General features: G+C 48.3%; 3 protein-coding genes and 3 pseudogenes across 3 annotated transcripts; 3 read left to right on the top strand and 3 right to left on the bottom strand.

Annotated features, from left to right (window-relative positions):
• Nucleotides 1-17,586: 17,586 nt before the first annotated feature.
• On the bottom strand, nucleotides 17,587-18,149 carry LOC132216330 (selenoprotein H-like; annotated as a pseudogene).
• Nucleotides 18,150-20,041: 1,892 nt separating this feature from the next.
• On the bottom strand, nucleotides 20,042-21,620 carry LOC132216329 (insulin growth factor-like family member 1). Its single transcript, XM_059665500.1, has 4 exons — nucleotides 21,596-21,620; nucleotides 20,976-21,029; nucleotides 20,605-20,866; nucleotides 20,042-20,339 (listed from the first exon to the last, which is right to left on the bottom strand). The coding sequence occupies exons 1-4, from the start codon at nucleotides 21,618-21,620 to the stop codon at nucleotides 20,330-20,332; spliced, it is 351 nt and encodes a 116-aa protein (XP_059521483.1). The 3' UTR covers nucleotides 20,042-20,329.
• Nucleotides 21,621-25,105: 3,485 nt separating this feature from the next.
• LOC132217284 (cytochrome b-c1 complex subunit 2, mitochondrial-like) lies at nucleotides 25,106-27,388 on the bottom strand (annotated as a pseudogene).
• A 9,294-nt stretch (nucleotides 27,389-36,682) lies between these two features.
• Nucleotides 36,683-49,713, top strand: LOC132216695 (zinc finger protein 256-like). The gene is made up of 3 exons (XM_059666074.1): nucleotides 36,683-36,931; nucleotides 40,944-41,070; nucleotides 44,609-49,713. Exons 1-3 carry the CDS (start codon nucleotides 36,899-36,901, stop codon nucleotides 46,003-46,005), a joined length of 1,557 nt encoding a protein of 518 aa, XP_059522057.1. The 5' UTR covers nucleotides 36,683-36,898; the 3' UTR covers nucleotides 46,006-49,713.
• Nucleotides 49,714-58,525: 8,812 nt separating this feature from the next.
• LOC132216328 (insulin growth factor-like family member 1) lies at nucleotides 58,526-60,237 on the top strand. The gene is made up of 4 exons (XM_059665499.1): nucleotides 58,526-58,632; nucleotides 59,192-59,245; nucleotides 59,356-59,617; nucleotides 59,895-60,237. The coding sequence occupies exons 1-4, from the start codon at nucleotides 58,608-58,610 to the stop codon at nucleotides 59,902-59,904; spliced, it is 351 nt and encodes a 116-aa protein (XP_059521482.1). The 5' UTR covers nucleotides 58,526-58,607; the 3' UTR covers nucleotides 59,905-60,237.
• Nucleotides 60,238-61,948: 1,711 nt separating this feature from the next.
• On the top strand, nucleotides 61,949-62,658 carry LOC132216327 (selenoprotein H-like; annotated as a pseudogene).
• Nucleotides 62,659-70,445: the final 7,787 nt, after the last annotated feature.

The following is a 70,445-nucleotide window of genomic DNA, read 5'->3' as shown; positions in this document are numbered from 1 at the left end:
GGGGGCAGGGCCAGTTGGACAACCACTCACAGCCCCTCCCCACTTGGCCCCACACCCAGTCAGACCCCACCACCCCAATCGGCCCTCGGCCCGTTCCCCCAGTCAAATCTGCTCCGGATTGCCCCCACACCAAATGGGGGCGGGTCCCACTAGCCAATCACAGTGGGCCAGCCAGCCAACCTCCCACCATCTCCTTCTCCTGAAAGGCCCGGCCTCGATCTGCCACTATTGGGGCCAGGCTGGCCAGACCTCGCCCACGCATGAATTCGTGCATTGGGCCTCTAGTCCTATATAATGAAAAGCTAATATGCAAATTGTCCCCTAGGAAGTTTGACCCACTGGGAGTTAAGGCACCCGCTATGATGTGCCCTGACCACCAGGGGGCGGTGTGGAACGAAGGAAGGCCCTGGCTGGCAGCCTGGCAGCCAGGTGAAGGAAGGCCCTAGTTGGCCCTGATCACCAGCCAGGCCTAGGGACCCTACCCATGCACGTATTTCAGTCACCCTGCCTCTAGTTCAAAATAACCCTGAAGAAGAAAGAACCCAAAAATCAAAAACAGGTGTCCCTCTGCCCTACCTGGTTTGGCTCAGTGGCTAGAGCATCAGCCTGAGGACTGAAGGATCTCAGGTTTTATTCTGGTTAAGGGCACATACCTCAGTTGTTGCAGGCTCGATGCCCAGCCCTGATTGGGGCATGCAGAAGGCAACCAATCAATGTGTCTCTCTCAAATCAATGTTTCTCTCGGTGTGTCTCTCCCCCTCCCTTCCACTCTCTCTAAAATTCAGTGGAAAGATATCCTCAGGTGAAGATTAACAACAAAAAATACATGTTCCTCCCCATTGCCTCCTGTGTCCTCACCTTCTCAAGAAAGGTACATTCTGAATTTATCATTAATTATTTTTATTTACAGTTTTACTATCTATGTCTGCAAAAACAATTATCAAGGAAACTATAAACCACATATAATTTAATAGAAGACCTGAATCTATGGACTCATACACCATATTAATAGAGGAGAATAATTTTTTAAAAAAATTCTAGTTCTCCCTTAAAATAACCCAAGAAGTCATCAGTTTTTTAACAAAATCCCAATAGGATTTTTATAGAAATTTTCACACTGATTCAGCTTCACCAGATGTTAATAAATCATATATTAATGTGTCTAACATAATTATAGTAAGGCATTTTGCATTGGAGTAGATTAGCAAATAAATAAATATAGAAGAATGAAAGTCCCAGAAAAAGACCAAAGCATAGAGGTGGCATTACAAGTGAGCCGGGAGGACAGATCCCCTAGACGTTACAAGCCTTCTGGGCTGCAACTTGGGGTCTTACAACAGTGGGGTGTGCAGAGATGTCACCAGAGACTTAGAGTCAAGAGGGAGAACAAGGGGGAGGAAAAGGAAGGGAGGGAGGCATGGAGAAGAATGTGATAAAACATGAAAGAAGGGGGAAAGGAGAGAGAATAAGGGGGGGTAAAGACAGGGAGGTGGCCTAAGAATAATGCCCCTTCGCTCTATCCTGACTCTTCCCTGAAGTCCTTCAGTTTTCAAAGTTTTACCTTTTTGCTGGAGTGAAGTAATCTTTCTGCCTGGGGTATGGGTATAATGATACAGACTAGTACTGAAAAGTGCAGAAATCTTAAGTTTAGGTGAATATGTGTTCACCTCCAGTTCAGTAGATGGGGATATTGAGGTGAACAAGACAGATTGTCACCTGTCTTGTGGAACTCACAGTCACTGTTATGATCCCAGAAAGGTTTTCAAAACAAACCTTTCAGGTGTAGAAAAATATCAGAAAGTCAATATATAACCATTTTCATATCATCCTTTAAGCATTTCTATTTTAGTGCATTTTCATTTACTTATTTTTCATTTTCTTTATTTTATTTTATTGTTGACAGTATTACAAAGGTCCCCTAATTCCGCTTACCCCCTTTTCCCACCCTGCTCCCAGCTCCTGCCCCACCCCGAGCCTTCACCACACTATTGTCTATGTCCATTGGATATGTATTTATGGATAAAAGTTCTTTGGTTAATCTCTTCCTGTCTCTCCAAACTGCTTCCCTCTGAGATCTGTCAGCTTGTTGCATGTTTCAGTGTCTCTGGACCTATTTTGTTCAACATTCCTCTCTCCAGATCTGAATCCATTGTCACCTGAGTCGCTTAGCTCTACGCCCACTTCTAGCAGGTATTCGGGGTCGCCCTGCTCACAAACAATCTATCACCGTTTGTCCTGCCAGCGCCTAGTCCTTCACCCCCAGACCTCAGGGACTCTCCGGAGGCACCCAGCTACTCTCCACCATCCCCAGATTTCTGCGGGAGGCACCCCATCGCACACAGGAACCACGTAGTCACTCACAGACCTCACCAGGTTCCACCCCACGGTCTCCCATGTCTTCAGCCACTGTCCCCAGAGACTCTCCAGAGGCACCCAGCTACTCTCCACCATCCCCAGATTTCTGCGGGAGTCGGCCCATCACACACAGGAAACCCCCAGGAGCTCACAGACCTCGGAGGTTGACTCCCCGGTTTACAACACAGGGACTCCCGGATGTTCTCCAGGCCCAAACTCATTTCCTTTCACACTCGGACAAGCCCAGGGCCTCCCAGCTCCTCTCCATTACGGTCCATTGACTCCAATACGTGTGGGCCAAGCTAGGGGCCAGCAGGACTCAGTGTCGAGTTCATTGCTGCATGCTTCTGGGGATGGTCACACACCCACCAGTGGGAGAGGCCCTCCTCGCACCCTCCCTAGCTCACACCATTGCCGTCCCACTTGCTATTGTCACTCACTGGCTCACAGAAGACACCCTTCCCGTGGAAGACAGCACCACTTGGGCCATCGTCACCCCTCAGCTGTGCAGCGGGACCCTCCTGCCTGCCTCCGACCCTGCTGCCAGCCACCACACCAGCGCGACCCTCCGGCCTGTCTGCGATCTTGTGGGCAGCCCTGGAGACGACGGTGACCACGTGTCTCTCCAGTGCACCTGTGTCACTGCTGGAGAGTCCCTTCTCTTTCATATGACCTTCTGGAGGAAGACAAGGTTGACTATTGACATCGGCCTGGGCCTGCCTGCACACAACTTCTCACCCTCCCAGCGTCTCACCAGGTCCAACCACCTACCCCTCCTCATGTTGGTTTTCCCTGGCTGGCTGCTGGCCCTCCTGTGTCTGCCCTCCCCCTGCTTTGGCCTCTCAACTGTCATCCATCACTGCCTCTGACCCTCTGCCTGAGACATTGTCTGAGTCCCACCCCAGTCCCTTCCCTTGGACCCCTCACCTGATCCCTCCCTCCAAACTGAACATGATCCTCCCCAAAACATATATGTCATGAGGCCCTTTACCTCCTATACATGTTCACCCTAAAATTGGAATCAATCCTGTGCTTCTGGTTTTTATTATCATGTTAGTGTTTAGAAGCCTTTGCTTGGTCACACAGCATTTGACCACGCCCACTTCAGCCTGTGTGTGTGTGTGTGTGTGTGTGCACATCGGGCCCCAGCCGGTACATCCGGATCAGGAGCTCCTCATCCTCAGCACAGCCAGGTGGAGGAGACAGGGACATTCCCGGCTTGGTGGCCCATGGCCTGGTGGCCCATTCATTCAACCTGGCCTCCGCTCAGGGTTCTGTGGTCCGTTATTTCCGGTTGGCTTCAGAGTCAATCCGGCAGAACTAGAGATTCTCCACAGGGTGGGGCTCCCATTTCTGCCTGGATGCCCTGACCCTTTGTGCGCATGCGCATGTGTTTTAGCGGGAAGCCAGAGGTGAGACGCTGGAGTGAATGAATTACAGATGCAGGTGTAGGGAGGCCCCAGGTGGGGAGAGGCTCCTCCCATGTGAGATGAAGTCCTGCTCCCAGCTCAGTGCTGTGTCTGGGGGAATGCAGGCCAAAGGGGCCCCTGGTACAGGGTCTCCACATCCTTTCAGGACAAAGTGCTGCGGCGGGTGGTTGGCCTGCGGTGGGCGAGAACTTGCCCGCAACCACAGGGTGAATGCGCGAGGGTGTGGAAGTGGGCACTTTCCCACCTGAGTGGCCTTGTTCTGATCTAGCAGTGGGTGGGGAGGGCGCCCTTCCCTGTTGTGCGCGTGCGTGGGTCCCTGCAGCTGGAGGCAGGTGGAGCTCAGGCTTCCTTTCCAGGGAAACCCCAGGTTCCAGTGTCTCTTGCACCTGCAGAAGATTCTGGGACCCTGCGGGCCTCTGTCCAGGGTCCTGCGCTTCCCTTCCCCAGCCCTAGGCCCAACCCTCCATCCAAGTTGGGCGGTTCCTGATCCTCCAGGTTCTGGGGCGTCTTTTCCTCCCAGCGGTTTGGATCATCCGGTGGACACCGATGTCCTCCTTCAACCCGGCCCCTCCCTGTGTGCTGTCGTTCGGAGAGTCCAGGACTTCAGGAAGGTTTTCCATGGCTCTTTGGGGTGAAAGTGGACAGTGAAAACTTCCCAAAATAGGCGACATGAAAGTGGGTGAGAGGGCCATGGTCGGTCTTGGCGGGGACACGGGTTTGTTGATGCAGAGGGCGGCCACATCCAAGGGCCTAGAGGGGTGGGCAAACTTTTTGACTCGAGGGCCACAATGGGTTCTTAAACTGGACTGGATGGCCGGAACAAAAGCATGGGTGGAGTGTTTGTGTGAACTAATATAAATTCAAAGTAAACATCATTACATAAAAGGGTATGGTCTTTTTTTAAAAAATATATTTTTATTGATTGATTACAGAGAGGAAGGGAGAGAGATAGAGAGCTAGAAACATCAATGAGAGAGAAACATCGATCAGCTGCCTCCTGCACATCTCCTACTGGGGATGTGCCCGCAACCCAGGTACATGCCCTTGACTGGAATCAAACCTGGGACCTTTCAGTCCCCAGGCCGACGCTCTATCCACTGAGCCAAACCGGTTAGGGCATTTACTTTACTTTTGACTGTTGACTTACAAAAGTTCTTATTATATTCTGAATAAAATTATTTTATTGCGCATGTGATTCGCAAATATCTTCTCCCTTAGAGTGAGTTGTCTTTGCACTTTCTTAAGGATGTCCTTTGAAGATGTTCATTCTGATGAAATCTAATTGATCTATTTTTACTTTTTTCTCTTCTGCTTTTTGGTGTCCTCTAAGAAACCCCTGCTTTACTCTAGGTCACAAGGATTTATTCCTAGCTTTCTTGAAGAACTTTTTAGTCTTAGCCTTTTCATTTAGTTCTTTAATTCATTCTGAAGCAATCTTTTTCTCTGGTGGGAGGAACAAGTCTGATTTGGTTCTTTTGCATGAACCATTTGGTTCTTGTGCATGTCAGTTGTCCCAGCAGTATTTGTTGAAAATACAATCCTTTCTCATTGAATTATCTTGGCACCGTTATCAAAAGTCAGTTGCCTAGCCCTAGCTGGTTTGGCTCAGTGGATAAAGGGTTGGCCTGGGGACTGAAGGGTCCCGGGTTTGATTCCGGTCAAGGGCGTATGCACAGGTTGCGGGCTCGATCCCCAGTAATGGGGTGTGCAGGAGGCAGCCAATCAATGATTCTCTCTCATCATGGATGTTTCTATCTCTCCCTCTCCCTTCCCCTCTGAAATCAATAAAAATATATATATTTTTTAAAAGTCAATTGCCTATTCAGGTGAGGGTCTATTTGTGGAATCTCAATTCCATTATGTTTTTGGTCATCATTACGCCAGTCCACACTGCTCTCACCTATGGTAGCTTTACAGTGAGTTTTAAAATGGGGACATTAAAATTCTGCAACGTTTTCTTCTTTTTTAAGCTTGTGTTAGCTATTTTGGCCCCTACCTTTCCTGATGAATTTGTATCGGGTAGCCACTTTCTGCAGGATAGAGAGCTGGCTTTTGATAGGGATCATGGTGAATCTGTAGATCAATTTGTAGTTATTTCGATTTTAACAGTATTAAATCACCTGATCTAGGAACATGGAAAAATAGTATTATTTCATAAAATATGTCACATGACATCATTTAAATAGCCTTTTGTGTGGCAAGAATGTAATAAACTATTCCCAGTTCTCGTTTTCTGTTGTGGTCAAGAAGGTGTTAATATGTAAATTAATTTGGGACATAAATCACCTTGTCCAGGATAGTTGTATTGTATGTTCCTGAGTCTTCACTCTGCTCTGTATTTTCCTCCAATTCACTCTAAGGGAAGTTCTTGTGATGACCTCTGTCCCCAGAGCTGGTCCTGGGATCCAGCTGTTAGGTTGCGTTCTAGGTTCCTGCTTATTCTTTGGCTCCTCCTCCTTGTTGAGGCAGCTTCACTCTACTTTCCCAGCTCACCTACAGGCTGAGAGGATCTGGGGGAAATGTTTAAGGCCATCGTCCGCCCGTGTTCTGGTGTATCACTGTCACCTCCCAATTGTGTTTCCCTAAGTCACTCCTAGAGGAGGGAGTTGGAATCTCTCTTTACTGAGACCTGGGGCTGAGTTCAGGTTGTGGTGAGAGTGGGCATCAGCTGAACCTGTGCATAATGTGGCCACTTCCAAGAAACTTGCCCAAGGCCCGGACACCCATTCACCCCAGTGCCCCACCTGGGGCCTCCCCCACCCCGCCTGGTAGGTAATTGTGGCAGGTGAATCAGAGAAGGAAACCTGGGGTTTCCACCTGTCACAGGCTTTCCCAGCCTGCATTCCTGACCTGTTTGGAGCAGAGATGATGACATTCCTCACATTCTTGTCTGTCCCCAGGGAGGGGCTCCCTGAAGCCAGGTGGAAAGCACACCCCGGTCCTGCCAGGAGGGAGGCTCAGCCTGTTTAGCTGCTGGGCCACAGGAGGCAGGTGGAATGACTCATTTCCTTCTGTACTTCTCTATGGTTTTGCTGAATATGGTCCAGTGTTTTTAAATATACATTTTTTATTGATTTCAAAGAGAAAGGGAGAGGGAGAGAGAGAGAGAGAAACATCAATGATGACAGAGAATCATTGATTGGCTGTCCCCTGCATGCTGGACGGAGCCCGAAACTGGTAATGTGCCATGACCGGGAATCACACCATGACCTCCTGGTTCAGAAGTGGACACTCAACCACTGACCCACACCGGCCGGGCCAGTCCAAAGTTTTTTAAATAAAAAAATGTCAATCTTTTCAGTTGACAGTGTTGTCTTGGGCCTGTCTGAGTCAGCACGGAGCACGTTCCTCCTGCCAGAGAACAGATCAGCCGCCAGCCCCTGTACTACAGCCCCTGGTGCTGACATGGGGTGAGTGTTTCTGTTTACTGGCAGGAGCCGGTTAAGCAGGAAAGGATGTGGGGAGCCCCTCCAGGCGGTGAACAGGAAAGCCCTGCTGCAGGGACTGCCCTCAGCCTGCAGCCTGAAGAATGCAGGGGGGCCCAGGAGCACCTCCCTGCAGCAGCAAGCACAGGGCAGGCCTGCGCCCTGGGAGTCCCCCTGCATTCCTGACGTGCTTGGAGCAGAGATGACATTCCTCACATTCTTCCCTGTCCCCAGGGACGGGTGCCCCCTGAAGCCAGGTGGAAAGAACACCCCAATGCTGCCAGGAGGGAGGCTGAGCCTGTGTAGCTGCCAGGCCCCAGGGAAGCCAGAGGGGAAGCCTGTGACAGGCGGGAACCCGGTTTCCTTCTCTGACTCACCTTCCAGAAGCACAGGCCTGCCAGCAGCACCTGGAGTTGCGGGGACGTCTCACCTGGGGTGTGTCCAGCAGAGCCTCACACCGGGCAGCAACCTTTCTGGAGGGGCTGGGCCTGGGCCTGAGGGAGACCCTGGCTGGTGCTGGGGGTGTGAGTCCAGTCCAGACCGTGCCTGGAACTGCACAGGGGCCTCGCGCCAGGGTCTTCCTTCCATAGAGGGAGCTGGGCAGAGGGTTTCAATATCTCCTATTTCCCACGAGACCCTGAGTGTCCTCTGGTCTTTGGAAGGTACAGTGCCCCCAACTACTGGGCCCTTGCCTGTGGCCATGGCAGTGTTGGTCCCTGACATCGCAGAGCTTAAGTCCAGTAGAGGTAGCCAACTGGCCCCAGACGGGGACCACTGAGACTGGGCAGAGGATGCTGCTATAGCACTTTTGTTGTTGGTGGTGGTGGCTTTGGGTGCCCAGTGACCCTGGCTGGATGCAGGACAGCCCCTCAGGCAGGAATGTATATGAATATCAGGAGGAATGACACAGCACTAATTTATGCACAATGAGGTTTGTTATGCTCACAGGAGACAACAATCCGACTCCCCAAAGGAGAAGGGCTCCGTTTCCTCTGGAGTGAAGTAAAGGGGAAGCAGGGGGGCGGGGGGGGGAGCATTGGTCGGGGTGTTAGCATTGGCTTCTATTTTGGCTGGGAGTTGGGCAGGTCTTGCTTTTTATGGTTGAACTTCCCTTGGGGTGAGGGGAGGCAGCCCAGAGGGCTTCCTAAGGGCTGACCCAGTTGTGGGGCTGAAGGAGGGGGCATGGGCCCTGAAAGCTGCCAATCAAACATCCAACAGGGAGCCTGCCTCTGGATTCCAGGGAGTGAAAGGGGCTCTGTAAGGGGCGTTTGTTCCCTTGGTTTCATATCTCCATTGATGAAGCTCCTGCTGTTATTCCCGTTTTGATATCCCTGTATAAATCTGAGCTCGCTCTCAAAATGGTCTGTATAGTGACGAGTAGGCCTGGGGGTGGTGGCTCTAGATAGTATTTCTTCCAGGTAGCTATTATTTGTCTCCCAAAAGATCATTTCCTCTTATTCTTCTTTTAATCCTCACGCAAAAATATTTTTTTCATGCATTTTTTTACAGAGACTAAGTTGGGGGGGGGGGTGGGAGGAGATAAACACAGATGTGAGAGAGACACATGGATTGGTTGCCTCCAGCAGGCGCCCTCTGACCTCGAATGGAACCCCAGACCCTTCCTCTGGGTGCCGATGCTCTAACCACTGAGAGAAATAAGCCAGGGGTTCTTATTTTTAAGGTTTTATTTGAGACACACTGACTCCATGTGCCAGGGAACAAAATCTCAAATGCTCTTATTTTGAAACACACAACACTAGAAGGAGGAGAGGGCCCAGTCCTCTTTTTGTTGTTGTTGTTGTTGTTGATTTTGTTAATACTCACCCGAGGATTTTGTCCACTGACTTTTAGAGAGAGTGGAAGGGAGGGGAAGAGACTGAGAGGAAAACATCGATGTGAGAGGGACCCATCAATTGGCTGCCTCCCGCACACGGGATCGAGCCTACAACCGTGGTGCACGCCCTTGACAGGAATCAAACCCGAGACCCTTCAGTCCACAGTCTGCGGCTCTGTCCACTGAGCCAAACAGGTGGGGCCCACGTCCTCTCTGACTGTGCAGAGTTGGACCCACATTCCCATAGAAACAAGACAACTGCTTAGGTACAGTCCACAGAATAAAATCAGTTTCTGAGCAGTGTTGATGGGAATCTATGCACATTTTAAGTGAATTCAAATACTTTTATTTTATACTCACCTGAGGATATTCTTCCATTGATTTTTAGAGAGAGTGGAAGAGAGAGGAAAAGACAGAGAGAAACATTGACATGAGATGAACACATCAATAGGATGCCTCCTGCACCTGCCCCGCCCAGGACCCTGACCAGGGAGAAGCCTGCAACTTAAGTACGTGCTCTTGACCAAAATCAAACCGGGGACCTTTCGGTCCTCAGGCCGACGCTCTGTCCATTGAGCCAAACCGGCCAGGGCCCAAATACTTTTTATTTTCTAATACAGTCATTTAAATTGTTGCCCTTTTTAATAGCCCTCTTTTTGTGTGACTTTTTTACAGCAAAATTGCCTTAAGGCCAATTAGTTATGGGGCAAAAATATTTGCAGTAAAAAACGGTTGCAGCAAGATGTCTGTGCAAAAATACCAGGCACATTATTTCTTGACACCACGGGAGGAGACAGAGGGAGGGTTCAAACCTGGGCCCTCTGACCCCAAGGCCTCAGGCTGTTGAGTGAGAGGCTCTCAGTGTCCACACCTCCCGGGACCAGCCACTGCCCTCCAACCATCAGAGCCCCCCTGACCTCCTGCCCTGGCCCAGAGTCTGACTCAGCTGTTCTGGGAGACCAGGCTCCACGCTCAGGAACTCCAGCTCCAAACATGCCCCAGGGAACATGCTTCTCTCTCACCCTGGCTCCCTGCTCCACCTCACCCTCTTCCTGGCACACACCCCGGCTGGTGCCAAGCCTGCTCCCAGCCTCCCCAGAGGAGCTGGCTCGCATTTAGAACGACCAAGGTTCCCAGCATCCTCATTCATTTTGGATTCTGAAAGAATTGTCAGCTAACGAGGTGGCCACGGAGGGGGCAGGAGAGTGTGTGGGGTCCCAGTGAAGGGGCGGTGTCTGGGGAAAGAGAGACCCTTGGGGCAGCAGGACATGGGAGCCATGGAGGGTGATGTGAGTGTCTGTGGGCCCACTGATAGAAGGGGGTGTCTGAGGGGGTGCCGGATGGGGGTGAGGAATGCGGGGGTGGGCAGGGAGGCTGGCGGTGTTGGGGCCATCAGGTTTATGCTGGCCTTAGGAAACATGTCCCACTTTCTGCGACAGTTCGCATAAGATTGCTGCTTGGTTATGGGTGCCCTGGGTTCTTGCAATCTTCCAGGATAGACATCAAGGGAGGTCACCCGAAACCGATACTGACAAAGGTTTATTTAAGCTCCTGCACCAGGAAGTGGACACTACAAAGGGAGAGGAGACAGGCTGCTTCCCATCAGAGCCTGGGGAGAATGGTGAAGAGGCTGAGGCAGGAAAAGTGCCCGCAAGTATGCAGAGCAGGGGCTGTGGGCGCGTGCACTGTGGAACTACATGCTTCTTCTTGCCTGGCGCGTCCTATTAGCATGTGAAAGCCCCACCCAGGGTGTGTGTTTTAGTATTTAAATGAGGGACGGTCACCAAAAGGACAGTGTTTGTTGCATGATGAGCTGAGCCCTGAAGTGGATCCTGTAGAGGGCAGGCTCCTTCAGGTCAGTCCCTGGTTGGCTGTTTGTCCTAAGGGGAGGAAGAGCCTGAGGGGAGCAGCCTGCCTGCCTCAGTGTTATTCTTAAGCCTTCCTAAGAGTTCACAGATGATGCCAGTGGGCCACCCCAGCGTCCCCACCACACCTGGTACCTAATTGTGGCGGCCCCACCCACAAGGGAAGGGATGGCTCATGTCCTTGGGGACTCTCTATGCTTTTGCTGCATAGACTCTAATTTTTAAATTTTTGAAGTTTCCAGTTGCTCAGTGTTGCTCTGGAGCCCCAGCATGGGCCTGCACATCCACCTGCCAGGGAACCTGTCAGCCTCCTTCTAATAGCAAGGAAGGGTCTGGGTGCCCATCCAGGTCATGGTCCCCTAAAGCCCTGCTGCAGGTAGCAGAGATCAGGCCAGAAACCCTGAAGTTGGACTGGGGGCTCCCTGTTGGCTGTGGCAGGGAGCAGGCTGCCTGTGCAGGCTGGCATGTGGCCCTGGAGTCCCAGCCCCCCCTCCTCAGTGACATCCTGCTCACCAGCCTCTTTCTCCCTCAGCTGGTTCTCCACCCAACTCCTGCTTTTCTTGATGAGAAGTATTTAAACATGGCCTGAATATCCTATCACCTATTTAAGAGACTATGGACATTTTTTTTTTCTTAATCCTCAACCCAAGGATAGTGTGAGCGGGAGAAAGAGAGACATGGATGTGAGAGAGACCCATCCATTGTTTGCCTCCTGCACTCCCACCAACCTGGGAGGGGATGGAGCCAGCAGCCCAGGTACATGCCCTGGACCAGGAAATTGGCATTTCTTCCTGCCTTCAGCCCCTCACTGCCTTCCCCTTTTGTCCAGGACCAATAGGCTGAGCCTCCCTCCTGGCAGCAGGAGGCAGATATCCATTGGTCCCCAGAAGGCTCTCCCAGGGGAAAGCAGGAGTTGGGTGGAGAACCAGCTGAGGGGGAAAGAGGCCAGTGAGCAGGATGTCATTGAGGAAGAAGGGCTGGGACTCCCGGGCCACATGCCAGCCTGCACAGGCAGCCTGCTCCCTGCCACAGCCAACAGGGAGCCCTCAGTCCAACTTCAAGGTTTCTGGCCTGATCTCTGCTACCTGCAACAGGGCATTAGGGGACCATGACCTGGATGGGCACCCAGACCCTTCCTTGCTATTAGAAGGAGGCTGACAGGTTCCCTGGCAGGTGTGTGCAGGCTCATGCTGGGGCTCCAGAGATGCCCAGAGCAACACTGCGCAACTGGAAACTTCAAAAATTTAAAAATTGGAGTCTATGCAGCAAAAGCATAGAGAAGTCCCCAAGGATATGAGCCATCCCTTCCCTTGTGGATGGGGCCACCACAATTAGATACCAGGTGTGGTGGGGACGCTGGTGTGGCATGGTCCCGTCCATGGACACGGGTCTTTGAGGTGGCACATTATGCACAAGTTCATATGATGTCCACCCTCACTATACACTGAACACAGACCCAGCTCTGTCCAAAGAGATTTCAACTCCCTCCTCCCAGGGGGACATAAAGAAATAGAAGAAGGAGGTTATGGTGATGCCGGATAGGTCAGGTAGATGGATGGCCTTGAGTGTGTCCCCCTCATCCTCTCAGGCCTGTCCGTGAGCGTGGAGAGTGGAGTAGTGCTGCCTGGACAAGGAGGAGGAGCCACAGACACACAGATACATTGGAATCCATCAGAGTTAAAGCTTTCACTTCAAAAGGCACCATCAAGGGAGTGAGCTCAGCTGGTGTAGGTTAGTGCACGGAGCGTCTCCCCCTGGACCAGTGGTCGGCAAACTCATTAGTCCACAGAGCCAAATATCACCAGTACAATGATTGAAATTTCTTTTGAGAGCCAAATTTTTAAACTTAAACTATAAAGGTAGGTACATTGTTATTAACTTAATTAGGGTACTCCTAAGCTGGCCTTTGCTCAAAACGTCCTCAGTCTGATTGAGGTACGTTCGCTGAGGTTGACCCCTTCCAACCCTCCCATTCACACTGGTCTTGTATACTTGTTTCATCTTTCTCCTTTCGTTCATCCTCTCTATATGTCCAAACCATCTCAACATACCTCTCTCAATCCTCAACACCACATCTTCTTTCACTCCACAACGTTCCCTAAAATTAACTTAATAAACTTTACTTAAAGTTTTAAGTCAACTTCGCACAGTATATGCGCACCGGCAAGTGGTATTTTGTGGAAGAGCCACACTCAAGGGGCCAAAGAGACGCATGTGGCTCCCGAGCCGCGGTTTGCCGACCACTGCCCTGGACCAAGAGGTTCCGGGTTTGATTCTCACTCAGGGCACATGCCCGGGTTGCAGGTTTGATCCACAATAGGAGGCGTGCAGGAGGCAGCCAATCAATATGTATATCTCATCGATGTTTCTATCTCTCTGTCCTTCTCCCTTCCTCTCTGAAATCAATAAAAATATATATTTAAAAAAATGGAAGTTGCCAGAACCGGTTTGGCTCAGTGGATAGAGCGTCGGCCTCCGGACTGAAAGGTCCCAGGTTCGATTCCGGTCAAGGGCATGTACCTGGGTTGCGGGCACATCCCCAGTAGGAGATGTGCAGGAGGCAACTGACCGATGTTTCTCACTCATCGATGTTTCTAACTCTCTATCTCTCTCCCTTCCTCTCTGTAAAAAAATCAATAAAATATATTTTTAAAAAAATGGAAGTGAAAAGCCAACTCCCAGTATGAAAGAAAATATTTGCAAATCATATGCCTGATAAGGGAACTGTATCCAGAATATAGTAAAAACTCTTACCAGTCAACAATAAAAAGCCAAACAACCAAGTAAAAAGTGGGCAAAGGATTTGAAGACATTTCCCCAAAGATGACAAACAAACAGATGCAGAACCCATGAAGAGATGATCCACACGCTGAGTCATTAGGGAAAGTGAATCAAAACCACAAACCTGTTCACACCCACGGGTACAAGTGTGCATTCATAGCACAATTACTCTTAACACCTCAAGTTGGAAAGGACCCAAATGCCTATAAGCTGGTGAACAGTGATGTGTGGGTCTCTGCTGTGGATGCCACAGGGTGGGAACGCCTGGGGCCCTGCCCTGGGCCATTTGTCCTTGTGGCCCATCCCGCAGGCATTTCCTGGATGGCAGTCCTGTTGTGGCTGGACCAGCCCTCGGAGTTATTGTGATTGCAAGACACGCCTCCGCACAAGCCATTAGAGAATCTTAAGAACAGGATTTATTACTCACAGATCCCGGAGGGCACACGGCAGGCCAGAGGGCCGCACAGCGAGTGGAGAGCGGGGAGGAGGGTGGACCTGCGGGTCTGCCTTTATTAGGGTCCAGGGGTGGGGTGTCTAGGTTTGGAGGGCTCACTGTTTATTGGTGAATTTAATGCAATAAAAGCAGGAACGAGAGCGCAGGAAGGGAGGCACAGGGGTCACCAAGCTGTCAGTTACCAAGGTTACCCAGGACTTTCTACAGGGGATCCTCATGGGTGTGAGCCTCCCGGTTCCTTATCTGCGTGTTTTGCTGGTAGCTGCCTCCTACCCCTGGCAATTTGTTCCTTGTAGATGACTGTGATTTTGACGACATTTACATTTACAATCATTAACATTACAGTCAGAACACGAATGCCAGGCACTTGCACCACAATGAATGAACACGCTGTGCTGTGTCCATACAATGGAATATATTGTCACTAAAAAGAAGTGGAACACTGATACATGCGACAACATAGATGAACCTTGAAAACCTTACACTCCATGAAAGACACAAATGACCACCCAGCACATGATCCCACTTAAATGAAACGTCCAGAATAGGCAAATCCATAGAGACAGAAGGCAGATCAGTGGATGTGAAGGGGCAGGGGAAAGGGTCATGGGGTGATTGTGAATGGGTGTGGGCTTTCTTGTCGGGCTGATGGGAATGTTTTGGAATTAGTGGTGGTGGTTACACAACATCATAAATACACTAGAGGCCTGATACACGAAATTCTTGCACTGGGAGGAGGGGGAGGGGGGTTCTCTCAGTCCGGCCTGTGTCCTCTCACAGTCAGTGATCCCTCTTGCAGTCTGGGACCCCTGGCTCCTTACTGCCCACCTGCTGGCTGCTCCTTAGCCCTGCTGCAGACACAGGAGAGGTTCCCAGCAGGGCCGCTGCACTGGCCAGCCGTGAGCCCGGCTTCTGGCTGAGGGCACTCCCCTGTGGGAGCGCACTGACCACCAGGGGGCAGCTCCTGCATTGAGCATCTGCCCCCTGGTGGTCAGTTCATGTCATAGTGTCTGGTCGTTCAGCAGTTCAGTCAATTTGCATATTAGGCTTATATTATATAGGATAGATATTTACAATCCACTGATTAAAATAATCCAATCAGAAATTCTGTTATGTGAATTTTACTTTAAAATATTAATGATAAAAGATGAAAACTATGCACTGGGGAAAAAGAACAGCCGTAGATTTATTAGCTACGTGGCTGTCATTGAAGTACCGTGGAGTCAGGCAGCCTCTTCGATTTGCTGGCCCTAAAAAAAACCCCGAGTTACCAGGAGCACCTGTGCAGGAATTTTTTAAGACTGGGCTGTGCTGGCTGAGTGGTTCAGTTGGCTACAACGTGCTGCCAATCTGCTAAGGTTTTATGTTTGATCCTGGATCAGGGCACATACAAGAATCCATCAATGAATGCATAAATAAGTAGAACAATAAATCTTCCTTTCCTGTCCACTCCCTTCCTTCCTTCCTTCCTTCCTTCCTTCCGTCCGTCCGTCCTTCCTTCCTTCCTTCCCTCCCTATCCTCTCTCTAAAATCAATGGGGGGAAAAAAACACACGGGCATAATGGTGCATGCAATTATGTACCTTAGTTTTTATTTCCCCTTTAGCATTATGATGTGAACATTTTCCATGTCAGTAGAGTATTTGAAATATATTATTAAAAAAGACATTGGATTACAATCTTTTTTTTCATGTTTTTTTTAAATTTATTTTTTATTTTTATTTTTTTATTGCTTAAAGTATTACAAAGAGTATTACATATGTCTCCTTTTTCCCCCCCACCCTTGGCAATCCCCTGGCCTCCCCTACCCCCAGTGTCTTATGTCCATTGGTTATGCTTATATGCATGCATATAAGTCCTTCGGTTGATCTCTTACCCCCGCTTCTGCCCCCCTACCCTCCCCGGCCTTCCCATTGCAGTTTGAAAGTCTGTTTGAGGCAACTCTGCCTCTGTATCTATTTTTGTGCATAAGTTTATAATGGTCTCTATTATCCATGAATGAGTGAGATCATGTGGTATTTTTCCTTCATTGGCTGGCTTATTTCACTTAACATAATGCTCTCCAGTTCCATCCATGTCGTTGCAAATGCTAAGAGTTCCTTCTTTTTTACAGCAGCATAGTATTCCATCGTGTAGATGTACCACGGTTTTCTAATCCATTCATCTATTGATGGGCACTTAGGCTGTTTCCAGATCTTAGCTATGGTGAATTGTGGTGCTATGAACATAGGGGTGCATATATCCTTTCTGATTGGTGTTTCTGGTTTCTTGGGATATATTCCTAGAAGTGGGATCACTGGGTCAAATGGGAGTTCCATTTTTAGTTTTTTGAGGAAGCTCCATACTGTTCTCCACAGTGGCTGCACCAGTCTGCATTCCCACCAGCAGTGCACGAGTGTTCCTTTTTCTCCACATCCACTCCAGCACTTGTCGTTTGTTGACTTGTTGATGATAGCCAGTCGAACAGGTGTGAGATGGTACCTCATTGTTGTTTTGATTTGCATCTCTCGGATGATTAGTGACTTTGAGCATGTTTTCATATGTCTCTTGGCTTTCTGAATGTCCTCTTTTGAAAGGTGTCTATTTAGATCCTTTGCCCATTTTTTGATTGGATTGTTTATCTTCCTGTTGTTAAGTTGTATGAGTTCCCTATAAATTTTGGAGATTAGCCCCTTATCAGATATGACATTGGCAAATATGTTTTCCCACGCAGTGGGCTTTCTCGTTGTTTTGTTTATGGTTTCTTTTGCTGTGCAGAAGCTTTTTATTTTGATGTAGTCCCATTTGTTCATTTTCTCTTTAGTTTCAAGTGCCCTAGGAGCTGTATCAGTGAAGAAATTGCTTCGGCATATGTCTGAGATTTTGTTGCCTTTGGATTCTTCTAGAATTTTTATGGTTTCTCGTCATACATTTAAGTCTTTATCCATTTCGAGTTTATTTTTGTGTGTGGTGTAAGTTGGTGGTCTGGTTTCATTTTCTTGCATGTATCTGTCCAATTTTCCCGACACCATTTATTGAAGAGACTATCTTGACTCCATTGTATGTTCTTGCCTCCTTTGTCAAATATTAAGTGAGCATATTGGTTCGGGCTGATTTCTGGGCTCTCTATTCTATTCCATTGATCTATATGCCTGTTCTTGTGCCAGTACCAGGCAGTTTTGAGAACAGTGGCTTTGTAATACATCTTGATATCTGGTATTGAGATCCCACCTACTTTGTTCTTTCTCAGGATTGCTGCAGCTATTTGGGGTCTTTGTTTATTCCAGATGAATTTTTGGAGAGTTCGTTCCAGATCTGTGAAATATGCCGTTGGCATTTTAATTGGATTACAATCTTGAGACATGCAGGCACTGCACTAATTTTCTGCCATTAGAAAGACTGAGATGAATCTATGGGTCCTCACCCAGAAATATATATATTATTTTTATTAGACAAGAACTTTATTTCAACTTTTATTAAGCCAAATCCAAGAACTTTTCAATGCCTGACTAGAGTGCTGCCTCACAACTGAACCCTCAGTTCTGCACGGGAAGAGACTGTAGCTTCAGGCACATACCTATAGTTTGGCCCTGTCCCGTCATACATGTTCCAACATCACCAGGAACAGAAAGCTCAGCGTGAGGATTTCAGCCCAAGCCTCCTACGGAAGGTACCTCTTCAGCTTCTCCAGGACTTCCTGCTGCTCAGGGAACTGGAGTTTGCGTGGGGGCCCTTCCTAATCCCAGTCCAGAGCTCCGCTCCGCTGCCATCGGGGCTGCAGCAGCATCACCGGGAAGCTGCCCCTCCCGGCTTGGCAGGGGTCACCTTCACGGGGAGCTCCGGGGCCTCCAGGCGCAGCGCCTGGCTCAGGGCCGCGGGTTGGGCCCGCACACGCGTCAACTCGTGCAGTGCCAGATAACTACCGTAACTCCTCCACCTCCTTCTGGCCACCAGCCAGCTTCTCCTGCTTCTCAGCTGCTGCAATCACCGCCGCCCCGGCCTTCTACTGCCTCCCGCAGGAAGCCATGGTGCCTGGAAGCTGCCCGGGAACAGGGTGGAGACCGCGGCCACAGAGCAGAGGACACCCCTCTGCGAGCTCCAAACCGCAGGCCACTCTGCTCCCAGAACAAAACCTCCCGCAAGCAGCGCAAAGCGTGGCCCACCCAGAAATATCTTTAAACTGCCCTAACCGGCTTTGCTCAGTGGATAGAGCATTGGCCTGCGGACTGAAGGGTCCCAGGTTCGATTCCGGCCAAGGGCACATGACTGGGTTGCAGGCTCTATCCCCAATAGGGGGTGTGCAGGAGGCAGCCAATCAATGATCCTCTCTCATCATTGATGTTTCTATCTCTCTTTCTCCCTTCCTCTCTGAAATCAATAAAGAAATATATTTAAAAAAGGAAATATTTTTAAACTAAAAAGGCAAAATAATTAAAGTTATTTATACGTGTAAGCTAAAACAGAGAAAAAATGTTTACTTTTCAACAAGCACTGACACATTTCATATATTCCAGGCATGTTTTCAAATCCTTTACAAATATCCATTCATTTAATCTGGTTTTCGTAGTCATTTTACAAAGGGGAAAATGAGGCACTGAGGCACTCCTCACTCCCAGAATCACACACGTGAGAGCAGGAGCAGGGTCTGCCCTGGGCACTCCAGCTGCAGAGTTCCTGCTCCCCCAGCACCTGCTGCTCCCATCATGTCCCTGCAGACATGCTCTTCCAGGCACAGAACCTTCTGGAAGGTCACACTGGCACTGCTGATGGTGTGTTTTTAGAGGAGAGGGAGACAACGGCTGAGGATGTGGAGGAGCTTTGCCTTACATGTTGTTTATTCCCCAGCTGCTTATATTTACAACGTGGGAGAGGGAGGGGCAGGTTCCTCTGAGCCCGGTTTGGGGAGACCCCTCTCAGTGACCCAGAAGTCCCTGCCTTTTCTGTCCAATTTTCATATGATTGCTTACAAATAAAATCAATCCACGGAAAAAAATTAATACACGGAAAATAGTTTTAATATCCTTCACAGTTTAAAGAGTCTGGAGAGGACAGGCATTTGCAACCTCTGTCCAGGGTCCTGGACATGCCCAGTCCAGTCCAATTCACTCCCCTCCATGCTGGGGGTCCGGGTCCCCATGGTCCCCTGTGATCCTCACCGCCTGTCCTGGGTGCCGCGCCTCCCTGAGCCCGTCCCTCTTTAGGGAAGTCTCTCCTCACTCATCGCAGTGCCCGACCCCTGTGACCGCGATTCCCGCCCTTGTCTGTGGCTGGGTGAGCCCAGGAGCTCAGGAAGGAGTTTCCACCCGCGGTTTGGATGAAAGTCAATTGGAAATGCTGGCAGCGCTTTGGACGCCTCCCAGACCGTCTTTAGGAGGCAAGTCAGTTCTTCCCGTGAGAGTTCCAGCCTCCCGCACCACAGCTCACTGGCCGGCGGGGACACGTGGAGAGCCCAGCCCTGGGGTTGGGGTGCAGGGGAGGCAATTTTCCTTGCCCAGCGCTGGGGACTCCTCCCTGGTCTCACTCACAGCGCCTGCCCGCCCTGCGCCCGCCTCCCGCCAGGGGGCGTGCTGCCCTCACCTCCCTCTACTGGGCCAGGCAGGTGGTGGGGGACAGAAGCCCCTCCCTCCCTGTGGCCGCGCCCCCCTCCCTGTGCTCAGCCCAGGTGAGGTGGAAACAAGAACTGGATCCCGGTGACCCGGATGCAAATGTTATTCAGCGAAACCGCAGATCATGGGGAACACCTGACATTTGTTCTTACATGGGAAACGTGGACATTCCTTGTGACCCCGGGGAGCCAGAGAAAGGACCCCCTGTCCACCACTTATGACCCTTCCCAACCGTTCATGAGCCGGGACAGAACAGGTAAAACTGCAAAGTTTATTAAGTGCCGTGTGTTTGGTGCCAGGTGAGAAAGGAGCCGAAGGTAATGGGGTTCTGCTTCATGGTATCAGCTGTAGGGTTTGGGGCCCTCGAACCTCCATCAGCAAAACAATCTCTCACGATTGTCCAGAATCAGAGAAAGGGGGCCGGTCACCACTTAGGACAGAGTTAGAGGGCTAGAGGAGCCAGCAAAAGATGGGCACGTTGACTCTGAGAGTCTCCTGTCCCCATATGTCCCCTGCAGTCCCGGAGCTCAGTCAACACCAGGCCCCGTCTCCAGGCTCAGTGAGGAACAGAATCTGCAGTCACCAGGTCACCCGTCCTCGGTCATCTGACACTGCGGAGAGAGAAGACCAGAAATGGGGGGACCGACGGTTATGGACAGAGGAATGGAAAAGAGAGACACAGAAGGACAGCAAAGAGGATGAGAGAGAAATAAAAACCAAAGGGGAGAGAAAAAGGGAGAGATTGACTAGAGCAGGTGGACAGGGGTAGGGGACAGCCAGAACAGGACAGGACGGTTGTGTCATGGACAGTCCGGGTTTCTACACCCTCCCCAGTCCCCAACAAGCCCTATTCCTGTGAAGGGGACAGGATCTTACCTGGAACAAACCCTGTCACCCGGGAATGGGCCGAAGGAACACGCCTGGCCTCTCACTTTAACCACGAAGGTCTCCTGGGGTCTGAATGACCAGGGACAGCACTGCTCATAGCAGATCCTGAAGGTGCAGTTTCCACACTTCCGGGAAGCGCTCAAGGGCACCACAGCATCGTCATAGCAACAGTGCTGCTGGGGGTCATAGAACCTGTCCCCACACCTTGAGTGTGACTGGCACAGCATCAGGTGAGCACCCGTGGGGGACACTGGAGGAGACAGAGCTGGTGTGGCCCAGATGGCAGGGCAGGCAGGGCCCATGCAGGGGCCCTCTGGATGCCTCCCACCACCCAGTGTCCCTGTCCCTCCTGCACTCACCTGGGGCTCCCTGTGAGCAGAGGAGGCTGATGATGCAGAGAGCGGTCCAGACAGCTGTGGGGGGAGGAGCTTGATGAGGTGCTGCTGAAGGGGCAGCCATGGGTCCACCTCAGGGAGCCCTGCTTGGCTAATGGGAAGGTCTGGGGGGGTGGGGGGCTGTGTCTCTGTTCTGACTGAGGCTCAGGGAAAGGATAGGGGCTTCCAGGGTGGGATCTGGTCACCTGTGTTCAGGAGTCCTGGGATTATGGACCTGTGGAATGTGAGGGGTGCTGGCAGGGTTCTTGGGAGAAATGAGTTTAGGATTCAGGGGGATGTGGGTGGTCAATGGGCAGGAGTTGAGAGCAGGAGGCCCTGGTGCATTCAGGGGGCTGAGCTGATGGGTTGCTATGGAGATGACCCACATGAAAGTCTAGAAGACTGGGTTTGGGGTAGGGAAATGGGGTAAGGGTGGCATTGGGCATGAGTTTCAGAACCGAATCTGAAATGTGGATGGAGATGATATTGGGGAGATGGATTGGTAAGGCCTGGTGCTAAGGAGGAGAAGTAGGTTGAGGTAGGGATGGGGCGGTGGCTGAGAATGGAACTGGGCTCCGAGGGAATTGGGGTTGGGTCCTCCTTACCGAGGATGTAGCATCGGGGAGTCATGGCTCTGGGTTGGCTGCAGCGGAATCAGGAGAAGGTCTGCAGTTCCCGCAGGTGCTTTTATGTCTCTGATAAGGACGGGTGATGTCATCGAAGCTCCTGCCTCCTGGCCAGGCCTGCAGAGACTCGCTGGGCCCTTGGGTCAGGATTATCCAGGCATCATCTCTGGCACCATGGAATCCTCTGAGAGCCAGGAGAGGAAGGACCCCCCCCCCCCCGCCATGATACTTTCCCCAAATGCCTCCCACGCATGCCCAGCACCAGGGCCTCCGTAGCAAGCAGGACACGCCTCAGAGCCACCCCCACTCTTCCTGGATGAATCCACCAAACAGCTTTTCCATCACATCCTATGAGTCTTCTACTTTCCCCACTGTCTTTCCCACATTGCTAACCTCTTACATCCTTGGGGTTGGGGTTGGGTGGGTGGTGCACTCAGCTCCCTGACCTCACAGCCCTGACCAGGAGCTGCTCACTAAACCACAGTTCAGCTTGTTCCGGTGAAAGCGATGAGTTTTTACACCTGGAAATTCCAGGTTGAACAAGGTTGGGGAAAGGAGGGAAAATGTAGGGAGGAAGCTGGGGTGGCTCATCAAACAGAACCAGGGGAACGGCCCTGGAGGAACCCTACTTCTTACTCCCCCAGTCCTCTTGCTGGCCTCCTTCTCTGTGTCTTCATTAGTGTCATTTATAGCGGAGCACAGGTCCACTTAGCACCTTATATGGCCCTGGCTGTGTTTCTGACACAGGTGAGGCAGGGGTGGGTAGGCTATTCAAAAGCCTCAATTTCCATGGAGTTCATGAGAAGCCGGAGGACAAGAGGGCAAGAGGGAGGGAGATGGTGGGGGATAGAAATCTTTGTTTGGTGGTGTGGTGTGTTCAATGTCATTATCAGTATTACTGGTCCGTAAAGTTCTGTGAGAGAAATTCCACCACCTTCAGTAGATTCTCCAAGGCTTTGACCTTAGCATCATGATCAGAGGAAGAATGATGTGTGATTTCCCCTAAAAGAAAGAGTGACACTGGGGTCAGGATGTGAACACAGCAGGTGAGAATGAATGGCCCCCCTGAGGAACACTGAGTTCTGTGAGCTCAGATCACACCGTGCAGGGAGGACTGGGAGCCCCTCCCCCAGCTCCTGCAGGAATTCATCCTCAGGGACACCCCAGCCCCATTCCAGCCAGAACAAGGTACTCTTCGGGGCCTGGGAAGGGCGACCTGCCACTCTTGTGGGATGGCGTGCCATCTACACCTTCTTCCCGAGTTTGGAAAGTTCCTGCCTCCCTGAACTCTGCCCAAGAGAACTTGCAGCATTCACTCTCCCAGACTCCTTCCACCTGGAGCCCAGGCCCAGATGAGGCTCCTCCAATAAGTGCGCCCATTTCAGACTGAAAGAAGGTGAAGATCCACCCATTTCCTGACACAGCTCCAGGCAGCCTGGGACCCAGGCCAATGGCCTCTGCCCAAATCTGGGTTGCCTACAGGGTGAGAAAGGAAACTTTCTCTGGGGAACGTTTCAGATTGTGTCTGAATAGACACAGCACAGCCCACACTCCTGATCACACAGCTGAGTCAGTAAAAGACAGGGAGGGGGGAGGACATCAGGGCAGAACAGAGGTCTGGAAGGCTGTGCTGATGAGAAGACAGCTGCTCCTGAGATCTGTGGACACTCAGCCAGGAACTCAACAGCATTGAGACTCTGCGGTGGGAGTGTGGGGTTTGCACCCTGCAGGGGCCCTTCTCAAGGCATCAGAGAAGCCTCAGCACACAGTCCTGTCCACTCCCACCAACAGCTCCCGCAGAGACCCCCTTCCTACTGTGTCCACCATGGGACCTCACTCTCTGGGGACAGCTCTGTCTTCTGCGTGAGAGCCACCTCAGTGTGGCACCATTGGGCCTGTCTTGGTTGATGCCTCCATTAGATGTTGGGATCCTGCCTCTACCAGTGGCTAGAAAAGTTCTGGCTCTCTTGGTTATCAAGTGTGAGATCCTGACCTCTAACTGCCACTTGTTTTACTCTCTCATCCTGTTCCATGGATCCAAGCAGAACACTGACCCACCGTCCTACTGGTCAAGGGCACAGGCTGGACAGGACCCAGGATGCCTGAATTCCAGTGCAGGAGCCTCCAAGCCCCCCTGGCACAGGCCCTCTGGGAAGGACAGGCAGGCTCTGCTCACAGACACCCTGAATGAGACCCAGGTTGCTGCTCTGGGTCTCCTGGTTGAGCCTGGCGGAGCGGGGTGCCTGCATTGAAGCCCAGGAGGTCACTGGCATTTCCTTCCCTCACCTGCTTCCCTCCTGGCATCCCTTTGCCCCAGGAATTAATTGATTATCTCTCCAATTAGCATCTGGGTGTTATTTCCATCTGGCCTCAGGGATCCCTTCCCAGAGCACAGGCAGGAGTGTGGTGGTTTGGGGTGTATAGAAAGAATGCCAGGTGTGCAGTAGGAGGAGGACTGGGGCTCCCCAGGGACAGACGGCTCTCCTCTTCTGGTTGGTGAGGAAGCTGTGTCACTCCTTGGCTCCAATCATCAGGATTTAGTGACTGACCTCTCTCCCTGCAAAGGGACCTCTGGTGACCCAAGGATGGATGGCAGAATGGACGGTCTGCCCCGGGCACCTTCCCTCCCCCGCCAAGCCAGCCCTGGGGATCCCTCCCTGTAAAACAGTGAAGTAAGGGCCCACTTGTCATGGGAGGGGCTGGAGGAGCTGGCTCTAGGCTGTGACTCCCTGAACAGCACTGCTGATGTGACTCGGGAGTCAATTTACAGCCCTAGCAGCCTTTGACATCTCAAAGGTATTGCCGGGACTTGCGGTTGCTGCTGGGGAGTCACCTGGTGACTCCATTGGTGTGCTTCCCAGAGCTTCAAATTCATCCCAGCTGCAAGGCCTTCGGGAAAGGCAGGCTGAAGCTCTGCAGCCTCTGCAGACAGGGAGCTCCTGAGTGGGAGGGATGGGCGCCACACTCCCTGTACACCTTGCATGGTCCTCATCGCCTTCAACTTTTTACAGCTCCTGTTACAGCCCAGAGTGTCTCCCGTGGCTCAGCCTGTGTGTCCCACAGCTGCAGGCCTTCCCGCTTTCCCCCACTTTCTGTTCCTCCACAGCAGTGTCTGTGCCCCTCCTCATCCATGTGCTCCAGGGATCATGCACAATGGTCCTTGCCTGTCTCCCTACTCTCACTCTGTCTTTTTAACACTTAGAATGTTTATGGACTTTAGGTCAGCTGGGAACAATCACCTGCATTTATACTTTGTAGTGTTGTTTTTAAAATATATATATTTTCACTAGAGGCGTAGTGCACAAAATTCATGCACAGGTAGAGTCCCTAGGCCTGGCCAGCAAGCTGGTGCAGTGCCTTAATACTTTTTAAGATGTTTCTCCTCATTGAAAAGAAAGATAACTGGTACATTATACACTTGTGAGTTCCATGTATTGGCTGCTCTGGGTTGAGAAATCATCCAGCTCTTTCTTGGGATGTGTTTCAGTATTACAGCTCATCAACAGAAGGTGCATGCCCCAAGTTTCCACCAGCTGCACTGGTTCTTGCCTTCTGGCCAGAAACTGACTTCTTCCCAGCATTTGTAGCATCAGCATTTGTAGCATCAGCTTCAGCTGCCTGGGAACTCAGAGGGGCTGTGGTTGGTTACATGTAGGAACCAGCAAGGAGAGTCTAGGCCAGACTTCACCCAGGACGCCCTCGGGCGGCACCTCTGCCATTAGGTCCCCAGCTTCCAGCTTGTCCTTGGCAGCTTGGACATCGGCATTGGAAAGGTTCCTGGAGCAATTGTTTTTGCTTGGTTGTAAGCAGCCTTGATAACATCTCTGGCAGCTGCCGCCTGGGAGATAGTATAAATCCCAGAGTCCAGAATCCGAATAACTGGAATTCAAAGGGGAAAGATCAAGTGGCTGGTGAATCCCCTTGGCAACAGCTTGGGACAGAGGGCTGGTGGCACTGCTGCCCCCTTGACCTGTGGCCCAGCGCCAAGGCCATGCTGGAGGACACTAAATGCATTTGCCTCTGCACTTCCTACGGCAGCACTTTCTGCTACAAAAGCAGCACTGAGGGGATTGTCTCCATTCTGTTCTCTGATTTCACCTCCATGGTGTCTCGCCTCTGCACCAGATAAGCCAAGCCCACCCCTCACGTTCAGGAACCTTTCAGCAACTTGCTTCTGACAGATGACTCACACCAAGTCCAAGCAAAGCCATTCCTAACCAGAAAAATGTTTCTGAACTTGGGAATTCAACTCATCTGGTGTCTGTTTCCAATCCTATAATCCCAGCAATACAAGGAACTAGCCAGGCATTTCAGTGAGCTGCGGCATGCAAATTTTCCATAATATGAGCCTGTGGGTTCTGACAAGCCACAGCTGTGTCCATCCTTAGCTGAGACTGGAGGGCCGCTACCTCCCACCAATGACACCCAGGTGCTGTGGGGATACCGAGCAGGAACTCCATTAGAATATTGATGTCATCCCCCCACGCACTCCAGTTTCCCTGTTGAAGTCACTGTGAGTTTACCCACCAACTGCTTCAATTCCATGGTTTATTGTGAAATGTGCCGCGCCTTTTTTAGTCAGACCGGATGTAAGAGGAAGCCAATGGGAGGTTCCTGAGTTGTCAAGTTCCTGGGACCCACTGCCTGTTTTAATGAACAAACCAACTCTTGATGCAGGAGCATCGTTTGCCAGCAAAGCAATAACTAAACCATTTGCTGATTTGATGAACTCAAGGCTGAGGATGTGGAGGCACTCCTGTCGGGCAGTTGCAGCTTTCACTTTGGCAGCAGCTTTGAGGCAGTAAAATCTCTAGACAGATGTCACATGATCTTGCTTATATGTGAAATCAAATAAACAAAATAAACTGACGAACAAAGTAGGTCCAGAGGCATTGATGCCCGGAACAGACTGACAGGTCTCAGAGGGGAGTGTGAGGAGGGGACAGGAAGAGATTAACCCAGGAATTTTTTTTAATATGTCTTTATTGATTTCAGAAAGGAAGGGAGAGGGAGAGAAAGATACAAACTTCAATGATGAGAGAGAATCATTGATCGGCTGCCTCCTGTACCTCCCAGACTGGGGATCAAGCCCACAACCCAGGCATGTACCCTGACCAGGAATCAAACCCTAATCTCCTGGTTCATAGGTCAACGCTCAACCACTGAGCCATGCTGCCTGGGCATAACCCAGGAATTTATATGCGTATATGCATAGTCCATGGGCACAGACCATAGTGAGGGGAAGGCCTGGGGTGGTGCAGGGGCTGGGTTTGGGGGGGGGGGAATGTGTCTGGTAAATCCCCTTGGCAACAGCTTGGTACAGAGGGCTGTTGGCATTGCTGCCCCCTTGACCTGTGGCCCAGCGTCGAGGCCATGCCACAGGACTTTGTAATACTGTCAGTGATAGAACTAAAAAAAATTATTGGAGATTCAGTTTGACCTGCTGAGCCTCCACTCTGCACAAGCAGGCTGGAATCAGAATCACACTCTAAAGTGAAGATACTCATAGAAAGTAACATTCCAGCAACAGAAATAATGACACGGATCACAATGGTCAGCACCAGCGGTTTGGACAGCTCCTTCTGCTCTCTGGACACAGGCAGCCATCCAAATGTTCTTACTCTTCATGTTTATATGTGTGATAAAATTCACATAACATATCTTACCATTTAACCAATGTAAGTTCAGTGGCATCCAGTGCTTTCAAGATGCTGTGTAACCATCACCAGAATGTCTTCAACACTCCCTACACCCCCACACCCATTGAGCCATCATCGCCCATTCCGCCCTCCTCCCAGTCCCTAGAAACCATTAGTCTGCTCCCAGTCTCCATGTCTTTACCTATTTTGATTTTTCAAATGGATGGAAAGGTACAATATGTGCTGTGTGTCTGGCTTCTTTCACATATCTCAAAGTTCCCAGGATTCATCCATGTTATCCATGGATCAGTCCGTCATTTCTCATGAGAAATAACATTTTATTATATGTACATACCACCTTTATTTTCACTATTTACTAATTGATGGATATTTGTGATGGTTCCACCTTTTGACTCTTGTGATTAATGCTACTATGAACATTTGTGAACAAGTAATTTTTGAACAACTGTTTAATTTATTTGGATTCTGTTCCCAAAAGTAGAATTTCTCATTCACATGCTAATTTTATGTTTAACTTTGGGAGGAACAGTTTTCCACTGTGCTTGTACCATTTTACATTCACACTAACAACATATGAGGTTTTCAATTTCCCACACCCTTATCAACACTTTTGTTCTATTTTAAGAATTATCATCATTATAGTAAAGTTGTAAGCCCTAGTAGTTCTGATTTGAATTCCCGATTCAAAAATCACTGAGAGGAGAATGATTCAAGATGGTGACATAGAAAGTTCCTAAACTTACCTCCTCCCATGGACACTATAGTTAGTTAAGAAATGCACAAAAGAATATGAAACATCAAAAACATAAAACATGTGGGGTGGGGGTAAAAAGAGGGCTTTAGAATGTGCTTAAATTTAATTGCTATCTACTTAAAATAGACACGTACAACTCGGCAGTTGTGGCTCAGTGTTTGAGCATCGACCTATGAACCAGGAGGTCACGGGTCCATCCCCAGTCAGGGCACATGCCTGGGTTTCAGGCTCGATCCTCAGTAGGAGGTGAGCAAGAGGCAGCCGATCAATGATTCTCTCTCATCATTGATGTTTCTATTTCTACCTCCCTCACACTTCGTCTCTGAAAGCAATAAAAATATTTTTAATATATTTTATTGATTTTTTACAGAGAGGAAAGGAGAGGGACAGAGAGTTAGAAACATCAATGAGAGAGAAACATCCATCAGTTGCCTCCTGCACACCTCCTCCTACTGGGGATATGCCCTCAACCAAGGTACATGACCTAGACCGGAATCGAACCTGGGAAGCTTTAGTCCACAGGCCGACGCTCTATAGACTGAGCCAAACCGGTTAGGGCTATTTTTTAAATAGACAGGTATACATATAGGCTGATATGTGTGAGCCTCATGATAACCACAAAACAAAAACCTATAGTAGATACACAAACGATAATGAACGTGAAATCTAAATAAAACGCTAAACACTTGTCATTAAACCAGATGAAAAGAGAGCAATAGAAGAAGGAAGAGATAGGAACCACAAAGCAACCAGAAAGCAATGAACAGAATGGCAAAAAGTACATCCATAAGGGCTTAATGACCTCTCATCCCCCAGTAATAAAGCCACTTGAGCAGAAAGGAGGGCATCGGATACACCTTGGAGCCATCCCCACTTTCCCAAATGGAAAGAGCAAAACATTCCTTATCCACCCAATCCCACAAGCTGTCTACTTTCCCCAATTCTTTTGCAAACTTCAAACTCTCCTGAGTGAGCGTGCCGAAAGCCTGTCCTACCTCACACTCCCAAACTAAGGACCAGTGTGCAGGCGCTGCTCACCTGACCCCAGTGGGTGTTATTCAGGTGGAAGATACATTGGAATGGGGTGCCTCTGTCCAGAGAGCAGAAGAAACCATCCACACCATTTCATTGTTTCTGTTCCTGGAATGGTACTTTCCCTGAGTACCTCCACTGTATCATGTGATTCTGACTCCTGCCTGCTTGTGCAGAGTGGAAGCTGACAGACAGTGACTGTAGATTTGGAAACTCTACTTTGAATAAGTGAGCAAAATGAGAACTTTGCCAGGTTCCTGGGGTCTCTCCTGAATCCAAGACGGGAACTCAAATTCGCGAAGGACGCTAGGTCTACTTCTGTTTTGTTTTTAGTTGTCATTTATTCAAGGACACAGCTTGTACATCTCAGGCAGTTGCAGGCTCTGAGATTCATGCTGAGGCTGCCCTGCAAAGGTCGCTGTTTTCCTTTGGTTCCCGGAGAGGGAGAGAGAGAAGGGGAGGGGCAGGAAGAGGAGAGGAGACTCTGAATGAGAGAATGGGAGAAGTTGTGCAGGACACTTGGTAAGCAATTGATGACTTAGAAGTGATTGATGTAACCCATGGCATTGTCATACTTATTTGTATCACTGACATTCTGGACAAAAAAGTCCAAAGACTCTCCCGTAGATCATGACCCTGTAGGAGTGATGGCAACAGGACCAGTGAAAGGTTTCCACTGTTTCCTTCACAGGAATTCATCTTCCTTCTGCTGAATATGTTTGCTCAGGGGAGAGGTTTGTCCTCTGACAGAGCCACATGGGAACAGGAGGGAGGGCGCTGCTCCCCTGAGGGAGGATGACATAGCACTCTTTGCTGCCTATCTTTCTGTGTGAGCTGCACGATGATGCACTATTTTTCTGCGAATAGATGCAGCCAAATCAGTAATATCAGTAAGGATCTGTGTGCTGGTCCAACTGGCTCAACCAGGCAGGGTTGGGTCCTATGTGTGTGGGATGGAGAGGCGGAGAAGATGAGGCTGGGAGAGAGGCTGTTGTGCACAGAGAGGCTCTTAGGCCTCCCCAGCCTATGAGATCCAGGCTTCAGCTGAACAAAAGCATTACCGGGGGGGGGGGGGGCTAGGGGGGGCAGGGAGGCTGCCTGGTGGAGGAGAGGTTCGAACTTCAGGCACCAATTCCCAGAAAGTTGGTATGTCAGGACAGACATGTTGAGTTAGATACACCCTGGACACAGTGCTTTCAGTCATTCATCCACTCCTTCATCCATCCACTTATTAATTAATCCATAATATTCCCTGAGCACCTGCTCTGTCATCAGCTTTTTGCTGTTGATGCTGGGGACCCAGTGGTGACTTAGTCCCAGGCCCTGTCCTTCTGGTTCTCACATCCTTTGGTGGACACAGACCACCCCACACAATAATGACCCAGAGTTTGAAGGGCTGGGAAGTCGGGACCAAGGGCATCAAGGGTGGCTTCCTGGAGGAGGGCACATCTGAGCTGTGATTTTAAGAGTGAGCAAGAACTGTGACTGTTTCAGTGGGGTCCAGCCCTGGGAGAGCAGAGGGCAGGGCTGGGCCAGTCACCCTGTGGCCTTGATGAGGATTCTGGACTCCATCCGAGTGCACTGGGAGCCACAGCCGGGTCCTAAGCAGGGGATGGAAGTGGTGAGATGTGAGTCTGTGGAAGATCCCAGTGTCTGTCTCCTGTGAGGGAGTGAACAGGAGGCAGGAGACCCTGGAGGAAGCATCTGAAAGCAGAAATACCAGAGTCTAAATGCCTGTGCTCTCCCAAGGGGTGGGGGCAGCACGCTCCTCTCCCTGCTCTTCAGGCCCCCCCCCCATATTACACCTGCCGGGTAGACAAGTATTCCCCAAACTGTGAGCCATGGCACTCTTTTAGGCTGTAAAACCAATGATTTTGTCAAAACAGATACTTTAAAAATTAAAATAGAGTTTATTGAAAATAGAATATTAAGCATTCCTGGGTAATTCTATCTGTTTTTGACCTGTCTATTTGTGACAAAATGATGTACATCTATTTTTCCTAGTGAGTCATGTACAGATATAGTAAACATGAGGGCGGAAAGGCTCAGACTTGCAGTCTCCTTTCCAGACTTAACTGTCTCCCCACAAAAGTAAAAGGGTTCAGCTCTCATGTCTTCAGTCTCAGGCACTTCCTGTGGGAATCAAAGGTTGGCTCCGCACCGTCTAGGTGTCTCTATCAAAAAGAGTGATAAGGGTGGCCCGGATGCCATCCAGACCTAGAGAGGAACAGGTTCCCTGGGGCAGAGTTGGAGTTGGCGCCTCTCAGCCCAGCCTGCCCTCCTGGCCTTGGATCCTGGTCTCTGTAGCAGCTGAGTCAGGACTTGGGTGGGAAAATGGAGGGATCAGGGCAGGGCAGGGGGTCTCGGAGGCTGTGCTGGTGAAACCGGCATTGAGGGCCAGTCCATGAACACTTGGAGGCCCTGACTGCACAGTGATGAGGGTTTTGGGTCAGGCAGTCCTGGGTTAGAACCATTACACTTCCTCAAAGGGTGCAATAGGCTACTTACAAGATTGGCTGTTCATCTTCCTGTATAAGAGAAAGATTTGATTTTTGGTGTGACTGACAGCTTTGAGCCCCAGCACACTCCCACTGCACATATGAGCTGCACAAGTGAACACAGGTCAAACCCTTCACCCAGCCCACATACAGGAACCTAACTCTGGAACGAGGCCTTAGGCAAAAAAACCAAAATAACAAAAAAAACAAGCAAACAAAAATGGCCAACGTCATCCCCACTTCATGCCTGTTCACACCTGTTTCACACAGGAATGAACATGAACCCTTCCCCTCAGGGTAATGTTGTTGCTGTTCTTTGGATCAAAGATTAGCATTACTTCATCTTCAGTGGTGCCCGTGTGCCATTCTGTCATCCAGGGCAGGCACCTGTGCAGTAGAGAACGCAAAGCCCCTATAAACAATCCCCAACAAGCGGCCTCTACGTCCCCCATCTCTGTGCTGCCCCTTCTGGGTTGTCCGTCTGGGATGAGTCTGGCATCCCTACTGGACCTAGAGCCCCATGGGGACGGGACCAGGGCTGCCTCGGTCACCACCATGTTCCCAGTTGTTCCCACTGCAAAGGGTGCTCGGGGTCCCATGGGGGGCAGGAGTCTATGGGGACCCCATTGGCTGAATTCTCTCTGCTCAGTTTTCTCAGGAAGATCCTGGCATGAGGCCTCACTGCCGGTCACAAGCAAAGTGATGTTCTATCTATTTTCCTAGTGAGTCACCTGTCCCAGGCTCAGCCCCTCTGGAAAGGGCAAGTGGACCCTGATTTCAGGCTCCCCTGGAACCAACCCCAGAGAAGACATTCCCACAGCTCCCTGTGATGCTGGGAGAGCCGTGAACATGAAATGTGAAGCAGACAAAATGCTTCCCTTTAGCAGCAAGTGTAAAGAGGCTGAACTCCCTTCTGGGTGATAGGGTGTTATTTCCATCTGGCCTCAGGGAACTCCTTCCAGGGAACAGGCAGAAATTTGGTGGGACTTCCTGTTTTCAAAAAGAATGTTGTGCACTTGACTGGAAATCTAACCCAAAACACATTGAAGCCGGGGCGGACACTCTGACCTCACAGTCCCACAGGCCAGGGCTAGGCCAGTACATTTGAAGGTAATTGACCTTTAAGATCTTACCGTGGGTTTCTGTCTTAATGTGTACAATTCTATGAGTGATGATCACTGGTTTTAGGACCATAGAGGTTACAAAATGACTGCTACAGAATCACTAACTTCAGCGGGATTGGAGAATCCTGTAGCCAGCTACATGGAACAGTCTCCTCTATACGTGCATCCAGAAACCTTTCTGTGAAAAAGACTGCAGGACCAGTGTGTTCATACATCTGCGGATCTCCAGGCATGTTTATCTTCTGTGTTCAAACTCATTGTCCTTGAAAATAATCAAAGGGTTTTGTGCATTTCGGTACCCTCTTCGATCTTTACCTGATGATCAGAGTGCCCAGGCAGGAAATCAAAGATAAAGGAAAGTGGCATCTATAGACCAGGGATGTCGCTTTTGTGACCCAGTCAGAGGATAGGAGAACCTGGATTGAATAGAGAGATGCCAAACGAAGTGTTGGACATACAAAATTTTACTTTGACATTTTGAACCATTTTTCAAACGTTTTAATTAGTAAAGACCACATTTCAAGTGTAGTATTGGCTGAGTCTTGACATAGGCATGAAACTGAAATTATCACCATGGTCATAGTATTGCCCATGGCTGTCACTGTGAATTTACTTCGTGTCTTTTTATAATTTCTCTCTCTCTTTTCAATAGTAAAGGCATTTATGTGCTCTTGTCTCCAACCCCAAATTACTCCTTTCTTTATTCATCTATACAAGGGACATAATAGCTGAGCGGTTGGGCAATAAAAGGCCTCCAAGCCCAGCCAGAGTGGCACAGTGGGTTGAGCATCATCTTATGCACCAAGAGATCACTGGTTCCATTCTCAGTCAGGACACATGCCTGGTTTGGGTCTTTATTCCCAGCAGGAGATGTGCGGGGGGGGGGGGGGGGGGTGTAGGGCGGGGTGTGGAGGGGGTAGTCGATGTTGTTTCACTTTCACAGCAATATTTCTCTTCCTCTCTCTTTAAAAATAAATAAATAAATCACTAAAAAGTCTTTAAAAATATATAAGGAAAAGAACAAGATTCAGAGATAGTCAATAGCAATGATTGGTAGAGTATCTGTCAATAAATTTGGTAACATAGATTGTTTTTGCTAATTTGGGGGGACTTTTCTCTAACGTGTTATTTAAGAGGAGGGCAGCTTTTGCCCTGGCAGGTGTGGCTCAGTTGGTTGAGTGCCACCCTGTGCACCAAAAGTCTACAGTTCCATTCCCAATCAGGTCACATGCCCAGTTTTCAGGTTTGTTCCATTTCCAGTTGGGGTGTGTGGGTGGGTGAGAGAGGCAACCCATTGATGTTTCTCTCTCCCTCTCTCTAAATAATATATGTATGTGTATATCTGTCTATATCCATATCCATATCCATATCCATACCTATACCTATATCTCCAGGCATCACTTATGTTTCAGCTTCATGCCCAGAGAAGCAGAAAGGCCAGACATGGCTATGTAATGGCTGCAATGATTCATGACCCTATACCCTGACTCCAACCAATCAGTGGAGACCACAAATAAAAAAAGGACAAAAGACCCAGGCAGCTCTTGCTTTCTCTGGAGCACATAAACCCACTTCCTGCTTCTTCCAGGGACAAACCTTTACTCTCTTCCTCCTAAGCTCCAAGGGCCCTTTTCTTGCCTCTGTAACTTCTTTCCTCAGCCTCACAGCCCATCTGTCTTACTTAGTCTATCTCCCTAACGTTCTAAATAAACTCACTATGATTTGAGTCCTTGGCTTTGAATTGTTTTCTCAGCCAAATTAAAAAACCAAGGTTCTGAACCAAGGTCAAATTGCCAGTAACAATTGGTGTGGTTTTGCCACCAACAGCTGTAGCAAGTTAATTTAACCTGAGCAGGCTGTTATAGAAACCCTTGATTTATAGTATTTTTAAAATTATTATTTCTAGCCCTAACCAGTTTGGCTCAGTGGATAGTACATTGGCCTGTGGACTGAAGGGTCCCAGGTTCTATTCTGGTCAAGGGCATGTACCTTGGTTGCAGGCACATCCCCAGTAGGAGGTGTGCAGGAGGCAGCTGATTGATGCTTCTCTCTCATCGATGTTTCTAACTCTCTATCCCTCTCCCTTCCTCTCTGTAAAAAATCAATTAAATATATTTAAAAAATTATTATTTCTAAATTTTTACTTGTTGATTTTAAAGAGAGGGAGAAGAAGAAACATTGATTTTTGTTGTTGTTGCTGTCCCACTTTGTGTTTTTAATCCTCACCCCAGGATATGTTTATTGATATTTAGAGAGAGGAAAGGATAGAAAAATATTGATTGATTGACGCCGTATGTGCCCCTACTGGAGATCAAACCTGCAACCCAAGTATATGCCCTGAGAATCGAACCCGAAAACTTTTGGTGTACAGGATGATACTCCAACCACCTGAGCCACTCAGCCAGGGCTTGTTCCACATATTGACGCATTTATTGGCAGATTCTTGTATGTGCCCTGACCGGAAATCAAAACCACAACCTTGGCATATTGGGATGACACTCTAACCAACTGAGGTACCCAGGCAAAGTTAAATTATTTTTAATTTTTAAATATATCTTATTGATTTTTTACAGAGAAGAAGGGAGAGGGATATAGAGTTAAAAACATCAATGAGAGAGAAACATTGATCAGCTGCCTCCTGCACACCTCCTACTGGGGATGTGGCCACAACCACGGTACATGCCCTTGACCAGAAGCGAACCTGGGACCTTACAGTCCACAGGCCGATGCTCTATCCACTGAGCCAAAATGGTCAGGGATAAAGTTAAATTTTTATTTATTGACTTGAGAGAATGAGAGAGTGAAAAAGAGAAATATCAATTTGTTGTTCCACTTTTTTATGCATTCATTGAGTGATGCTTGTATATGCCCTGATCAGAGATCTAACCCATAACCTTGGCATACCAAGGTCACACTCAAATAATTGACACTATGGGGCTATAATTGATTTATAGTGTTAAAAAACAAAATTCAGTGGAGCAAATTTAAATATGTAATTGCTTTAACAGATTCATAAATGGGAACCAATCCATCTAGCAAATTGAACAGTATATTAAGAATTGTAAAAAAGGGAACATTTTTATTGGTAAAAACGTATAAGGTGGGGATTAAGAAGCTAAAAAAGTGACTTATTTCGGACAATTACCTCCACCTAGAGGAAAAAGAGGGTCTTATTTAAAACGTTTTACACGAGGCAGATAATTTACTAAACTTAACACAGTATTCTTTTATTTTATTTTTTTAGAAAGGGCACCTTTTCTATAAGAAAAAGACCTGGAAAATTTTTTATCATAACGTTACCTGTTTTTTCTATGGGGGGCTGGAAAAAGTTCATGAGACATAATTCCATTACTGGTGCTTGACCAGAAAACATTAAACTGGATGCTTAAGATTGTTTCTGGAAATGGTGGAAACTACAATTATATCAGGTATTAAACTAGGCTTTCAGCATGGGTGATGCCATTTGGGGCCTGTGGCTTTCTGTTTAAAAATAGCCTTTTGTGTCCAGCTGGTGGTGTTAAGCATGGACCCTAGAGTCAGGAGTCACAGTTCAATTCCTGGTCAGGGCACATGCCTGGGTTGTGGGCTCTATCCCCAGTTGAGGGCATGCAGCAGGCAATGGATCAATGATTCTCTCTCATCATTGGCGTGCCTCTCTCTGAAGCACAGATAACATCTGGACTTTGAATTGGCATCTAAGGGGCGGGGGTGGCACAGCCTTGTGGTTCTGAGCCCCTAAACCAATCTCCAGGTAGATAGGTCAGAATTGAGTTTTTGCAGCCATTAACCAGGAGCAAATACTTCCCTCCAGGGAACAGCATGGGATCCCTCCAATGGCAAACTTCCTAGTTGTTCACGATGGAAAACAATGTGCCCTCTGGAGCTCTGGGAACTACATTACCCAGAAGACCGAGTGCTAGTTGAGCGAATGACACATCAGGCCGAAAGCATTTCCGTGGGATTTCCAGGATTTGGGGCGGGACTTCCGGTTGCATCTTGCAGACGGTGAAACTTGCTGGTTGGTCGGTGTCCGTTGGCCCTTTAAATTGCAATGTGGGTTTTGAGGTGACAGAAGGGAGAAGGCGCCAAGGAGTTGCGGTCCCTGCCGCACAGAGCGGGTGTGAGGTCGGCGACCCCGCGGGTGACCCGCTTTAGGGCGGGGACCGAGGCCCCTCCTCGTCCGCCGCCTCCGCCCGCTCCGCCCGCAGAGTCCGATGGCGGCGGCCGCTCGGAGGCGCCCGGCCGCGGTAAGTGCGTCCCCGGGCCTCCCCGCCTCTCCCACCCAACCCTGCACCCCTGGGGCGGGCACCCGTCCCCTCCTGCAGCCCAGGCCCCGCGTCTATACCGCGAGGCGTTGGAGGGTGACCAATGGTGTGACGGGGGTGGGAGGGGGTGAGGTGCCGAGGGACCGCCGGGGAGCAGCGCGGGGCCACTGACCCAGGCGGACGCGGAATCCTGGGGTCCGTCCTCCCTGCGCCCTAAACAGCCTGGGTCGGAGTCCCGTCTCGTCTGGGATCGTCTGGGAGGCAGAGGGTCTGGGTGCCTTCATTCTGAGGGTCCTTGGGGCCGTGGGAGGGGGTGAACCGTGGGGACAGGGGGGTGTTTGGGTTTGAAATGGTTTTTCTTTTTTAAAAAATATATTTTATTGATTTTTTTACAGAGAGGAAGGGAGAGGGATAGAGAGTTAGAAACATCAATGAGAGAGAAACATCGATCAGCTGCCTCCTGCACACCCCCTACTGGGGATGTGCCCGCAACCAAGGTACATACCCTTGGCCGAAATCGAACCTGGGCCCCTTCCGTCCTCAGGCCAAGGCTCTATCAAACCGGTTGGGGCTGAAAAGATTTTTCAATCGGGCGGATGTTGTGGCAGAATGCCCACCCTCACCCCCCATTTTCCTTTTCATGGAGCGTGAACAGACTAGAGTGGGGTGTGGAGGAAAAAGGGGGCCCCATGCTAACCCGACAAGCTCAGGGAAGGCCTGCACGGCTGTTGCAGAAATTAATTACCAGGCCACAGGAAAACACAGGTACTCAGAAGGTTCAGGAAAAACCCTTCATTTGCAGATGCACTAGTGCGGTGACCCAGCGGAGTCATTCTCCAAGCCCAGGTGATGAATGTGGAGGAAGCTTTCCTTTTATCCTCTTAGTTTCTTTGTCCCCCAAATATGGACCCGGCTTCCGGACTTTTCAGGGGCTTTGCAGTCCCCTCCCCCTTACCCCTTGGGATGGGAGAAGTGAGATAACACCCAAAGGCCTGGCTTGGCTGGCGCCAAGCGCTGCCAATCCCTGGGTGGGTTGGGGGTATGGTTCATGGTTTGTGGCCTCTGTTAAATGGGAGTGTTCCAGGGAACGGGTTCTGCAAGGCTGGACAAGCTTCACAGATAAGAATGGGGCTTAATTATAGCAAGAATGTGCATCAGAGTGCTGGTTACTGGCACAGATTCAGATGGCTAGCCCCCCAGTTGTCTTATATGCCTCCTCATGGCCGTCTAGCAAACTGTAAGTCATAAAGGAACCACAAAGGATGGTCTGAAATTAAAACTTTAAAGGAGGATTAAAAATGGCGGCGGAGTTAGTGGATGCTACACGGACATGCCCCCGGGAACATACTGGAATGACAACTAAAATACAGAATAAATTCCAGAATAATCAATGGAAAACTTGCAGGGGAGAACCCTGAGATCGAAAGTGGCGACGCAGAGACTGAAAAACACACATACAAAAAAAAAAAACTTTAACTAAAAGCAGTTTATAGTAGGTAGGCATGCCCTAGGCCAGTCTCTTCCCTGACAAAGGTCACTCTTTACCTTAAGTGAGCCTATTGTCTTTTTGCATCTAAGATAACCTGCCTGTGAACTGTCAGGGTAACTTGTAACTTAACCTTCCAGTCCCCTCAGGGCATAGCCAAATGCACTTGGGCTCCAGGACTGAGGCCATAAATTCCTTCATTGTTATTGTTACCATGTTTACTAGAGGCCCGGTGCACAAAATTTGTGCAGGGGGGCGGAGTCCCTCAGCCCAGCCTGCACCCTCTCGCAATCCGGGACCCCTCGGACATCCCTCTCACAACCCATGACCACTGGCTCCTAACTACTGGCCTGCCTGCCTTCCTGATCACCCCTAACCACTCTGCCTGCCTCATTGTCCCTAACCACTCACCTGTCTGACTGATCACCCCTAACCACTCTACCTGCCTGCCTGATCACCCCTTAACACTTGCCTGCCTGACAGATTGCCCCTAACTGCCTCTGCCTCGGCCCTACTGCCGTAGTTTAGTCTAGAAGTATGTCTGGAATGACATTCAGAAGGTAGTTTGGCTCTCTGGTTAATTAGCATATTACACTTTTATTATTATAGATTATTGACTGTTAATTATCCTGCACCCACCTAAGTAAAAGAATTAAGTGACTTTTACTTTTTTTAAATATATTTTTATTGATTTCAGAGAGAAAGGAAGAGAGAGATAGAAACATCAATGATGAGAGAATCATTGATCGCCTGCCTCTGCTATGCCACCACTAGGGATTGAGCTCGCAACCCACGGAATGCGCCCTAGGCTGGAATCGAATCCAGGACCCTTCGGTGCACAGGCCAATGCTCTATCCACTGAGCAAAACCAGCTAAGGCTCATTTTATTTTTTACTAGTTACCGGTTAATAATGCGGATATTTTTCAATGGATGGAGTTACACATATGTTGATATATATGCAATTTGATATGTGTGCTATTTTGTTGTATTGACAACAAACTTCCAAACTTCATATGTCAGATTTGCTGAAGGTGTTAACATCATGGATATTTTTATGCTTAAAAATGTCGAATTTTGTGCCAAAAAAAAGAGTATTTGCAGGAAGTTTTAATTCATTACTTTATTTTGGAGAAAAGTGCTGCTGAAAGTTATCGTATACTTCAGGAAGCTTATGGTGAACATGCTCCATCTCAGGATACTTGTGAACGCTGGTTTAAACGCTTTAAAAGTGATGACTTCAATGTGAAAGACAGAGAACGTCCAAGTCAATTGGTCGTAAAATGCTTTGATCGTAAAACGACCAGAATGGGCCAGAAGACATGGCAAAGTAATTTTGTTTCATGACAATGCACCATCACACACTTCAAAACCAGTTGAAGACACGTTAAAAGATCTTGCCTGGGAAGTATTAACCCACCCGCCATATTCACCAGACCTTGCTGTTTCAGATTACCACTTGTTCCGATCGATGGCACACGCACTTTCTCAGCAGCACTTCAAAACGTATGAAGAAGTGGAAAATTGGGTCTCTGAATGGTTTGCCTCAAAACAAGAAAAGTTCTGTTGGGACGGTATCCACAAATTACCTGAAAGATGGGGGAAATGTGTAGCTGGCAATGGACATTACTTTGAATAAAACACTTCTGATGTTTCTCTTGAAATTATCGTGTTTTCTTTGATTACAAAATCCGCATTATTAACCGGTACACCTAGTATATCCAATTCCAGCGGTTTCCCCAGCTTTGCTTTGTCCTGTCTCCCTAGTCCATAACCAGTGGGTTTCATGTAACTGACTTACATCTCCTCCTTGGATGATAATGTATAAAACAAGATGCAAAATTGCCATTATCCGGAGCATTATCCTAATCCATTGAGATTCTGCTTTCCCGCAATTGTAGATAGTTTGGCTCCAATAAACTCACAGAAGTTCTTTACATGTTTGAATGATTTTTACCTTAGCAGGGGTGATGGGGATAGTGAGGAGCAGGGAGTTGATTCTTTGCCCAAGGTCACAGAGCTGGAAAGGTGCAGCACTAGGATAGAGAGTCTGCAGGTCACCAGACTGTGGGGGCTGGGCGGGGATACAGCGGAGACCTGCTTACCTGGAGCTGATCGGATGTTGGGGCTGACGGTCCTGGGTACCTGGTGTGTGGTTTGGAGCCCACGTTTTGCTGTGTCCTGCAGGAATGATCTGGGACATCCCAGTGGGTTTGCGTGGCATTAGTGATGGAGCCCTTCTGCCATGGCCCAGAGCGTAGGTGGCATTTATCTGCCTCGTCACCCCTTCCCCTTCTCCTGCCTATTGCTGAGGGTGATAAGAGTGACTTATGGGACTGAGCTGAGAGAGCAGGCAGCACTGGCACCAAGGCCAGAGGTCTGCTGTGAACGGCGGCGGCAGGGGGGGGGGGGGGGGGGGGGCGTGGCCTGGAGGTGGTTGATTGTGGGGAAGAGTAGGATTGTGGGTTCTCAGACAGACTATTACTGACTCAGTGTATTCATTCTGACAGGTTGGTGTGACCTTTGAGGATGTTGCTATGTACTTCTCGGGGACAGAATGGCAGCTTCTTGACGAGGCTCAGAGAGGCCTATACCTCGATGTGATGCTGGAGAATTTTGCTCTCATATCCTCACTGGGTAAGAACATCACTCTGCCCTGGCTGGTTTGGCTCAGTGGATAGAGCGTCGGACTGCGGACTGAAGGGTCCCAGGTTCGATTCCGTCCAAGGGCACATGCCTGGGTTGCGGGCTCGATCCCAGTAGGGGGCGTGCAGGAGGCAGCCGATCAATGATTCTCTCTCATCATTGATAATTTGCAAAGCTTATAGTGGAATCTTGACAATTTTCTAGATGTTGTGTCTGTATGTCATCTGCCAACATCTCTGATGATGGTTTGTAGTTCATAGTGTCAGCTGTACAGTCTTTCATTTCTGCTTTGATTTATTTGAGTGTTGTTTCTCTTGGTTCAATGTAGCTAACGTTTAGCCAGTTTTCTGCATGTTATCAAAAAAAACTGCTGGTCATGGCCTGTTTTGCTCAGTGGTTAAAGCATCGACCCAGGGACCCAAGGGTGTCGGGTTCAATTCCAGGTCAAGGGCATGTGCCTGGGTTGTGGATTCCCTCCCCATCCCCCATGGGGCACATGTGGGAGGAAACCAGTCTGTGTGTCTCACATCTGTGTTTCTGTCTCCACTTTCCTCCTCCCTTCCTCCCTTCTACTGTCTCTGAAGCAATGGAAAAATAACCTCCAGAGAGGATTAACAAAGAAAAAAATAAGTATACAAATTTAAAAAAAAACAGCCCTTAGTTATGCTATTCCTCTTTTTGCCTTTCCTATTTCTATTTTATATATGTCAGTTCTAACATTGATGGCTTCTTTTGCTAGCCTTGGGTTTACTTTCGTGATGTGTTTTTAATTTCCTGTGGAGCAGGGTTAGGCTGCCGTGTGTTTCAGATTTGTCTTAATACAGGCTTTATCTGTATACAATTTACTCTTGGGCTTGCATCTCCTGCTCCCCATTCATAAGCTTTGGGAAGTTGTCTTTCTGTACACATTGCCTCCAGATGTTTGTGGGGGTTTTCATATATATTTTATATGTCTTTATTGGTTTTGAGAGAGAGGAAGGAAGAGGACTGGAGAGATAGAAACATCAGTGACCAGGAAACATCGATTGGCTGCCTCCTGGTTGCCCCATAGAAGGCATTGAAGCCCACAGCCTGGGCATGTGCCCTGACCAGGAATACAGCCAGTGACATTTTGGTTCCTGGGTTTACGCTCAACCTCTGAGCAACACTGGCCGGTGCCTCTAGATCGCTTTAAGGTCCTTTTTTAATTTCACTGACCCACTGGTTGTTTAAGAGTGTGTTATATTTAATTTCAACATATTTATGAATTTTCAGCTTTCTTGAAACTGGAATTGATTTCTAGTTTCTTATATTGTGATCAGGTAAGAATCTTGAAGTGATTTCTTCTGAAAGTTTGAGACTTCTCTTTTGACCACCATTGCGGGAGATAAGAAACTACAGAACTTCTTGGGCATGTGCGATAGTGAAACTGAGACAAGAAAATTAAACAAGTTCAAACAATTTGGACAACATAACAGCCAGCTTGTGAATCTAAGAGCTTATTTTCCCCAGATAAGAACATGTGAAAATAAATAGTTTACACCTCCCTCTCTAATCAAAGAATTCACAGCTCAAACCCCCCTGGTCTGTGAAAATAGAGAACAGGGATCCAATAAATGGCATTTGCACCAGTAACCCAAGGATAGATAACGTTAACCAAATGATAGATAAAGTCAGATTGATAGATAAAGCCAGACGAACAAATAATAAAAACCCCATTAGAGCCAGACAGACTCAAGATAAAAAATAAAACATTAAACAGAACAAAAGACAAACCCAGACTTCCTTGTACACTAATTCCAAACCATTAGCATATTACAAATGCACCTGAAAAGCTGATGAATATTCTTATGAAACCTTCCCCTGAGATGCTCGCCCTCAGGAACAAACGAAAAAAAAAGAGAAAATCTTCGTGACAGTGCTGGCCTGGTAGCTCAGTTGGTTTGAGCATTGATCCAATGTATCTAGGTTGTGGGTTAGATCTCTGATAAGAGCGCATAAAAGAAGCAACCACTGAATGCATAATTAAGTGGAACAACAAATGATGACTCCTTCTACATTTTATCTTTCTCTAAAATCAATAAAGAAACATTAAAAAAGAAGAGGTCCTCAGGACAGAGACTCAAGGCCAGCTCACTCTGGGCCATGCCCATGCCCTTTCCTAGCTTAAACTTTTACCTTTTCTCTAAACTTTAAGACAGGGATCCTCAAACTTTTTAAACAGGGGGCCAGTTCACTGTCCCTCAGACCGTTGGAGGGCCGGACTATAGTTTTAAAAAAAACTATGAACAAATTCCTATGCACACTGCACATATCTTATTTTGAAGTAAAAAAACAAAACGGGAACAAATACAATATTTGTATTTGCATGTGGCCCGCGGGCCGTAGTTTGAGGACCCCTGCTTTAAGGGTTCTCACTGGACATTCAACCAGAGGAGCAACTGGCGGCAGCAGCTCATCCCAGGCTTACACCTGATCTTATCTACATGTTCCCCTTGTCTCTGACATCCCAGTGACCTAACAGCAGCCCTGCTTTGACTCACTGCTTTCCTGTAACCTTTCTAAAGGGCCAAAGCTCTCCTGTTGCTTCTTCTACTCAAAGTTCTTTCTTTGTTTCTATGTCCCTAGCTTTAACAGATGCACTCTCAAAATCACCTAGACTCCTGTTGACAAATCTGTCCTACTCAAATTCAAGAACCCACCCTGTAGAGTCTGGCCTGAGGGAGAACTGCTGCACCCTGGTCCCTTTTGGTAACAGCTTCGTTACGTAGAGAATGTTTCATGTGTGGCTTGACAAGAATGCCTCCTCTGCATTTGAATAGAATGTTTTGTGCATATATACAGGATTAGAGTTGCTCTAAAATGTAGTCAAACTGCAGTAATTCCATATTTATTTCAGACAGGATGATCTAGCCTTTGTGAAAGGGGATTATTGAAGTTCTCTACTAACATATATTTTTTCTGCTTTCGGATCATTTATTATTTGCTTAATGTTCTTAGTTATTCTGTCCTTGCGAGCTTATTACTTAAAGTTGTTAAGCTCTTGATTTTTCTTATATTCATGGGGTAGGTTGTGGCCAAGGGAATTTTTATTGGAATTCCTGCCGACATCCTCTATAGGGTCCTCTGATTTGTAATGTTCGGTGTTGCAGGGGCTGCTGTGGTTCCTAAGAACAAAGTTCCACCACAGAACACGCCACTAGGGTCACATAGTGCAAGCTCTGCAGGCAACAGGCATTTTCAATCCTTGTGTTTTGAACCATGCCATTTCCACATAGGTTTGCTCTCCCAGTCAGCCCTTCCTCTTCCTCTCTTTACTGCTGTCCAGTATTGGTCCAGGCACATATCTTTATATTTACCTCAAACATCATCTGCTCTTTTTCAGATAAATTTTATTGGCTTGTATACATTCCCATGTGCCCTGACTGGAAATCGAACTGTGGCCTCCTGGTTCATAAGCCACCCTCAACCACTGAGCCACCATGGCCCAGCGAGATTACTTTTGGCTGTGGGCTCAACATGTAATTCACCAGTGTTTCCTTTTGTTCAGGTTGCTGCTGTGGAACACGGGATCTGGAGGCACCCATTGAACAGAACGTGTCTGTAAGGGTGTCACAGGCAAAGAAGACCAAAGTACCTTTGTCTTCCCAGAACAGCCACCCCTGTGAGAGTTGTGGTCCGGTCTTACGGGACATTTTCCAGTTGGTTGAGCAGCAGGAAACACAACACAGCCCGAAACTGTTGAGGTGCGGTGCGTGTGCAAAACCATTTTATTTCAGTGCGAAGTGTCACCAGGACCGTGAGCAGCACAGGAGAGGCGAGCGTTTGATAAGAGGTGTGGACAGGGCCTTGCCTGCGAGGAGCTGCACATTCAGTGTGTCCCAGACACTCGTTACCAGTCAGAAGGGTGGACACAGCATCCTTACTGCCTCGGAGCAACTTCAGCCACAGGCTACTCACACCACAGTCAAACCAAGTGAAAGCTCGGGGGCCGGGGTTATATGTCAAAACAGAAAGAATTACCATACCAAGAAGGAATGTAAAAAAGTGATTGGCTGCAATGACACTCTTGTTCCAGACCATGCTGGCCATGCGGGAAGGCAGTGTCTTGTGGGCCCTGAAAGTAAAAAAGGTCTTAGAAGAATCTCTGGTTTTCGGTATCAGAACGTTCTCTCGTTGGAGAAGTCGTACGAGTGCCGTGAATGTGGGAAGTCCTTTAGAAGAAAGGATAACCTGAATGAACACGAGAGGATTCACACTGGAGAAAAGCCTTATGAGTGTGGAGAATGTGGGCTGTCCTTCAGCCAGAAGTGGAGCCTGAATCAACACCAAAGGAGTCACACTGGAGAAAAGCCGTATGAGTGCCGTGAATGTGGGAAATCTTTTACCTATTGCTCTGGACTCCGCGGTCATCGGTCTGTTCACACTGGAGCAAGGCCGTATGAGTGTAGCGAATGCGGGAAATGTTTTACCACAAAATCCTACCTTCATGTTCATCAGAGAATTCACTCTGGTGAAAAGCGTTACAAGTGCAGTGAATGTGGGAAATCTTTTACCTATTGCTCTGGACTCCGTGGTCATCAGTCTGTTCACACTGGAGCAAGGCCGTATGAGTGCAGTGAATGTGGGAAATGTTTTACCACAAAATCCTACCTTCATGTTCATCAGAGAATTCACTCGGGTGAAAGGCGTTATGAGTGCAGTGAATGTGGGAAATCTTTTATGTGTAACTCGAAACTCCGTTATCATCAGAGAGTTCACACTGGAGAGAAGCCGCACGAGTGCAGTGAATGTGGGAAATCTTTTGTCCATAGCTCTAGCCTCCGTTGTCATCAGAGAGTTCATACTGGAGAGAAGCCGTATGAGTGCAATGATTGTGGGAAATCTTTTGCCTTTAGCTCTCAACTCCGTTGTCATCAGAGAGTTCACAGGACAAAGACCTTATGAGTGCAGTGATTGTGGGAAATCTTTTGCCTGTTGCACTGGACTTCGTTGTCACCAGAGAGTTCACACTGGAGAAAGACCTTATGAGTGCCATGAATGTGGGTAATCTTTTATTGTGATCTCTCATCTTCATAAACGTCGAATTTCACACAGGAGAAAGGCTTTTTGAGTGTTGTGAATGTGGGTAATCTTTTAGTAAAAATTCTACCCTCTGGAAACATGAGAGTACACATTAGAGCAGTGGTTCTCAACCTTCCTAATGCTGCGACCCTTTAATACAGTTCCTCATGTTGTGGTGACCCCCAACCATCAAATTATTTTCACTGCTACTTCATAACTGTAATTTTGCTACTGTAAACAATATGTAATTATATATGTGTTTTCCGATAGTCTTAGGTGACCCCTGTGAAAAGGTTGTTCGACCCCCAAAGGGGTCGCTTCCCACAGGTTGAGAACTGTTGCATTAGAGGGAGTTTTTAGGTTTGTAGGGAATGTAGTTACTTTGTTCAGTGTTAGCAGCACTGCGGGAAATTTAGGCTTCAGTGGTCTGACTTTCATCTCATAAATCCCATCCTCAAAAGTAGGGAGATTTTTCATAATTTTAATTATGTGGGAAGCATGTGTACTTATGTTCTACCTTCTAAACCGCCCAGGGCTTAGTGTCACTGAAAATTTCTGTGACAGAATCCATTTCACCTGAACCAACACTGAGCAAGTCCCCGCACTTTTCATCAGTCACCGTCCTCATGTCCTCAGGGAAGCTGATGTTCCCCTTATTAGTTGGAGGAAATTAGGAGTAACCTGAGCCCCTAGGAGATCTGCATTTCATTTACTCTGGCTATCTGGGGCATGGGCCTGACCCATTTTTGACCCCAGAGAACATTTTCTGAGTTCAGCTGGCATCTTCCAGAAAAAATGTTTTCAGAGACACGATTGCCCTAGATACCTCTGGTGAATATTTCCATTGTTGCTGTCACCCAAAGACTGGTTGGGTGTTTTTTAAAAAAACTGGTTTAGTTTTTTATAATAATAAAGGCCTTTTTGTTTAAGTCCTCTATAACTTTGGATGTTTTCTTTGTGGTTTAGGTTATAAGCATATTTGGGCTCTATAAGCATGAGGAAGTGAACAATTTTTTACGAGGGTCTCAACCTTTCACTGCCTCTGAGGGTTGAGTACGGTGGGGAAATTAGTTCACAACTTTGCGCCAAATTTGCATTGCTACCCACATCATTCTAGGAAAAACTGCAGGGTTTCCTGGTACTCATGTGAAGCCTGAATGCTATGCGTTTTAGAAGACTCAGACATCACTTTCAAAACCTAGCTGGGGTGACAACTTCACCTGCTTCTAGGATCAGCATGAATTTTGTTTTTCACACGGTATGACAGTACTTTTGTTGTTAATCTTCACCCGAGGATATTTTTCCCATTGATTTCTAGAGAGAGTAGAAGCAAGGGAGGGAGATTGAAAAAGAGAGAGAGAGAGAGAAACATCAGTGTGAAACAGACCTGTTCAGTGGTTGCCTCCTGCATGTGCCCCAACCTGGGCCAGGAATTGAACCTGAGACACATTGAAGCATGGGTGGACTTTCTCAGTACAGACAGAGCCACACCAGTCAGGGGTATGTGAGTACATTTGAAGGGAATTGCTCTTTTACGATCTTCCAACAGGCCATCTGTCTTTTTTTTCTTTTTTCCAGAGAGGAAGGAAGAGGGAGAGAGAGAAACACCAATGATGAGAGAGAATCATTGATCAACTACCTTCCCCACGCCCCATTCCTCACCAGGAATTGAATCATGACCTCCTGGTTCTTAAGTCAACTATCAACCCTGAGCCTTGTTTTTTCATCTGTCTCAATGTCTACAATTCCATGGGTGATGATCACTGGTTTTAGGACCATAGTTCTTACAGAATGCCTGCTACACAATCACTAGCTTAATTGGGATTGGAGAAGCTTGCAGCCAGCTAGATGGAATCGGCCTCTTCTCTAGGTGCATCCAGAAACGTTTCTGTGAAAAAGACTGCAAGACCAGTGTGTTCACACATCTGAGGATCTCCAGGCATGTTTATCTTCTGTGCTCAAAGTCACTGTTATTGAAAATAATCAAAGGGTTTTGTGCATTTCTCTACCCTCTTAGATCTTTACCTGATGATCAGAGTGCCCAGGCAGGAAATCAAAGGTACAGGAAAGTATCTATAGACCAGGGAAGTACTTTTGTGACCCAGCCAGTATTTCTGTTGATTTTGGTGAAAATTCTTCATTGTTTGGTATAGTTGATGTCACTAAGACAAGATTTGACCTCCAGAGGATATGAGAACCTGAATTGAATAGAGAGATGCCAAACCTATTTTCTAAGAAGTGTTGGACACAAAATTTAAAAGAAATTTTTGAACCATTTTTTAAAAGTTTTAATTAGTAAAGAACATATTTCAAGTATACTATTTGATGAGCCTTGACATATGCATGAAACTGAAACCATCCCAGTGATCATAGCATTGCCCATGTCTGTCACTGTGACTTTACGTTGTCTTTTTATAATTTCTCTCTTTGCACTAGGAAAGGCATCTGTGTGCTCTTGTCTCCAACTCCAGATTACTCCCCTCTTTACTAATCTATACAAGGGACATAATAGCTGAGCTTGATGGGCAATAAAATGTGTCCAAGCCTGGCCAGTTTTGCACAGTGGATTGAGCATCATCCTGTGCACCAAGAGGTCACTGGTTCCATTCCTGGTCAGGGCACATGCCCAGTTTGGGTCTTGATTCCCAGTAGGGTGCCTGCAGGAGGCATCTGATGATGTTTCACTCTCACATCAATATTTCTCTTCCTCTCTAAAGAAAAAAAAATCACTAAAAAACCTTTTAAAATATTTAAGGAAAAGAAAAACATTCAGATAAATCAAATAGCAATGATTGGTAGCGTATCTGTCAACGGGTTTGATAAAAAAAATCTTGTTTTAGCTAATTTTATGAGTGCTTTCCTCTAAGGTGTTCTTGAAGAGGAGGGCAGCGTTTGTCCTGGCAGGTGTGGCTCAGCTGGTTGAGCGCCATGAGCACCAAAAGTGGACAGTTGGGCTCCTAGTTAGGGCACATGCCCAGGCTTCAGGTTTGTTCAATCCCCGATTGGGGTGCATGGTGTGTGGGAGAGGCAACCTATTGATGTTTCTCCCTCTCTCCCTAAATGATATATATAAAATCAGACATCAGTTCTGTATCAGTGTTAGGCCCAGAGAAGCAGCATGGCCTGGTGTGGCTATGTAATGGTTGCGATGACTCCTGACCCTCTGCCCTGGATACAGCCAATCAGTGGAGACCACAAATCAAAAAAGGACTAAAGACCCAGGCAGCTCTTGCTTTCTCTGGAGCATACGAACCCACTTCCTGCTTCTTCCAGGGACAAACCTTTACTCTCCTCCTCCTAAGCACCAAGGGCCCTCCTTTTGCCTCCATAACTTGTTTCCTCAGCCCACACAGCCCATCTGGTTAACTCAGTCTATCTCCCTAACTCTGTAAATAAACTCACTATGATTTGAGATCCTTGGCCTTGGATATTTTTCTTAACCGAACTCAAAAACCAAGGTTGCTGAACCAAGGTCAAATTGCTAGTGACAACTGGTGTCCTTTTGCCTCCAATAGCTCTAGCAAGCTAATTTAACCTGAGGAAGACCCTCTAGAAATCTCTGATTTATAGTATTTTAAGAATTCTTATTATTTCTAAATTTTTATTTATTGATTGGTTTGTTGTTACTGTTCCACTTTTTTTTTTTAAATCCTCACCCAAGGATATGTTTATTGATTTTTAGAGAGAGGAAGGGAGAGAGAAACATTGATTGATTGACCTCCCCTATGTGCCCCAACTGGGGATCAAACCTCCAATCCAGGTATGTGCCCTGACTGGGTAGCAAACCCGCAAACTTTTGGTGTGTGGGACGATGATTCAACCAACTGAGTCACTCATCCAGGGCTTGTTCCACTTATTGATTCATTGCTAGATTCTTGTATGTGCCCTGATCAGAGATCAAACCCACACCCTTGGGGTACTGGGATGATGCTCTAACCAGCTGAGGTGCCCAGCCAAACTAAATTTTTATTTATTGGCATTAGAGAGGGACAGAGAGAGAAGGAAACATTAATCTGTGGTTCCATTTATTTATGCATTTACGCTCAGTCTTTTTTTTTTTAATATATTTTATTGATTTTTTTTTTTTTACAGAGAGGAAGGGAGAGGGATAGAGAGTTAGAAACATCGATGAGAGAGAAACATCGAACAGCTGCCTCCTGCACACCACCTCCTGGGGGTGAGCCTGCAACCAAGGTACATGCCCTTGACCGGAATCGAACCTGGGACCCTTCAGTCCGCAGGCCGACACTCTATCCACTGAGCCAAAGCAGTTAGGGCTACGCTCAGTCTTAATGAGAACAGCATCACCCGTCAGCTCTGTGGTTTTTCCAGGGGAACATTTGAGTCTGAGCTCTAATTTGTTTGCCTCTTTGAGCCTTTGATAATTTGGGCTGGGTCCCCTCACCTTCACCCACCTTTTGGTTTGGTTTCAACGCTCAGATTTTTTTTTTTTTTTTTTATTGCTGTAACAGTCACATAATGTATGATCTACCCTTTCAACTTTTTAAAAAAGTTTACAACCCAATTTTTTTTAAGTATATTTACAATATTGTGCAACCGTCACTACCATCTAATTCCAGAAAATTTTCATCATCCCCAAAAGAAATCCCATGACTAAGAGCAGCCACTGCCAATTCTCCCTTTCACAATCCTCTGGCAACCATTCATCTTCTTTCTGTCTCTAAGGATTTGCCTTTTCTGGATATAAACTGAATAGAATCATACAATTTGCTCTTCTGTGTTATAAGAATAAAATATTTTGGTTTCTACTTAACTGTGATGGCCATAAAGGCATTGTTATTTAACCCAGTGAGGGCATAAAGTAGTAATGATGATCCTGTCAAAGATAGCTGTATCTTCCTTTGGTTGGTGTTCAACAATCTCTTTTTACCAGAACATTCATTCTAAGGACATGAAGTTCCCCTTGATGACCGCCTCTCTCTTCCATTGGAAAGCCCTGGAATCCAGCTCTCAGGTGGAGCTCTAGACTCTTAGCTGTTCTTTGGCTCCTCCCCTTGTCCAATTCGCACTACAGATGACCCTTGAATAACGTGGGATTTAAGGGTGCGGACCCTCCTGCCGTTGAAAATCCACACATAACTTTTGACTCCCCCAAAACTTCAGTCCTCCGTATCTAGGAGGGATTGGTTCCAGGACTCCCAATGGATACCAAAATCCATGCATGGTCAAAGTCCCTTATATAAAATGGCTAGAAAAATGCACACTATTGTCCCCCAACACAGGCGGATTCCAGCAGTGGATGGAAAATACTATTTTCAATCCGCAGATCTTTGAATCTTCAGATGGGGATCCCAGGGATATGAGGAATGACTATATTTATTGAAAAAAAAATCAATGCATAAGTGGACCCCCATAGTTTAACCCACTTTGTTCAAGGGTCAGCTGTGCTCTCTGGTTCCCCCCAACTCCCTCTCAGGTTTGTTTAGTCCGGTTTAATGATATCCAGGCTACCAAGTCAGCTTCTGTCTCATCGGGTGGCAAGTCTCTGACCATCAGCACTGGTCTCTGTGTCTCTTGCGCTGTGTTCATCACATTGGGCATTTCTCCCAGTGCCTCCCACCCCAGTCCTGCTAATTACCTTCAGGCCAGGTGCAACTTTAATGGGGTATAACTTCTTCAATTTTCTGTCCTTTAAAACTCATTGAGGTTCTGCCAACAATCTGTATTAATAGTGTCGTCTCTCACAAAATACACTATGTCCAGGTGATGGTAGTGGTACTCAGGTTACACTACCATATCTACCAAATGTTTCAAGAGCATTTTTTGTGAGATCTCCAATGTCACATCTGCCTGTGCTCCTTACCATATCTGTTCACTCCTAATTGTGTTCCTATGTCCCTCTGGGATGAGGAAGTTGGAACTGGGTAATGGAGAGAGTGAAGGTCACCTGGGCCTGTGCACAATGTGGCCACTTTAGAGAAGTGTCCCCCAAAAAAGTAACAGTCATCGCAGCATCCAGACATAATAGATCTACTGAAGTCTAGTATCTAATAAGAAATTCTTCATTTACATTTGAAGGCAAGATTACCCTTGTGTTTGGGATACTTCTGTATTATGTATGCTGAACAGTTTCCACTTACATTTCTCACTAAAAAATGTGAAGTTTCTAGTTCAGAACCGTTCTTACAGGTCATTTGTGGGAGCCTGGCATGGTGTTGGTCAGACCCCAACCCTGTAGTAAATCCCCTTCTAGTTAGTGTAGTTTGAGTGCTTTCTGTTTCCTGATGTTCCTGCTACTGCTGCAGAGCATTTGAGGCAGGAAGCGATCCGGCCTGAGCATCCGGGTGTTGGCCTGTAAGGAATAGTCTTTGCATGTTGCAGAGACCAGCCTTCAAGCTTGAAGACCACAGGTGGAGCCAAGGGCACTGTTCCACCCAATCAGACACTGGAGGGCGGGCCCTCTGACACTGAGGGGTCTGCCCCTCCTCCTCAGCCACATCACACATACCTGACATTCTTTAGGAAAACAGGAAATTCCACCAAATTTCTGCCTGTTCCCTGGAAGGAGTTCCCTGAGGCCAGATGGAAATAACACCCTATGCACCAGGAGGAAGTCCAGCCTCTTTAGCACCTGCTGGTAAAGGGAAGCATGTTGTCTGCTTCACATTTCATGTTCACGGCTCTCCCAGCAGCACAGGGAGCTGTGGGAATGTCTTCTCTGGGGTTGGTTCCAGGGGAGCCTGGAATCAGTGCGCAGTTGCCCTTTCCAGAGGGGCTGAGCCTGGGACAGGTGACTCAGAGATATTACATCACTGTGATTTTAAAGAGTGAGAGAAGAAGGGAGAGAACAAAACATTGGTTTGTTGTTACTGTTCCACTTTTTTTTTTTAAATCCTCACCCAAGGATATGTTTATTGATTTTTAGAGAGAGGAAGGGAGAGTTAAACATTGATTGATTGACCTCCCCTATGTGCCCCAACTGGGGATCAAACCTCCAATCCAGGTATGTGCCCTGACTGGGTAGCAAACCGCAAACTTTTGGTGTATGGGATGATGATTCAACCAACTGAGTCACTCATCCAGGGCTTGTTCCACTTATTGATTCATTGCTAGATTCTTGTATGTGCCCTGATCAGAGATCAAACCCACACCCTTGGGGTACTGGGATGATGCTCTAACCAGCTGAGGTGCCCAGCCAAACTAAATTTTTATTTATTGGCATTAGAGAGGGACAGAGAGAGAAGGAAACATTAATCTGTGGTTCCATTTATTTATGCATTTACGCTCAGTCTTTTTTTTTAATATATTTTATTGATTTTTTTTTTTTTACAGAGAGGAAGGGAGAGGGATAGAGAGTTAGAAACATCAATGAGAGAGAAACATCGAACAGCTGCCTCCTGCACACCACCTCCTGGGGGTGAGCCTGCAACCAAGGTACATAAGAGGAAGATTTGATTTTTTGTGTGACTGACAGCTTTGAGCCCCGGCACACTCCCACTGCACATATGAGCTGCACAAGTGAACACAGGTCAAACCCTCCACCCAGCCCACATACAGGAACCTAACTCTGGCCCCAGGCCTTAGGCAAAAAACCCCCCCAAAAACGACAAAAGTCAACATCCCCACTTCATGCCTATTCATACCTGTTTCACACAAGAAAGAACATGAACCCTTCCCCTCAGGGTAATGTTGTTGCTGTTCCTTGGATCAAAGATAAGCATTACTTCATCTTCAGTGGTGCCCGTATGTCATTCTGTCATCCAGGGCAGGCACCTGTGCAGTAGGAAACACAAAGCCCCTATAAACAATCCCCAAGAAGTCTGACTCAACTGCTACAGAGACCAGGATCCAAGGCCAGGAGGGTGGGCTGGGCTGAGTGACACCAACCCCAACTCTGCCCCAGGGAACCTGTTTCTCTCTAGGTCTGGATGGCATCCGAGCCAACCTTTCCACTCTTCTTGGTAGAGACACCTAGAGGGTGCGGAGCCGACCTTTGATCCCCACCCCCGCCCCCTTCTTTTTACAAGACATGATGGGACAGTTAAGTCTGGAAAGGAGACTACAAGTCTGTGCCCGGAGCCTTGCCATGCTCGTGTTTACTAAGTATCTGTACGTGACTCACTGGGAAAAATAGGTGCTACATCATTTTGTCAACTTATAGACAGTTCAAAAACAGATAGAATTACCCAGGAATGGTTCACATTCTATTTTCAATAAACTCTATTTTTATTTTTAGAGTATCTGTTTTGACAAAATCATTGGTTTTACAGCCTGAAAGAATGTCATGGCTCACAGTTTGGGGAAGACTTGTCTACCCGGCAGGTGTAATATGGGGGGGCCTGAAGAGCAGGGTGAGGAGCGTGCTGCCCCCACCCCTTGGGAGAACACAGGCATTTAGACTCTGGTATTTCTATTTTCAGATGCCTCCTCCTGGGTCTCCTGCCTCCTGTCCACTCCCTCACAGGAGACAGACACTGGGATCTTCCACAGGCTCACATCTCACCACTTCCATCCCCTGCTCAGGACCCGGCTGTGGCTCCCAATGCACTCGGAAGGAGTCCAGAATCCTCATCAAGGCCACAGGGTGACTGGCCCTGCCCTGCCCTCTGCTCTCCCAGGGCTGAACCCCACTGAAACAGTCACAGTTCTTGCTCACTCTTAAAATCACAGCTCAGATGTGCCCTCCTCCAGGAAGCCACCCTTGATGCCCTTGGTCCCCATTCCCAGACCTTCAAATTCTGGGTCATTATTGTGTGGGGTGGTCTGTGTCCACCAATGGATGTGAGCACCAGAAGGACAAATCCTGGGACTAAGTCACCACTGGGTCCCCAGCATCAACTAGCAAAGGGCTGATAACAGAGCAGGTGCTCAGGGAATATTATGGATTAATTAATAAGTGGATGGATGAAGGAGTGGATGAATTACTGAAAGCACTGTGTCCAGGGTTTATCTAACTCAACATGTCTGTCCTGACATACCGACTTTCTGGGAATTGGTGCCTGAAGTTCAAACCTCTCCTCCTCCAGGCAGCCTCCCTGTCCCCCCTGTAATGATTTTGTTCAGCTGAAGCCTGGATCTCATAGGCGGGGGAGGCCTAAGGGCCCCTCTGTGCAGAATAAGCTCTCTGCATCATCTGATTACAGCATCATGTCCCCTGCTCCTCCATCCCACACACAAGGGCCCAACCCAGGCTAGAAATCCAGGCTGCCTACATCTAGACGCTGCCTGGAGTGTGCCAGTTGGACCTGGGCACCGAGCTTTCTTTATTACTGATTTTAATACTTACTGATATTACTGATTTGGCTGCATCTACTAGAACAAACAGATATCGCATCATGCAGCTAACACAGGGTTTCAAAAGAAAGTGAAAGAAAGATAGGCAATAAAGTGCACCGTCAGCTTCCCTCAGGGGAGTAGCTCCCTCCCTCCTGATCCCAGGTGGCTCTCTCAGAGGACAAACCTCTCCCATTCCCCACAGATCAAGCATATTCAGGACAAAGAAGATGAGTTTCTTTGAAGGAAACAGTGGAAACCTTTCACTGGTCCTGTTGCCATCACTCCTACAGGGTCATGATCTACGGGAGAGTCTTTGGACTTTTTTGTCCAGAATGTCAGTGATACAAATAAGTATGACAATGCCATGGGTTATATCAATCACTTCTAAGTCATCAATTCCTTACCAAGTGTCCCACACAACTTCTCCCATTCTCTCATTCAGAGTCTCCTCTCCTCTTCCTGCCCCTCCCCTTCTCTCTCTCCTTCTCTGCGAACCAAATGAAGAGTGACCTTTGCAGGGCAGCCTCAACATGAATCTCAGAGCCTGCAATTGTGCCTGAGATGTACAAGCTGCATGTCCTTGAATAAATGACAACTAAAAACAAAACAGAAGTAGACATAGTGTCCTTTTGGCGTTTGAGTTCCTGTCTTGGTTTCAAGAGGGACCCCAGAAACCTGGCAGGTTTCTCATTTTGTCCACTTATTCAAAGTAGAATTTCCAAATCTACACTAATAATCTACACGAATAAAAGAGAAATATGTAATTTGGTCATTACTCCGCTACACCCACCAGCCAATCAGGATGAGTATGCAAATTAACCCAAGAAAGATGGTGGGTTAATTTGCATACACAGGCACAGAGCAAAGACTGAAGGCTCTGGCCGAGCAAAGACTGAAGATGACTGAAGACTAAAGAGGCTTGGCTTCTCCGCTGCGGCCAGACCAAAGGCCTGGGTCCTGGGTGCCGGAGGAAAACCGGTGCCGACAGCCAGGGGAAGGAAGGCCTATTGGGTGAATCTTCGTGCAATGGGCCTCTAGTATATAAATAAAAGGTCACTGACTATGACAGTCTCTTCCAAGTGAATAACACCCACCGTGGTCAGGTGAGCAGTGACTACTCCCTGGTCCTTAGGTTGGGAGTGTGAGGTAGGACAGGTTGTTGATGAGTTCCCTCAGGAGAGTCTGAAATTTACAAAAAAGAACTTGGGGAAAGTAGAAGACTTGTGGGGTGAGGTGGCTAAGGCATGATCTGCTCTTTCAACCTGGGAAAGTGGGGATGGCTCCAAGGTGTATCCAATGCCCTCCTTTTTGCTCCAGTGGCTTTATTACTGGGGGGGTGTGAAGGCATTAAGCCCTTATGGATGTACTTTTTGCCATTTTGTTCATTGCTTTCTGGTTGCTTTTTGGTTCCTCTCTGTTTCTTCTTTTCCAGTTCTCTTCTGGTTTGATTACCTTTTTAGTGGTATGATTTGATTTCATTCTCATTATCTTTTATGTACCCACTGTATGTTTTTGTTTTGAGGATTTCATGAGGCTCACATGTATTAGCCCATATGTATATCAGTCTGTGTTAAGTAAATAGCAAGTTAAGTTGGAATGTGCTTTAAATTCCCTCCCCACATACTTATTCCCCTCCCCCATGTTTCATGCTTTTGATGTCTCGTATATTTTGTGTGAGTGTGTGTATTTCATAGCTAACTGCTGTGTCCATAGAAGGAGATGAGTTTAGATCTTTTATGTGTCATCAGCCTGAGTCATTCTCCTCTAAGTCATTTTGAAAGGGAACTTGAAATCAGAACTACTAGGACATACAACTTCAAATTTACTTGAATGATGATGAGGCAAGGGTGTGGAGGAATTGTAAACTTCATACTTTGCTAGTGTGAATGTAATGTGGTACAAAACTGGAAAACTGTGCCTCCAAAAATCAGCATAGAATTAGCATGTGAACATGCAATTTTACTCCTTGGTATAGAACCCAAATAAATGAAGCAGTTGTTCAAAAATCTCTTGTACACGAGTGTTCATAGCAACCTTAGTCACAAGAGTCAAAAGGTGGAAACATCACAAATGTCCATCAGTTAGTAAATGGTAAAAATAAAGGTGGTATGTACATATAATAAAATGTTATTTCTCATGAGAAATGAAGTACTGATCCATGCTACAACATGGATGAATCCTGGGAACTTTGAGATAAATGAAAGAAGCCAGACACACAGCACATACTGTAGCTTTCCATCCATATGGAAAATCCAAAATAGGGAAAGACATGGATACTGAGAGCAGATTAATGGTTTCTAGGGACTGGGAGGAGGGTGGAATGGACGATGATGCCTCAATGGGTGTGGGGGTGTAGGGAGTGTTGAAGACATTCTGGTGATGGTTACACAGCATCTTGAATGCACTGGATGCCACTGAACTTACATTGGTTAAATGGTAAACTGTTATGTTAATTTTACCACACATGTAAACATAAAGAGTAAGAACATTTGGATGGGGTGCCTGTGTCCAGAGAGCAGAAGGAGCTGTCCACACCACTGGTGCTGACCACTGTGATCCGTGTCATTATTTCTGTGGCTGGAATGTTACCTTCTATGAGTATCTTCACTTTAGAGTGTGATTCTGACATCTACCTGCTTGTGCAGAGTGTATGCTGGTCTGTTCAACTAAATCTAAAACCCGTCTGTTTCATGAGCCACCCCACGTATTTCCTCCATTCCCCAACCTTGCTCAACCTAGAATTTCCATGAATAAAAACTCATCACTTTCACCTCAGTACCCTGAACTGTGCTTTACTGAGCAGCTCCTGGTCAGAGCTGTAAGGTCAGGGAGCTGAGAGCACACCCCTCACGCATGAGGATGTAAGAGGTTAGCAATGTGCGAAAGACATTGGGGAAAGTAAAAGACTTAAAAGATGAAATGGAAAAGCTGTTTAGTGGATTCATCCTGGAAAGTGGGGGGTGGCTCTGAGGCGTGTCCTGCTTGCTGAGGAGGCCCTGGTGCTGGGCATGCGTGGGAGGCATTTGGGGAAAGTATCATGAAGAGCGGGGGGCGGGGTCCTGGCTCTCAGAGGATTCCATGGTGCCAGAGATGATGTCTGGATAATCCTGACCCAAGGGCCCAGCGTGTCTCTGCAGGCCTGGCCAGGAGGCAGGAGCCCGATGACATCACCGCCCTTATCAGAGACATAAAAGCACCTGCGGGAACTGCAGACCTTCTCCTGATTCCGCTGCAGCCAACCCAGAGCCATGACTCCCCGATGCTACATCCTGGGTAAGGAGGACCCAACCCCAATTCCCTCGGAGCCCAGCTCCATTCTCAGCCACCGCCCCATCCCTACATCAACCTACTTCTCCTCCTTAGCACCAGGCCTTACCGATCCATCTCCCCAATATCATCCACATTCACATTTCAGATTCGGTTCTGAAACTCATGCCCAATGCCACCCCTACCCCACTTTGCCACCCCAAACCCAGTCTTCTAGACTTTCATGTGGTTCATCTACATAGCAACCCTGTCATCTCAGCCCCCTGAGTGCACCTGGGCCTCCTGCTCTCAACTCCTGCCCATTGACCACCCACATCCTCCTGAATCCTAAACTCATTTCTCCCAAGAACCCTGCCAGCACCCCTCACATTCCACAGGTCCATAATCCCAGGACTCCTGAACACAGGTGACCAGATCCCACCCTGGAAGCCCCTATCCTTTCCCTGAGCCTCAGTCAGAACAGAGACACCCCCCCCCCAGACCTTCCTCTGCCCCAGAAAGGGCTCCCTGAGGTGGACCCATGGCTGCCCCTTCAGCCGCACCTCACCCAGCTCCTCCCCCACAGCTGTCTGGGCCGCTCTCTGCATCATCAGCCTCCTCTGTTCACAGGGAGCCCCAGGTGAGTGCAGGAGGGGCAGGGACACTCGGGTGGTGGGTGGCATCCAGAGGGCCCCTGCATGGGCCCTGCCTGCCCTGCCATCTGGGCCACACCAGCTCTGTCTCCTCCAGTGTCCCCCACGGGTGCTCACCTGATGCTGTGCCAGTCACACTCAAGATGTGGGGACAGGTTCTACGACCCCCAGCAGCACTGTTGCTATGACGATGCTGTGGTGCCCTTGAGTACTTCCCGGAAGTGTGGAAACTGCACCTTCAGGATCTGCTTTGAGCAGTGCTGTCCCTGGTCATTCAGACCCCAGGAGACCTTCGTGGTAAAAGTGAGAGGCCAAGCGTGTTCCTTCGGCCCATTCCCGGGTGACAGGGTTTGTTCCAGGTAAGATTCTGTCCCCTTCACAGGAATAGGGCTTGTTGGGGACTGGGGAGGCTGTGGAAACCCGGAGTGTCCATGACACAACCGTCCTGTCCTGTTCTGGCTGTCCCCTACCCCTGTCCACCTGCTCTAGTCAATCTCTCCCTTTTTCTCTCCTTGTTTCTCTCCCCTTTGGTTTTTATTTCTCTCTCATCCTCTTTGCTGTCCTTCTGTGTCTCTCTTTTCCACTCCTCTGTCCATAACCGTCTGTCCCTGCATTTCTGGTCTTCTCTCTCCGCAGTGTCAGATGACCGAGGACGGGTGACCAGGTGACTGCAGATTCTGTTCCTCACTGAGCCTGGAGACGGGGCCTGGTGTTGACTGAGCTCCGGGACTGCAGGGGACATATGGGGACAGGAGACTCTCAGAGTCAACGTGTCCGTCTTTTGCTGGCTCCTCTAGCCCTCTAACTCTGTCCTAAGTGGTGACCGGCCCCCTTTCTCTGATTCTGGACAATCGTGAGAGATTGTTTTGCTGATGGAGGTCCGAGGGCCCCAAACCCTACAGCTGATACCATGAAGCAGAACCCCATTACCTTCGGCTCCTTTCTCACCTGGCACCAAACACACGGCACTTAATAAACTTTGCAGTTTTACCTGTTCTGTCCCGGCTCATGAACGGTTGGGAAGGGTCCTAAGTGGTGGACAGGGGGTCCTTTCTCTGACTCCCCGGGGTCACAAGGAATGTCCACGTCTCCCATGTAAGAACAAACGTCAGGTGTTCCCCATGATCTGCGGTTTCGCTGAATAACATTTGCATCCCAGTCACCGGGATCCAGTTCTTGTTTCCACCTCACCTGGGCTGAGCACGGGGAGGGGGGCGCGGCCACAGGGAGGGAGGGGCTTTGGCGCTGGATCTGTCCCCCACCACCTGCCTGGCCCAGTAGAGGGAGGTGAGGGCAGCACGCCCCCTGGCGGGAGGCGGGCGCAGGGCGGGCAGGCGCTGTGAGTGAGACCAGGGAGGAGTCCCCAGTGCTGGGCAAGGAAAATTGCCTCCCCTGCACCCCAACCCCAGGGCTGGGCTCTCCACGTGTCCCCGCCGGCCAGTGAGCTGTGGTGTGGGAGGCTGGAACTCTCACGGGAAGAACTGACTTGCCTCCTAAAGACGGTCTGGGAGGCGTCCAAAGCGCTGCCAGCATTTCCAATTGACTTTCATCCAAACCGCGGGTGGAAACTCCTTCCTGAGCTCCTGGGCTCACCCAGCCACGGACACGGGCGGGAACCGCGGTCACAGGGGTCGGGCTCTGCGGTGTGTGAGGTCAGACTTCCCTAAAGAGGGACGGGCTCAGGGAGGCGCGGCACCCAGGACACGCGGTGAGGATCACAGGGAACCATGGGGACCCGGACCCCCAGCATGGAGGGGAGCGAATTGGCCTGGATGGGGGATGTGCAGGACCCTGGACAGAGGTTGCAAATGCCTGTCCTCTCCAGACTCTTTAAACTGTGAAGGATATTAAAACTACTTTCCGTGTATTAATTTTATTTGTAAGCAATCATATGAAAACTGGACAGAAAAGGCAGGGACTTCTGGGTCACTGAGAGGGGTCTCCCCAAACCGGGCTCAGAGGAACCTGCCCCTCCCTCCCCCACGTTGTAAATATAAGCAGCTGGGGAATAAACAGCATGTAAGGCAAAGCTCCTCCACATCCTCAGCCTTTGTCTCCCTCTCCTCTAAAAACACACCCTCAGCAGTGCCAGTGTGACCTTCCAGAAGGTTCTGTGCCTGGAAGAGCATGTCTGCAGGGACATGATGGGAGCAGCAGGTGCTGGGGGAGCAGGAACTCTGCAGCTGGAGTGCCCAGGGCAGACCCTGCCCCTGCTCTCCTGTGTGTGATTCTGGGAGTGAGGACTGCCTCGGTGCCTCAGTTTCCCCCTTTGTAAAATGACTACGAAAACCAGATTAAATGAATCGATATTTGTAAAGGATTTCAAATCATGCCTGGAATAAATGAAATGTGTCAGTGCTTGTTGAAAAGTAAACATTTTTTCTCTGTTTTAGCTTACACATATAAATAACTTTAATTATTTTGCCTTTTTAGTTTAAAAATATTTCCTTTTTTAAATATATTACTTTATTGATTTCAGAGAGGAAGGGAGAAAGAGGGATAGAAACATCAATGATGAGAGAGGATCATTGATTGGCTGCCTCCTGCACACCCCCTACTGGGGATGGAGCCTGCAACCCAGACATGTGCCCTTGGCCGGAATCGAACCTGGGACCCTTCAGTCCGCAGGCCAATGCTCTATCCACTGATCCAAGCCGGTTAGGGCAGTTTAAAAGTATTTCTGGGTGGGCCACGCTTTGCGCTGCTTGCGGGAGGTTTTGTTCTGGGAGCAGAGTGGCCTGCGGTTTGGAGCTCGCAGAGGGGTCGTCCTCTGCTCCGTGGCCGCGGTCTCCACCCTGTTCCCGGGCGGCTTCCAGGCACCATGGCTTCCCGCGGGAGGAAGCGGAAGGCAGAGGCGGCGGTGATGGCGGCAGCTGAGAAGCAGGAGAAGCTGGCTGGCGGCCAGAAGGAGGTGGAGGAGGGACGGTCGTTATGGAGCATGGCAGGAGTTGACGCGTGTGCGGGCGCAATGCCGCGGCCCTGAGCCAGGCGCTGCGCCTGGAGGCCCCGGAGCTCCCGGTGAAGGTGACCCCTGCCAAGCCCCAGAGGGGCAGCTTCCCGGTGACGCTGCTGCAGCGGAGCGGAGCTCTGGACTGGGATTAGGAAGGGCCCCACGCAAACTCCAGTTCCCTGAGCAGCAGGAAGTCCTGGAGAAGCTGAAGAGGTACCTTCCATAGGAGGCTTGGGCTGAAATCCTCAGGCTGAGCCTTCTGTTCCTGGTGATGTTGGGACATGTATGACGGGACAGGGCCAAACTACAGGTATGTTCCTGAAGCTACAGTCTCTTCCCCTGCAGAACTGAGGGTTCAGTTGTGAGGCAGCACTCTAGTGAGGCACTGAAAAGTTCTTGGATTTGGTTTAATAAAAGTTGAAATAAAGTTCTTGACTAATAAAAAAATATATATATTTCTGGGTGAGGACCCATAGATTCATCTCAGACTCTCTAATGGCAGAACATTAGTGCAGTGCCTGCATGTCTCAAGATTGTAATCCAATTAAAATACCAACGCATATTTCATAGATCTAGAACGAACTCTCTAAAAATTCATCTGGAATAAAAAAAGACCCCGAATAGCTGCAGCAATCCTGAAAAAGAACAAAGTAGGTGGGATCTCAATACCAGATATCAAGCTGTATTACAAAGCCACTGTTCTCAAAACTGCCTGGTACTGGCACAAGAATAGGCATATAAATCAATGGAATAGAATAGAGAGCCCAGAAGTCGGCCCGAACCAATATGCTCACTTAATATTTGACAAAGGAGGCAAGAACATACAATGGAGTCAAGATAGTCTCTTCAATAAATGGTGTCGGGAAAATTGGACAGATACATGCAAGAAAATGAAACCAGACCACCAACTTACACCACACACAAAAATAAACTCGAAATGGATAAAGGACTTAAATGTATGACGAGAAACCATAAAAATTCTAGAAGAATCTAAAGGCAACAAAATCTCAGACATATGCCGAAGCATTTTCTTCACTGATACAGCTCCTAGGGCACTTGAAACTAAAGAGAAAATGAACAAATGGGACTACATCAAAATAAAAAGCTTCTGCACAGCAAAAGAAACCATCAACAAAACAACAAGAAAGCCCACTGCGTGGGAAAACATATTTGTCAATGTTATATCTGATAAGGGGCTAATCTCCAAAATCTATAGGGAACTCATACAACTTAACAAAAGGAAGATGAACAATCCAATCAAAAAATGGGCAAAGGATCTAAATAGACACCTTTCAAAAGAGGACATTCAGAAAGCCAAGAGACATATGAAAACATGCTCAAAGTCACTAATCATCCGAGAGATGCAAATCAAAACAACAATGAGGTACCATCTCACACCTGTTCGACTGGCTATCATCAACAAGTCAACAAACGACAAGTGCTGGAGTGGATGTGGAGAAAAAGGAACACTCGTGCACTGCTGGTGGGAATGCAGACTGGTGCAGCCACTGTGGAGAACAGTATGGAGTTTCCTCAAAAAACTAAAAATGGAACTCCCATTTGACCCTGTGATCCCACTTCTAGGAATATATCCCAAGAAACCAGAAACACCAATCAGAAAGGATATATGCACCCATATGTTCATAGCAGCACAATTCACCATAGCTAAGATCTGGAAACAGCCTAAGTGCCCATCAGTAGATGAATGGATTAGAAAACTGTGGTACATCTACAGGATGGAATACTATGCTGCTGTAAAAAAGAAGGAAGTCTTACCATTTGCAATGGCATGGATGGAAGTGGAGAGCATTATGCTAAGTGAAATAAGCCAGTCAATGAAGGAAAAATACCACATGATCTCACTCATTCATGGATAATAGAGACCATTATAAACTTATGAACAAAAATAGATACAGAGGCAGAGCTGCCTCAAACAGACTGTCAAACTGCAGCGGGAAGGCCGGGGAGGTTAGGGGGGCAGAAGTGGCGGGGGGGGGGGGGCGCATAAGAGATCAACTAAAGGACTTATATGCATGCATATAAGCATAACCAATGGACATAAGACACTGGGGGTAGGGGAGGCCAGGGGATTGTCAAGGGTGGGGGGAAAAAGGAGACATATGGAATACCCTTTGTAATACTTTAAGCAATAAAAAAATAAAAATAAATAAAAACATGAGAAAATAAAGATTGTAATCCAATGTCTTTTTTAATAATATATTTCAAATACTCTACTGACATGGAAAATGTTCACATCATAATCCTAAAGGGGGAAAATAACTAAGGTACATAATTGCATGCACCATTATCCCAGTGTGTTTTTCCCCCCATTGATTTTAGAGAGAGGATAGGGAGGGAGGGAGGGAAGGAAGGGAGGGAGGGAGGGGACAGAAAAGGAAGATTTATTGTTCTACTTATTTATGCATTCATTGATTGATTCTTGTATGTGCCCTGATCCAGGATCAAACATAAAACCTTAGCAGATTGGCAGCAGGTTGTAGCCAACTGAACCACTCAGCCAGCACAGCCCAGTTTTAAAAAATTCCTGCACAGGTGCTCCTGGTAACTCGGGTCTTTTTTTAGGGCCAGCAAATCGAAGGGGCTGCCTGACTCCACGGTACTTCAATGACAGCCATGTAGCTAATAAATCTACGGCTGTTCTTTTTCCCCAGTGCATAGTTTTCATCTTTTATCATTAATAAAGTAAAATTCACATAACAGAATTTCTGATTGGATTATTTTAATCAGTGGATTGTAAATATCTATCCTATATAATATAAGCCTAATATGCAAATTGACTGAACCACTAAACGACCAGACACTATGACGTGAACTGACCACCAGGGGGCAGATGCTCAATGCAGGAGCTGCCCCCTGGTGGTCAGTGTGCTCCCACAGGGGAGTGCCCTCAGCCAGAAGCTGGGCTCATGGCTGGCCAGTGCAGCGGCCATACCAGGAACCTCTCCTGCCTCTGCAGCAGGGCTAAGGAGCAGCCAGCAGGTGGGCAGTAAGGAGCCAGGGGTCCCAGACTGCAAGGGGGATCACAGACTGAGAGGACGCAGGCCAGGCTGAGAGAACCCTCTCTCCCCTCCACCCCCCATTGCAAGAATTTCATGCATCAGGCCTCTAGTGTATTTATGATGTTGTGTAACCACCACCACTAATTCCAAAACATTCCCATCAGCCCGACGAGAAAGCCCAGACCATTAGCAATCACCCCCATGACCCTTTCCCCTGCCCCTTCACATCCACTGATCTGCCTTCTGTCTCTATGGATTTGCCTATTCTGGACGTTTCATTTAAGTGGGATCATGTGCTGGGTGGTCATTTGTGTCTTTCATGGAGTGTAAGGTTCTCAAGGTTCATCCATGTTGTCGCATGTATCAGTGTTCCACTTCTTTTTAGTGACAATATATTCCATTGTATGGACACAGCACATCCTGTTCATTCATTGTGGTGCAAGTGCCTGGCATTCGTGTTCTGACTGTAATGTTAATGATTGTAAATGTAAATGTCATCCAAATCACAGACAGTCATCTACAAGGAACAAATTGCCAGGGGTAGGAGGCAGCTACCAGCAAAACACGCAGATAAGGAACCGGGAGGCTCACACCCATGAGGATCCCCTGTAGAAAGTCCTGGGTAGCCTTGGTAACTGACAGCTTGGTGACCCCTGTGCCTCCCCTCCTGTGCTCTAGTTCCTGCTTTTATTGCATTAAATTCACCAATAAACAGTGAGCCCTCCAAACCCTAGAAATCCCACCCCTGGACCCTAATAAAGGCAGACCCGCAGGTCCACCCTCCTCCCCGCTCTCCACTCGCTGTGCGGCCCTCTGGCCTGCCGTGTGCCCTCCGGGATCTGTGAGTAATAAATCCTGTTCTCAAGATTCTAATGGCTTGTGCGGAGGCGTGTCCTGCAATCACAATAACTCCGAGGGCTGGTTCAGCCACAACAGGACTGCCATCCAGGAAATGCCTGCGGGATGGGCCACAAGGACAAATGGCCCGGGCCAGGGCACCAGGCGTTCCTACTCTGTAGCATCCTCAGCGGAGACCCACACATCACCGTTCACCAGCTTATAGGCATTTGGGTCCTTTCCAACTTGAGGTGTCAAGAGTAATTGTGTTATGAATGCACACTTGTACCCGTGGGTGTGAACAGGTTTGTGGTTTTGATTCACTTTCCCTAATGACTCAGCGTGTGGATCACCTCTTCATGGGTTCTGCATCTGTTTGTTTGTCATCTTTGGGGAAATGTCTTCAAATCCTTTGCCCACTTTTTACTTGGTTGTTTGGCTTTTTATTGTTGACTGGTAAGAGTTTTTACTATATTCTGGATACAGTTCCCTTATCAGGCATATGATTTGCAAATATTTTCTTTCATACTGGGAGTTGGCTTTTCACTTTCATTTTTTTAATATACATTTTTATTGATTTCAGACAGGAAGGGAGAAGGACAGAGAGATAGAAACATCGATGAGATATACATATTGATTGGCTGCCTCCTGCATGCCTCCTATTGTGGATCAAACCTGCAAACCAGGCATGTGCCCTGAATGAGAATAAACCCGGAACCTCTTGGTCCAGGGCCGTGGTCGGCAAACCGTGGCTCGCGAGCCACATGCGTCTCTTTGGCCCCTTGAGTGTGGCTCTTCCACAAAATACCACTTGCGGGTGCGCATATACTGTGCGAAGTTGACTTAAAACTTTAAAGTTTATTAAGTTAATTTTAGGGAACGTTGTGGAGTGAAAGAAGATGTGTTGTCGAGGACTGAGAAAGGTATGTTGAGATGGTTTGGACATATAGAGAGGATGAACGAAAGGAGATGGACGAAACAAGTATACAAGACCAGTGTGAATGGGAGGGTTGGAAGGGGTCAACCTCAGTGAACGTACCTCAATCAGACTGAGGACGTTTTTAGCAAAGGCCAGCTTAGGAGTAAACTAATGAAGTTAATAACAATGTACCTACCTATATAGTTTCAGTTTAAAAATTTGGCTCTCAAAAGAAATTTCAATCATTGTACTGGTGATATTTGGCTCTGTGGACTAATGAGTTTGCCGACCACTGGTCCAGGGGGAGACGCTCCGTGCACTAACCTACACCAGCTGAGCTCACTCCCTTGATGGTGCCTTTTGAAGTGAAAGCTTTAACTCTGATGGATTCGAATGTATCTGTGTGTCTGTGGCTCCTCCTCCTTGTCCAGGCAGCACTACTCCACTCTCCATGCTCACGGACAGGCCTGAGAGGGTGAGGGGGACACACTCAAGGCCATCATCTACCTGTCCTCTCCAGCATCACCGTCACCTCCTACTTGTATTTCTTTATGTCCCTCTGGGAGGAGGGAGTTGAAATCTCTTTGGACAGAGCTGGGTCTATGTTCAGTGTATAGTGAGGGTGGACATCATCTGAACTTGTGCATAATGTGCCACCTCAAAGACCCGTGTCCATGGATGGGACACCGTGCCACCCCAGGGTCCCACCACACCTGGTACCTAATTGTGGTGGCCCCATCCATAAGGAAAGGGATGGCTCATGTCCTTGGGGACTTCTCTATGCTTTTGCTGCATAGACTCTAATTTTTAAATTTTTGAAGTTTCCAGTTGCGCAGTGTTGCTCTGGGCACCTCTGGAGCCCCAGCATGAGCCTGCACATCCACCTGCCAGGGAACTTTTCAGCCTCCTTCTAAGAGAAAGGAAGGGTCTGGGTGCCCATCCAGGTCATGGTCCCCTAAAGCCCTGCTGCAGGTAGCAGAGATCAGGCCAGAAACCCTGAAGTTGGACTGGGGGCTCCCTGTTGGCTGTGGCAGGGAGCAGGCTGCCTGTGCAGGCTGGCATGTGGCCCGGGAGTCCCAGCCCTCCTCCTCAGTGACATCCTGCTCACCGGCCTCTTTCCCCCTCAGCTGGTTCTCCACCCAACTCCTGCTTTCCCCTGGGAGAGCCTTCTGGGGACCAATGGAGATAACCGCCTCCAGCCGCCAGGAGGGAGGCCCAGCCTATTTGGTCCTGGACAAAAGGGGAAGCCAGTGAGGGGCTGATGGCAGGAAGAAATGCCAATTTCCTGGTCCAGGGCATGTACCTGGGCTGCTGGCTCCATCCCCTCCCAGGTTGGTGGGAGTGCAGGAGGCAAACAATGGACGGGTCTCTCTCACATCCATGTCTCTCTTTCTCCCTCTCCCTCCCTCCTTGGGTTGAGGATTAAGAAAAAAAAAATGTCCATAGTCTCTTAAATAGGTGATAGGACATTCAGGCCACGTTTAAATACTTCTCATCAAGAAAACTCCAGGCCCACTGGCATCATCTGTGAACTCTTACAAAGGCTTAAGAATAACACTGAGGCAGGCAGGCTGCTCCCCTCAGGCCCGCCCTCCCCTTAGGACAAACAGCCAACCAGGGACTGACCTGAAGGAGCCTGCCCTCTACAGGATCCACTTCAGGGCTCAGCTCATCATGCAACAAACACTGTCCTTTTGGTGACCGTCCCTCATTTAAATGCTAAAACACACACCCTGGGTGGGGCTTTCACATGCTAATAGGACGCGCCAGGCAAGAAGAAGCATGTAGTTCCACAGTGCACGCGCCCACAGCCCCTGCTCTCCATACTTGCGGGCACTTTTCCCGCCTCAGCCTCTTCACCATTCTCCCCAGGCTCTGATGGGAAGCAGCCTGTCTCCTCTCCCTTTGTAGTGCCGACTTCCTGGTGCAGGAGATTAAATAAACCTTTGTCTGTATCAGTTACGGGTGACCTCCCTTGATGTCTATCCTGGAAGATTGCAAGAACCCAGGGCACCCATAACCAAACAGCAATCTTATGCAAACTGTCGCAGAAAATGGAACATGTTTCCTAAGGCCAGCATAAACCTGATGCCCCCAACACCCACCAGCCTCCCTGCCCACCCCCGCATTCCTCACCCCCATCCGGCACCCCCTCAGACACCCCCTTCCATCGGTGGGCCCACAGACACTCACATAACCCTCCATGGCTCCCATGTCCTGCTGCCCCAAGGGTCTCTCTTTCCCCAGACACCACCCCTTCACTGGGACCCCACACACTCTCCTGCCCCCTCCGTGGCCACCTCGTTAGCTGACAATTATTTCAGAATCCAAAGTGAATGAGGATGCTGGAACCTTGGTCGTTCTAAATGCGAGCCAACTCCTCTGGCGAGGCTGGGAGCAGGCTTGGCACCAGCCGGGGTGTGTGCCAGGAAGAGGGTGAGGTGGAGCAGGGAGCCAGGGTGAGAGAGAAGCATGTTCCCTGGGGCATGTTTGGAGCTGGAGTTGCCCAGCATGGAGCCTGGTCTCCCAGAACAGCTGAGTCAGACTCTAGGCCAGGGCAGGAGGTCAGGGGGGCTCTGATGGTTGGAGGGCAGTGGCTGGTCCCGGGAGGTGTGGACACTGAGAGCCTCTCACTCAACAGCCTGAGGTCTTGGGGTCAGAGGGCCCAGGTTTGAACCCTCCCTCTGTCTCCTCCCGTGGTGTCAAGAAATAATGTGCCTGGTATTTTTGCACAGACATCTTGCTGCAAACATTTTTTACTGCAAATATTTTTGCCCCATAACTAATTGGCCTTATGGCAATTTTCCTGTAAAAAAAAATCACACAAAAAGAGGGCTATTAAAAAGGGCAACAATTTAAAAGACTTTATTAGGAAATAAAAAGTATTTGGGCCCTGGACGGTTTGGCTCAATGGACAGAGCGTCGGCCTGAGGACCGAAAGGTCCCGGGTTTGATTTTGGTCAAAGCACATACTTAAGTTGCAGGCTTCTCCCTGGCCAGGGCCCTGGTCGGGGCAGGTGCAGGAGGCATCCTATTGATGTGTTCATCTCATGTCAATGTTTCTCTCTGTCTTTTCCTCTCTCTTCCACTCTCTCTAAAAATCAATGGAAGATTATCCTCAGGTGAGTATAAAAAAAAAGTATTTGAATTCACTTAAAATGTGCATAGATTCCCATCAACACTGCTCAGAAACTGATTTTATTCTGTGGACTGTACCTAAGCAGTTGTCTTGTTTCTATGGGAAATGTGGGTTCAACTCTGCACAGTCAGAGAGGACGTGGGCCCCACCTGTTTGGCTCAGTGGACAGAGCCGCAGTCTGTGGACTGAAGGGTCTCGGGTTTGATTCCTGTCAAGGGCGTGCACCACGGTTGTAGGCTCGATCCTGTGTGCGGGAGGCAGCCAATTGATGGGTCCCTCTCACATTGATGCTTCCTTCTCTGTCTCTTCCCCTCCCTTCCAC

This window comes from Myotis daubentonii, chromosome 15 (genome assembly GCF_963259705.1).
Source record: "Myotis daubentonii chromosome 15, mMyoDau2.1, whole genome shotgun sequence".
Classification (NCBI taxonomy): domain Eukaryota; kingdom Metazoa; phylum Chordata; class Mammalia; order Chiroptera; family Vespertilionidae; genus Myotis; species Myotis daubentonii.
This window is presented reverse-complemented; position numbering and strand designations above follow the sequence as displayed.

Coding starts and splice junctions, on each gene's coding strand:
- LOC132216329 (XM_059665500.1), bottom strand. CDS start 21,620: ATGACTCCCCGATGCTACATCCTCG. Junction 21,030..21,595: donor TCCCCGATGCTACATCCTCG/GTAAGGAGGACC, acceptor CTCCCCCCACAG/CTGTCTGGACCGCTCTCTGC. Junction 20,867..20,975: donor CTGCTCACAGGGAGCCCCAG/GTGAGTGCAGGA, acceptor TGTCTCCTCCAG/TGTCCCCCACGGGTGCTCAC.
- LOC132216695 (XM_059666074.1), top strand. CDS start 36,899: ATGGCGGCGGCCGCTCGGAGGCGCCCGGCCGCG. Junction 36,932..40,943: donor CTCGGAGGCGCCCGGCCGCG/GTAAGTGCGTCC, acceptor TCATTCTGACAG/GTTGGTGTGACCTTTGAGGA. Junction 41,071..44,608: donor TGCTCTCATATCCTCACTGG/GTAAGAACATCA, acceptor CCTTTTGTTCAG/GTTGCTGCTGTGGAACACGG.
- LOC132216328 (XM_059665499.1), top strand. CDS start 58,608: ATGACTCCCCGATGCTACATCCTGG. Junction 58,633..59,191: donor TCCCCGATGCTACATCCTGG/GTAAGGAGGACC, acceptor CCTCCCCCACAG/CTGTCTGGGCCGCTCTCTGC. Junction 59,246..59,355: donor CTGTTCACAGGGAGCCCCAG/GTGAGTGCAGGA, acceptor TGTCTCCTCCAG/TGTCCCCCACGGGTGCTCAC.